The sequence below is a fragment of the Lepidochelys kempii genome, chromosome 21, assembly GCF_965140265.1.
Source record: "Lepidochelys kempii isolate rLepKem1 chromosome 21, rLepKem1.hap2, whole genome shotgun sequence".
Classification (NCBI taxonomy): domain Eukaryota; kingdom Metazoa; phylum Chordata; order Testudines; family Cheloniidae; genus Lepidochelys; species Lepidochelys kempii.
In genome coordinates this window covers 8,517,565-8,587,495 of record NC_133276.1, presented here as the reverse complement: position 1 = coordinate 8,587,495, position 69,931 = coordinate 8,517,565, and the positions used below count along the sequence as shown (strand labels likewise).

At 51.4% G+C, this 69,931-nt stretch overlaps 2 protein-coding genes and 1 long non-coding RNA gene across 7 annotated transcripts in view; 2 read left to right on the top strand and 1 right to left on the bottom strand.

Annotated features, from left to right (window-relative positions):
• The first annotated feature begins 12,057 nt into the window (after window positions 1–12,057).
• Window positions 12,058–32,690, top strand: PRELP (proline and arginine rich end leucine rich repeat protein). The gene is made up of 3 exons (XM_073319664.1): window positions 12,058–12,190; window positions 22,957–23,911; window positions 27,502–32,690. The coding sequence occupies exons 2-3, from the start codon at window positions 22,972–22,974 to the stop codon at window positions 27,675–27,677; spliced, it is 1,116 nt and encodes a 371-aa protein (XP_073175765.1). The 5' UTR covers window positions 12,058–12,190; window positions 22,957–22,971; the 3' UTR covers window positions 27,678–32,690.
• Window positions 32,691–39,395: 6,705 nt separating this feature from the next.
• Window positions 39,396–55,180, top strand: OPTC (opticin). Of its 5 annotated transcripts, none has more exons than XM_073319666.1 (8): window positions 39,396–39,459; window positions 41,764–41,884; window positions 42,930–43,158; window positions 45,112–45,265; window positions 47,179–47,337; window positions 49,428–49,630; window positions 50,515–50,610; window positions 51,215–55,180. In XM_073319666.1, exons 3-8 carry the CDS (start codon window positions 42,937–42,939, stop codon window positions 51,383–51,385), a joined length of 1,005 nt encoding a protein of 334 aa, XP_073175767.1. In that variant the 5' UTR covers window positions 39,396–39,459; window positions 41,764–41,884; window positions 42,930–42,936; the 3' UTR covers window positions 51,386–55,180. The 5 variants fall into 5 exon arrangements, with proteins under 5 accessions (XP_073175767.1, XP_073175768.1, XP_073175769.1 ...); XM_073319665.1 differs by having other exon boundaries at window positions 39,412–39,459; window positions 41,698–41,884; XM_073319670.1 differs by lacking the exon at window positions 41,764–41,884 and adding an exon at window positions 39,987–40,086 and having other exon boundaries at window positions 39,417–39,459.
• Window positions 55,181–65,469: 10,289 nt separating this feature from the next.
• The window catches only part of LOC140901226 (uncharacterized), a 19,838-nt gene continuing 15,376 nt past the window's right edge, over window positions 65,470–69,931 (bottom strand). The window contains exon 3 of the long non-coding RNA XR_012155800.1: window positions 65,470–65,722. This is a non-coding gene — a long non-coding RNA (uncharacterized lncRNA). The remainder of the gene's footprint in view (window positions 65,723–69,931) is intronic.

The following is a 69,931-nucleotide window of genomic DNA, read 5'->3' as shown; positions in this document are numbered from 1 at the left end:
GGGGGAAACGAGCTGACGGGCGTGGGTGACTCGGAACCCCGCCAAGCTCATTCGCTCCGAGAGCCGCCAGCAGCGTGAGGAGAGCTTGGTACCGGCCTGGTGTGCGAGCAGCACGTGGGGCCTGTCTTGCCACACGCTGCAGAGGGGATTCACCAGCACTCGCCTACTGCTGTTAGTGTTTGGAGCCCGTAGCCATATTCGTGAGCTCCTGGATTTGCAGCACCCTTGAATGGAAAGGGTAGGAGTTTGGCTCATGGTTAGAGTGAGGAGCTGGGGGCGGGACTCTTGGTTCTTAGCCAGGTTCTGTCCCATCGCATCCCCATTCCACCCAAGGAAAGGGAGCAGGCTTTAATATGTGTTGTATGAAAGGGTATCCCTGCTCTACGGGCAGAGAGGGGCCAAAACTGGAACCATTTATCTACCCCTCCCTCGACTTTGGGGCAGGTGGATAGAATGAAATGGGGCGTGTTTCCCGGCTTCGGCTTTTGCGAAAACGGAAGTGTGAGCGATGTGGGTTCTGCAGAACCAAACCCACCTTGGCTTTGCCCATCCCTATGCATAAAGCATGTTCTGCAGGAAGCTGGACTCTCTGGCTCTCTCCTAGACCCTTCCCCTTTAGCAGGGGCCCATGTTATGTCACCGACTGAAGCTGTCACCACTGTCCCTTTCAGCTGGTTTCCATCCATGTAGTGGTGGGATGGGGCTGGCATCTGTCCAGCAGCATCATTGCTCCCATCTGTGCGTTAGAGAGGAAAACCTTTGGCTTTTTCTGCAGGAACCTAACTGATGGCAGGACATGAAAATTCCTCCCATAATAACTTCCGATAAGCTTTACCCTCAGCTTGACTTACAGAATGTGCTGCTAAACCCTGGAAAGATACCAAATGGTTAAGGGGCAGGTCAAAGAACTAGAGTCAGGGAGAGGGTGCCTTTGATTTCGGAAGCCTGGGGATGTGGAGCAGAGCAAAGTTATCACTCGCACTTGAGTGCCCGAGATGTTTCAGTCTTGCAGTTGTTCTCACAGGCAGAATTTGAGCCTGGGGCCAAGTACAGAAGGATTCAGGAGACCTGGGCTCTAATTCTGCCACTGAATTGCCCTGGGAGTCATGAGTCTTATCCATGTGCCTCGGTTTCCCTATCAGTCAAATGGGGATAATGATGCTAACCCTCCTTCTGCACAGAGCTTGGTGATCTATGGATTAAAAGTGAGGTATAAGAACAAAGAATTATTATTATACCAGGGCATAAATATTTGCTCCCTATAAAGTAATACCAAACATGAGCCATGTGAAAGTCCCTGTGGGAGCCAGAACTTGGAATCACTTTGCATTAGCTTGTTTAAAAAACTCAACCCTAATATTGCACTAAGATGGAGATTTTAGTTTTGCATTGAGGATAACACACCCCAGTGGAGCGGTGCAGTACTTGGCATAATAGGGATTGTTTTGAGGGGATGGGTGGAAGCCACATGGCGCTCCCCACGGAGACTGTTTGCAGGCAGGAGAGCCTGGGAGAAACCAAGTGCTAGCGAGAGCCTTAACGGACTGGAAGCTTTTCAAGGGGTAAATAAAGGGCCTTGTGTCATGCACGTTTGTTCAGTCAGACCACCACTGGCGCATGCATATTAACCAGGCCATTATGGCGCTCCTGAGGTCACCCCGCCAGGGAGTGGCGAGGTGGGGCCCTGTATCCACAGTGAGGAGCAATGCCAGGCAGCAGCAGCAGGCAGTGTCACTCTGAGATTGCGGGGCTGGAAGGGGCCTCGAGAAGTGATCGAGTCCAGTCCCTTCACTCCTCCTGCGCACCTGGCTAGCCAGCATGTTTCTCACCACCTGTTGGGTTTGTGCTGTAATATTGGCATTGAACTGAGAGAGGACAATAGCGCCCACTTCCCAGAGATGGGGTGAGGGTTAATTCATTAGTGTTTGCAAAGTCTCTAGGGAAGGGATATCTATTTATCTATCTACCTATCTCTCCATCCCCATACACAGTTCATCTCTTTCCCTCTCTGATCGCCATGGTATCCGTGCACCTTCCATAGCATTCGCCCTACTACCCCCATGTCTTAGCTGCAAAGTCAGCTCCCTGGAGTGGGTGTGCTGAGGATAGGACTGGCTGGCGTACCCAAATGGGATGGGAGGTCAGGCAGGGTACCTAAGAACAGCCAGAGTGGGTCAGACCAAAGGTCCATCCAGCCCAGTATCCTGTCTTCCGACAGTGGCCAGTGCCAAGTGCCCCAGAGGGAATGAACAGAACAGGGGATCATCAAGTAATCCATCCCCTGTCGTCCATTCCCAGCTTCTGGCAAACAGAGGCTAGGGACACCATCCCTGCCCATCCTGGCTAATACCACTGATGGACCTATCCTCCATGAACTTATCTAGTTCTTTTTTTAACCCTGTTATAGTCTTGGCCTTCACTACATCCTCCGGCAAAGAGTTCCACAGGTTGACTATGTGTTGTGTGAAGAAATACTTCCTTTTCATTTGGTGACCCCTAGTTCTCGTGTTCTGAGGAGTGAATAACACTTCCTTATTTACTTTCTCCCCAGCAGTCATGATTTTATAGACCTCAATCATATCCCCCCTTAGTCATCTCTTTTCCAAACTGAAAAGTCCCAGTTTTATTAATCTCTCCTCATACGGCAGCTGTTCCATACCCCGAATCATTTTTGTTGAAAGCAGAGTGTCTCTTCTGTAGGTGATGGTGGGGGGCAGGCTAGGTAGAAGGGGGATGGGCAGGAAGGAGGGGAGGTGTTGGGGGGAGACAAGACAGGGATGGGTGGGAATGAACCACAGGAAGCAGTAGGAGAGAGGGAGGAGCAGGAACAGATGGAAAGGAGTCAGAGCGTCTGGATCTTTGAGTGGAGCACTCATTCCTCCTTTCCCCCAGTCATGGGCCCTGAAGGAGATTCCCATACTAACCCAGCTGTAACGGACATGCCTAAAATATCTGACAGCACAGGAGCCTGAACCCCTTCCTCTCTCCAGGGCTGAGTGCAACGAGGAGCCCCTGATTCAACCCCTGCTCGCTCTGGGACAGGCTAGTCCCTCAGAGCAAAGGAGTGACATGGCAATGCCAAAGAGGCTGGGGCTGGAGCTGATCACCTCCAGAGAGGGGTGGTCCTGGCAGCAGGAAGGCTGTGTTGACAGAGTCCCTCTCTGCTTGGATAATCTCCTAAATATTCAGGCCACTGGTGTATCACTAATGCTTGGCATTTCACTGGGCTCTGTGATATTACTCAGCGTGCCGAACAAATAACCACGAGCTGATATATTCAGCAGAGTCCTTGGCCCCGGGAGGGTGCCCAGCTTGCCAAGATCTAATGAGCGGCTGCGCAGACCCACAGAAAAGAGGTTTGGACTTTTATAAAGATTTCTGCTCCAGAGAAACAATTTGGATGATTTAATCCCAGAGAAATGTGAAGTCTAATGAATTTCATGTCCCCTCCCTGTACTTAAAGCGATCAGAAGAATAGTCAGAAGAAAGGAGCAGGGAGAGGAAGGAGGAATGGGGAGGAGGGGGTTGCACAGAGAGGGGATGGGGAGGGAATGCCAAGCGGGGTCAGCAGCAACCACAGCACAGAGCTATGAGATTCTCCCTCATCACTCAAACCTCCCAGAAAGTCTCTGCAGTGCCATGAACTTCAGCTCACAAATAGCCTCTTTCTTTCTTTCTTTCTTTCTTTCTTTCTTTCTTTCTTTCTTTCTTTCTTTTCTTTCACAGTGTTTAATAAAATAAAATACATGTAAGAGAGAGAGGGAAGTTTGGTCACCACATGCTGGGAATTCAGATGCCTTGGGGACTGGATGGGTGTCTGATCCCTGAGATTTTCAACCCCTGTATCATCACTTTCCATCTGGCTCCTTTTGGCAGTGATCAAAGCTCCTTGTGGCCGTTTGGTGTCTCAATGGAATGAGTTTGATGGGTCTCAGACCAGTTTCTAGGGGGTGGTTTTCATGTTGGGAAACTGCCCTAATAATTGGTGCGGATTTGGCTATGGAGTTTGAACTATTCCCTCCACCTGAGAAGGGATCCCTCCCACTCAAAGATGAGGCTGCCATGTGGGGAAGCACTATTGTATTCTAGGGATACATACAAGACTTCAGGGCTGGAATACAAGTGCTGTCAGTCCAGCACTCAGACTGATGTGTGATAGTCCCCCTGGACTGCACAGCTGTCAATCCAGCACTAACAATTCACTCCAACTTTTTCCTTTTTTAACAAAAAAAAGTAAGGTTAGTCTTGAGATTAAGGCACTAGGCTGGGACTCGGGAGATCTGAGTTCAAATCTAGACTCCTTGTGTGAAGATGGGCAACTTACTTGAACTCTCTGTGCCTCAGTTCCCCATCTGTAAAATGGGCTTCCAATCCTTCCTTTGCCTGTCTAGACTGCGAGATCTTCTGGGCAGGGAGTGTCTCTCATTGTGTTTATGGCAAACACTTAGCACAATAGGGTTAGGATCTCAAGATGCTGCCACAGTACTCATCGTAGTGAGCCTGCATCTTCCCACGTGGATTTTTCTTGGCTCACCTCCTGTAAAACCTCTCATTACGAAGTGATTGCGGCCTGTTAGCAGGGCCAGATCCCCAGCTGGTGTAAACTGGTGTAGCTCCATAGAGGCCCAAGCAGCTTGTGCTGATTTACACTGGCTGTGGATCTGGCCCCAGGTACTGCTGGCTCTCCATCTTTTTATTACGTATCCGACAATATCGGGTCCTGAGTGGAAGGCAATTTACAGCTCCTCCGGGAAACAGGCAGCATTACTTGTTTGTTAAATTCCTCCACCCCATCTGGTTTTCCTCTCCTGTTCTAGGACTGCCAAATATGAAAGCTCCAGTAGGTAATAACCCAATGGGAGGGGGAGAGTGAGCAAGAGCGGTATATTGAGGGTGAACTTTATAAGCCTTGAGTAACTTGCACAGAGTTTTCCATTGCTTAATTTCCTTGATGCTAGAGAAGGTGCATTTATTCCCCTTATTCTCATAGCCTGTTCTGTGAGGAATGTTTGTCCATGGATTTAATGACCAAACCATCCGAGGGAACATTTCAAATGTGTTTTTCTTTTTTTTCTTTGATTGCTTTAAGCACCTGGCTGGGGCAAGGAGTTTGAGTGGAATTCTCTTTCCAGTCCTTCCCCCTGTCCCTGTCCTTTAAATCGCTGGTGAAATGGAGCATCCTGGATCAAGCATGCACAAAGAGCTCGCCACGGCCTGATTGTCCAGAGTGAGGTGCGTGATGATGGATGGAGTGGACTAGCCAAGTCTGGGAAGGTGGGATGAGCATTTTGGGATGGGAATGGCTGTAGCAAACTGAGCTCTCTCCTCCTCCTCCTCTGTCATTCTCTCCCTTGGCTGGGCCTTTTAAGATGATGGAATCCATTGCCAGGATAAACAAAGCAAAAGCAACACAAAAGCGTCCCTTATCCGGGCCAATTCACTAAGTATAAAAAATGTTGTGTCTCCTGAGTGCTCGGAACTAAGCTGGCAATTCATAGATTCATAGATATTAAGGTCAGAAGGGACCATTATGATCATCTAATCTGACCTCCTGCACAATGCAGGCCACAGAATCTCATCCACCCACTCCTGCAACAAACCTCTCACCTATGTCTGAGCTACTGAAGTCTTCAAATCATGGTTTAAAGATGTCAAGGTGCAGAGAATCCTCCAGCAAGTGACCTGTGCCCCATGCTACAGAGGAAGGCGAAAAACCCCCAGGGCCTCTTCCAATCTGCCCTGGAGGAAAATTCCTTCCTGACCCCAAATATGGCAATCAGCTGAACCCTGAGCATGTGAGCAAGATTCACCAGCCAGATACCCAGGAAAGAATTCTCTGTAGTAACTCAGATCCCACCCCATCTAACATCCCATCACAGGCCATTGGGCCTATTTACCATGAATAGTTAAAGATCAATTTATTGCCAAAATCGTGTTATCCCATCATCTTCCATAAACTTACCGAGTTTAATCTTGAAGCCAGATAGGTCTTTTGCCCCCACTGCTTCCCTTGGAAGGCTATTCCAGAACTTCACTCCTCTGATGGTTAGAAACCTTCTTCTATGCAGGAGGCCTCCGAACTCCAAGGTGATTCTGCAAGGATTTTCCGGTGCATTTGGACATTTTGGAGCCCGTACCCCACCCAGAACTGAAGCGCAACCATTACAAAGCATCCCGTGTTTTTAATAATGTCAGGAAAGAGTCTGGATGGGAGAAGAGATAAGATTCTGCTAATAGGGAGGTAGAGTAATAGGGTGTAGAGGGTAAGTCATCTAAGCTCTCTAGGAAGTCTCCAATAAAGGTGTCATAGGTTTTACTTAGAGGAGATTGGCTGGGTATTATAATGTCATAGAACCATTGATTTTACAGCCAGAAGGGACTATTACAATCATCTAGTGTGACCTCCTGTATATGCCTAGCCATAGAGCTGTACCCAGGAATTCCTTCACCCAACCTGCCAGACCACTTTAAAGATTTTTCCAGTCCTAGGGACAAAGAGTTAAGCAGCAAGAGCCTGGACTGACAGTAGCAAAAGCTCCCTAAGGGATCTGAGCATGTGATTCCTATTAAAATTGAGGTGTCCAAACCCTCTCTGCATTTTTTAAAAACCTCAGTCTCGAGGTTTCTTTGCTTTCTGACGCCCTCCAGTTCGAAAAACGTGGACAGCGGAAGAGCTTGTGGCGTGTTGTGGTGGCTCCGAGGATATTTTGGGATGCTCCTACATTCCGTGATATTTGGACATGGGACATTCCTGGCCAACATCAGGGAGCCCCCATCGGTGGGTAACTCCATGTGAGCTGGGTAAAGCAAGCTGGGAAGCAGCATGCAAATAAGCATGTCTAGCAAGCCCCTCCCTTCCCCACTCTGCTTCTCGAATGCTGTGTGAAGTATCCAGGGGGTTAACGGATGGAAGGAAATAAATCACGCTGCATGTCCGTGCTATGAATTATTACAGTGGAATCCTTCTATTATGAAGCAATAATTTTTTCCACTGATCATCTTCACTCCCAAACAGAGAGCTGCGCGTTGCCAACCGTCGCGCTCGATTTTTGTGCACAGGATCCTCACAGAACGTGCTATAAAAGGGTAATCACTTCACCCACCACAGAAATGCAGCCACCTCTGTGGCCAAATGAGGCAGCTGCTTAGCAGGCACAACATGCAACAGGTTGGAGCTAGGAGGAGAAAAAGAATTGTGCTCCCAGCTGGGACGTGTAGGGGGAATTTCGGGAGCCAGAATGGAATTCTCCAGTTTGGCATTCAGCTAACTCCCCTACTGAGGCAGGAAAAGGGGGCACTTGAAAAGCCATGAGCGGTCAGGGCCTCACTTTTTATGTCTCAATTAAAAGGCAGCTCTGCGCCCCCTAATGCTGGCTTCGCGGACCCAGAGGGGAACTGGTAACTCCTGACCTACCAGCAACGCTTCCTGCACATCCCAGGAGTCTCTCAGGCCATAGCTACACTGCAGGGTCGCGCCGACCCTCCCAGCCCAGACAGTCTTGCACGAGGGGGGCTCAAGCTAGCGCCCACAAAATAGCAGTTTGGACGTTGTAGCTCAGGTTCTCAAGCCCACAGACGCCTGGGTCTGAGCTCGCGCGCCTCGCCCGGGGCTCTGCTGGAGTCACACCATTCACACCACAGCTGTTTTTAGCCTGCAAGCCTGTGCCCAGCTAGTGCAGATCTCTCTATCTGGACCGGGAGGCCTCGCTCCCAGCTGCAGTGTAGACACGCTCATGGATCGCCCTGTTGCGTCGCTGAATGAGGCAGGATCATCATAACAATGTTGAGCTTTCAGCCTGCATCGCTCTGCACAGCACTTGGCTCTTTTCGCGTTCACTATAAGCAGCATCCCCTGTGCATTGTAGATTAGAGATTCGACTTGAACGACAGGTCTATGTGACTCTGGAGCTGCTTGATTTATACTGAAATAGCCGTGCGTGTGTGAGCGTATTCTGCTTGGCTACCGGAGGCAGGACTCCTCTCTAGGCCAAAGCATGATTGCCAAGGCATGACCAGTGGACTGGCACAGGATGGTTCAGATTTGAGAACATCTGGTTCACGGTGCTTAGAGGTGACATAATTCACCAAGTGGAACTTCAAGGAAAGGGGAAGGTGGAATGATGGCACCAAAACTGAGCCTTCGTTGGGAGCTAGAGTAAAGTGGACTGGGCTAGACTAGGCTATAAGCTGGGCTAGGCTAACGGGGGTTGGATCAGCTGGGCTAGAATGAATTGAAGGGGGCTGGCTGGGCTAAGCTAAAGGATCCAATAACTATGGACCAGAATGGGGGGAGTGGCATGGGCGGCACTAAGGATAAGTCTGGGAGTGACTGGTGGACTGGCTAGGACTAACTAATGCAAGTGTCTCCCCTGTGGCTCCTAATGAGGAAGTGGTCTGTCCTGGAACCCATTAGAAAGGGGCTCAAAGAGGGGATGGGTTGCTGCTCCGAATTAGCGCTGGGATGAAGAGCAGAGTCGGCAGCCCCCAAATTACATCCAGATGCAGTGCACTGACAGACCCCCAGGGATGCCTGCCATCTGCACGGAGGATGTGGTACATACATAGCTCATTCGGGTTGCAGGAGGGAGGTGGCGGAGCTGGAGTTGTGCACAGCGTGTGAGTGCAATAGAAAGAGAGAGAGAAAGACACCGCTCTGACAGAGACAGAGCTGCTGTTATAACAGGGAGCTGGACTCTCTCCCCAGCACCGCCAGCCAGCCCATGTTCTCCAACTCAGGTTATTGAGGAGCTGTTTAAACTGTAAAGAAGGCAATTTGCTCTGCAAGCTTTATTGAACGAAGGACAGATGCTGATTCCCCCCCTCCCCCACGCCCTGCTGACTTTTCATCTTTTCATTCCACGCCCCCTCCCATCCCTGCCCCTTTATCTTTTTTCCCATCCAACTCTGGAGGAGGAGCCGAGTCGCATGAAAAACACAATGATGGAAAAGCAACGGCAACCCCTGGGAAACTTTGCAGCAAGCCTCTGAGTTGAGGATCCCCAAAGTCCCTTCCACCGACTCATATGTGCCGATTCACAACAGCTGATTTCCTTCATGCCTTTCACCTTGGCAAGATGATCGCCTCGTTCCTCCACAACGAGACACACACGTAATACCCAGACTGACAAACAGAGTCTCTGGTCAAGAGCAAAATTTGTGCCTGTAAGATTGTCAATGCACTCAGGTCAGCTGTTTTCAAGTGATGAGTTTAGTAGTATTTTAAATGAGAGAATGTTAGGACACTGAACTCATGAGACCTGGGTTCTGTTCCCCGCTCTGGCAACGGCCTTGTCGCTGGCCTTGGGCAAGTCACTTTCCCTCTCTATGCTTCAGTTTTCCCACCCACACTTTACCTCTTGTCTGTTTAGACTCAGTGCTTCAGGGCAGAGACTGTCTCTTAGTATATGTTAGCTCAGTCCCAGCACAACGTGGCCCTGATCTTGGATGGGGTCCATAGGGGCTCCTGTAGTACTTCCGAGCAATAGTATTGCATTAGATTGTCCTGTTTTGCTTCCAAACAGAAATGACCTTCAATGAGGGATTTAGGAAGGGATTCATCCTGGCTGTTTTTTGGAGCTTTTACATTTTTGAAGTGCTCAATATAAAGCTCCATGGCATAAAATAATATTTTCTTTCCCTATTGTTTTTGTCTTTTTTCCATCTGGCAATGTCCACCCTGACCCTCTTTCAAAATAGTGAGAAAAAAACAACAACATGAGGAGAGGCTGAGGGAACTGGGCTTATTTAGTCTGCAGAAGAGAAGGGTGAGGGGGGATTTGATAGCAGCTTTCAGCTACCTGAAGGGTACAGACTAACGTGGCTGCTACTCTGAAACAAACATGTAAACTATTGTTTAAGTCCTATGGAGGCTAAACCAACACTGTGAATTCCACCACGCTGGAACTTTGGAGATAGGAGGGGGTTGAGCTCTCGGTTTTGCTAATGGCTGGTGCTGCTGCAGCTGAGAGAAGTGCAGGGCAGGAGAAAGACACAGGCTTGACCTCCTGGGGGGCGGAATGCCCTTAATTATGCACAGAACAGTAGCAACAGTGCCAGCTTCCCCTGCATGGTCCTGCCATTGGGATGAACCCCGCACCGAGAGAAGGAATCTTCCTGAGAAGTGGGGGTCGGTTTCCACGCCCCATTAGTCCTTTGGCCTCTCTGCTGAGACCGCTGCTTGGCGAGCAAATTAGTGCCAGTTGTAAAGGAGGTTTAGGGGATACAAATCATCCATAGATTGCAGGCTCCTTGGGGCAGGGACCATCCTGCCTGAGTGCTTGAGAAGCTCTTAGCATGTAGTCGGCACTACTGCGTAGAGAGAGTAATAATAATTAACAATGTGGCCACATGTCCACCAGCAGCTGGACCAAGACATTGGTCAAGTCATTGCCTGTAGGGACCAGTAAACTGCTGTAACCTTCCACTGATGCCCCTCAGGGGGAGTGGGAATTGTGACAGCCAAGGAGGGAATGAGTAAAGAAGCGGATCTTGCTAGGAGTGGAGTGAGGGATTTTAAGATTTAGAACCACAGGGGTGTTTCCTGTTGGAGAAATATTGCAAGACGGGCCAGGCTCGGGGACCAAAGGACTTGACCGTGTCCTTTTCGCTTTGAATTGAGACTCCCATGGCCTGATTTCGTATGTAGGTCCACCTTGAAGAGGGTAACGAACGGGCACTTTACAGACTGCCTATGTATGTATTTCCATGCAGGGGCACTAGAGCTCAGGAGGAGCCCTATGGCCCATCAGGCCATTCATCTGCATCATTTAGAGGCCCACATAATAACGTTTATTCTTGCCTGTATTTATTATTTTGAGTCACAGCTTCCCAGGGTTATACCAGCAGGGTTAGGTTCCACTCCCTGGCTGTCAGCCAGCTCCCTCTTGGGGCTGCCATGCTCTGTTGATTAGGACCTCTTGCTGGGGAGACCTTAGCTGTTTCCATCTCTAGTACTCCAAGCACCCCAGGAAGGAGTGGCAGTATTGTGATCCCCATTGTGCAGATGGAGAAGGCGAGGTGCAGAGAGGCAAAGGGGCTGGCGGTAAGTCACTGGGGAGAGACGGGAATAGAGACAAGGTCTCCTGACTCCCAGTCCAGTGCCCTCCCACTACAGCCTACTGGCCTCCTTCTTTCAGCACTGCTTCCTCCTGTAGGATTGAACTGGGCTATGGGCTGGATCCCCTAGGGGGGCTGTATCGGTCTGTGGGCTGGGTCCCTATGGTGGGCTATCTGGTCTATATTAGTGTTTGGTTGCCCGATGGGACTGTTACAGTCTATCAATTACATGCCCTTCAGAACTTCCTCCTGCACTTGGGACCGGGTCCACGTCGGGGGCTGCTGGTCTATGGGCTGGGACCCCCGGGGTGGCTGTCACCATCTATGGACAGGGTCTCCTCCAGGGTAACGGTGGCGGAAGGCTAAGTTGCATTGTGCAAACTCTGTCTGCTGCTGTTTCCTTTTCATATAAAAAGCACGACAAGTCCCTTCTTTCTCCTTGGTTCTTTTTATTAAATACCAAGAGGATTTAAGGTAAATAATAACAATCAGGGAGGCAGTAAAGCCTGGAGGACTTTTCCCTGCTGTGTGTGAGCCGGCCCCAAGAGCCAAGCAATTGCTTGGCTGCCTTTGGCAGGATGCAGAGAAAACTGAAGGTCCCCAATTCAGGAGAGCATCCTCATAACCTTGAGCATGTGCTTGGCTCCCACTGAATGCAATTCATGTGCGGTAAGTTAAACATGTGCTTAGTTTAAGTGCTTTCCTAACTGCAGGCCATGGTGAGAGATGAGGTCTTTCTAAAAAAAAAAAATCATTTATTAGTTAATTAGCTTTGTTTAAAAACACAGTTCTCAACTGCCTCCGCAGCAGAGGGAAATGTTATTAAACGCGAGTCCGTCGGTAGGCAGGACGTGTGTGCGGATTAAATCCTGAGGCGCTTGGCTGCCAGATAAAGACGTTATTGTTGTCATTTTTCCCTCCTTCCCACCCTCCCTCCTTCCCTCGCTCCCACCCACCCTCTGCGAGAGAACCTTGGAGGAACAGAACCAGGGAAAACACACACACACACAGAGCTTAGAGGGAGGCTCACTCGTGTCAGAGCTGAACTGCAGTGAGGAAGAGGAGGAGGAGGGGCAGAGAGAAACGTTCCTGGGGATTAATAACAGAGAGGCAGGAGGAGGGGCAGTGCACACAGGTAAGCTCTGGACATGTGTTCTACTGGAGAATGTTGTCATCTGGGCTGATTTTTACAACCGAGTCAGCCACCTCCTTTATCAGTGGGCTAATATTACTGTTCACTTTCCAACTTCTGTGAAACTTCACACAAGTTTTCTTTTCTTTTCTAGTTCAGTTGTTGGATCTTTCTTTCTTTCTTTCTTTCTTTCTTTCTTTCTTTCTTTCTTTCTTTCTTTCTTTCTTTCTTTCTTTCTTTCTTTCTTCAAAAGTAAAACTTGTTGGCGGGGAGGGAGAAGAGGCAAGAGGGTATCTTTAGGTCTGCAAAGCAAAAAGACAAACCCATGTGTAAGATCGTTGCAGATGCTGTAGACTGTTTCTACGGAAGCATAACTCGGGAACCCTTTCCCCCCTCCATCCCCCCAACCACTACCTTTCACACACCCACTCTTTCTCACTCACTCTCTCTCTCTCTCTCACACACACACACACACACACACTCTCTCTCTCTCTCTCTCTCTCACACGCATGTCTAATTTCTCAGCTGGAAATGTAAAAACCAAGGTGCCTATTTAAATGAAAGCTGCCCATCTTAATGCAAGCGCAGAACAGGAGTTGCCCTGCATCAGAAAAGAAGTGTAGAAGGGATATAGGGAGAAGTGGAGACTGAGAGCAGGCAAGATTCCCTCTGCTACAAAGTCTTGACTTTTACTGGGTGGCAGTTAACCAAAACTTTAGTAGTTTTATTCTCAGCAGACATCGGCATTTGTTAATTCCTCTTCCTATGTGTTAAACATAAATTTGCTGTTTCAGATCAGATCTCAGAAAAGCTCGGTAGGAGTTTCCCGGCCGGGGGTGCGGGGGGAGAGAACTCCAGAAATCGCTGCAAACTCAAGTTGGGGGTGGAGGTGGCTTGGGTGTTAACCCCCCTTTCCAAACGGAGAGATGGAAAAAGAACACACACTGTTTTGTTTTTCTGGGAAGGAGCGAATCAAGTTCTTTTCTGAGAAGGGTGTGGGGGGCTGCACTGCATTCCAGTTTCCTTCAGTCAGCTGGGGTTTTCGACTTGAATTGCAGAAGCTAGATCCCCGATGCCAACACGCAGAGGGCAGAACCCAAGCTGCATTCATATTTGGATCATTCCAAGGGAAAGGAACCCAGACTCCCCTGCCCAGATTGTCCCAATGGTATAGAACTGAGAGAGTTCCACTCCAGGGCATTCGGAGAAGTTTAACCCATTCCTTGATGCGTAGATTTGACACTGCACCGGGACAATATGGAGACACGAGGACCAAGGTGCTTAGTCCCTGTTCTGGCCGAGGTGGGAGAGAGAATGAAGTGTGAAGAGAGTAACCCTAACTGAATCCCTAGGAAAGAGATTCTGTGTATAGCAATGAGCAGAGACTTGTGTTGTACAGAATCCTCCCTGTGTGGACTGAGAACTGTGGCCTGGGGAAAGGGGGTATGTGTGTGTCTTTGTGTGGTGTGGAGGGGGGAAGATTCTGCCTTGCTGTGACTCAGTGTAGGGGTGGTAGCCTGAGACAGAGAAGCAGTTTTCTTCAGCCTGGTCTACATCTAAAAATGAGATTAGCCACGTCGCTCGGGGCTGTGAACCATTTTGCACCCTGTAGTTAGCTCGACCTAACTCCTCTGTAGCGGCAAATTTGCTACATGGATGGAGAAAACGTTTCCGTTGCTGTAGGAAACGGCTATACTGCAGCAGCGTTGTCGCTGTAGCCATTGTAGGGTAAATGTGTCCCAAGGAACCTGAGGTCCCAGTCCACCCTTATCAGATGTTTGGCTTCTGCTCCCTGCTCTGCAGTGCGAGGCAAACCACCCAAGATGGCATTGTTTTAATCGCCTCTGTCAGTCACAGACACTCCATATCCCAACTGTCCTGTCCTAGCCACGCAACTGCACTGAAGCTGCTTCCCCGGCCCTTACGCGGGAGTACGGTCCTTGCGGCGTGTTGTTCATACTGTCCTTCCTACTGGAGCAATTGTGTCAGGAGAGAGATCTAAGCGCAATGGGGAGGCTTTTCTCCTCCCTGGGGAGAGAGGGGAATCTGGAGGAGCAGATAAGGCAGGCGTTGGATGGCAAATTCCCAATCCTTAGCGAGAGAAAGCAGAGGAGCTGAATTACCGACAGTGCGTAACAAAGAGGGCGTCTCAGGCATTGCGCTGTATTCGCTTTGGAAACACCGATCCCATGATCTCCTTGTGTCTGCTCTGCCAGTTCCACTCTGTCTGCAGCACAGAGGATCCAGCCATTTAGCCTGCTGGACAGAGGGGTTCTGGTGTGAGGCCAGGGGCGACCGAGGGACAGAGTGAAAGGAAAGGGTGAGGGGTGAGCCTGACGCGCTGGGAGCACAGATGCCAAAGGGGGCTTCCTTAGCACTCAACATATGCTCCTTAGCAGTGGTGGCAGAAGGATAGGAAGATACTGGGGTTGCTGACAACAGCAGGGTGGGGGATATGGCACCCACTGTAAACTCTGCACCTAAATGGGGAAAGATGAGGGGGAAATTTCTGTGGCATCTAAGTGGGGATCTGAACACCCATTTGCATGCACAGAAATACACAGTCTATGCTTGCTGCTTACACGGCCGCTTCTCAAATCAGGGGGCTACGGTTTGTTTGCAGAAGGAGACACGGGCAGAGAGGGACGGATCGAAGAGCGACACTGGTGCTGCTGAAGAGCACAAGCAAGGATTTTCTGTTACAATAACCCAGGAATTATCCAGCCAGCTGATCCTAGCTACTTTCCACACAGGGCACACCCCATCCATATGCATGAACATAAAACCTTCCCTGCAGAAAAAGGCTACTGCAGCTGAGTCCCCGGGGTTGGATTAGCCAGTGGTATGATGGCTCCAGCCCAGCACGAGTACTCTGCCATTTAAACTCTCACTCCAAAACCTCTGAGGAGAATTGGTCCTTAGCATCGGGTCTCTGTTTTTAAAGGTACTTTGGGGACCTCTGAGTCAGAGCGCTTGCCACGCTCTCCTTCATCCCATCACTGCTTTAAAGGCATGCCGGATGCATGTTTAATATATACTCGATTCTGCCACTTCAGCTCTCCAGCCCAGCTGAATAAAGGAAACCCCTGTTTTGTTTAGGGTTATCAAACCAGCTGACTGGGAGGCCTGTTTGGTCAACCCAACCGGTGACTGATTAGCGGCCGTAACTGATAGACAAAAGGGATGGCTAATGAGAGAGCTTGCTGTTCTTATTTTAGGTCACCCTCTCTGTTTTAAAGGGACAAGCACATGCTCTGTCCTAGTCTGTTCATCACAAATGCTAAATAGCTGTAGGATGGGAAGGAGGAGGTCATCAGGCCTCAGGCGCACACGGAGGGGGAGGAAGTTGGGATCTCAACAGAGCAGCAGTGAATGGAGGGAGCTGCAGTAAAAGGAAACTTTCTTGCTGAAACAAACAGAAAATGATCCCTGGCGCCACGTTTTGTAACAAGCTGGCTGTGCACATCACTGCCCCCTACTGGACCGAATCAGAACTGCTCATTTGTGTATCATAGACCCTATTCTGCATGGAGCAAATGCTTCATCTCAGGTGTTTGTGGGCTGTCTTTCCCCACTCTTTGCATGGAAAGTCTAAAAGGCCATGAAATGCAGCTCAGTGGCAACTTGAACTACTTTATTCAATGAATTTAACTCCTTTCCCACAGGCAGTTAGCAAGTGTCATGAATATACTTGTTATTCAACCAATGCACTGTTGACTTTTTTTGACAGGGATTGATGAAAATTTTCAGAAAGCGAGGTGTTTCGCCTACTTGTGATTGGTCAGAAAGGTCACCTGCTATTGTTACTACTCCCTGACTGGAGGAACTTGCGTGCCAACAGTTGGGAGTGCAAATCTAGTATTTGGTTTTCATGAAAACTTGTGCGTGTGACTTGAAATTCCTTCCTTGCAATCACATGAATGTGGATGGAAAGCCAAGACACAAGCGTGGCCAAAGACAATTGAGTTAAACATCCAAACATATTAGAGGGAACTATAAAGTTCGAAGTGGCCTCAGATTTGTTGAAATATCTCAAATTTCTGTCACATGCCTTCCTTTTGGAAGGTATTTTTAAGACCTGGCTGGATTATTCATTCCACATAACATTTATTGTGTGTGTAGCTCCTTCCTGTGCCTGTGAATTGTTTGCAAATTGACCCAGTTTTCTATGAATGCATTTAATATTTGGAATAGTTTATGGGGACAAATTTCATCTTGTGGGTTGTTTAACTCTTCATGGTGTGGGATTGGTCACCTGAGGCACCAGGTAGCAGCTCAGATAGCATGGTGATGGTCATCTGAAATACATACAGTGGATAGATGCACAGTAGTTACCCGCAATAAACAGTGGAGTGTTGGTTCCAGTAGGTTGATAGCATTGTTTCTGCTTGCTGACATTTTTATTCAGCTGTGACATAGAGCAAATAATGAAGATGCTACTTTCAGTGCTGATTTTCTGGGCCAATAACTGTCTGTATTGAAATGTGGATTCCTAAAAAATTTCAGAAATAAACCAACACTCCCTCATACCCGGCAACTGGCATGACCCTGTGATAGGAGCAGAGCGAACACACTGGGTTTGTTCACAGAAATATTTGGAAACTTCTTTCCGTGTTATTCAACAACCTCTGGTATGTTCACTTGAGTGACAACCCTGTCCCACACCTCATGCCTGCCTCTCTCTCTGCTGGGTTCTGCCCTGGGATCATTAACTCTTGCATAACATCACAATCGTTTGCCATGGAATGATGTCAATAGTTAAGCATTACAATTGGAGAGGGGCCTGAACCAAAATCCCAGCTGTGAAGAGACACAAGGAGAAAATACACATCCCAGCTTTGCAACTGGCGCCTCCCTCCATAACGGGCTAAACCAAAATCCCAAATCCAACCCTCCTCCCCATCCCACTCCACCCACCTACAGCCTTTGTGGTTTTTAAAATCCAGATCGGAATTTTGGATTGGAGTCCCAGGAAACAGCTTCCGACAAGAGAGATGGGGTTGAAAAAACGAGCATGTGTACTGGGGGGTCAGGGGAAACCAGAAGTAGTCAGATGTAGACAATATCCCTGTGATGAATTTGTCAGTTCCCTGCGGCATTCAATGTTTTCCTCTCGCCCGACCCCAGACAATGGTGCACCTAATACCCAGCAGCTTCTTGAAACCCTGGAGCTGCCAGAACTTTGATTGAAAGCAGCAGGCCCGCAAGGGTTCTCTGGTTAAAGAGGGACAAAGAGAAACAATGAGGAAAAAGAGGGGGTGGAGAAAGCCCAGAATCTCTTCATGGAGAGAGTCAATTGTTTAGAAGCCCAGGAATGCATCCTGTCAGCTGGGCAGAGGTATTTCAAAGGGAGCCAAGTTGTCCATGGGTCCAATGTGCCAGGAGCCCTTGGTGGAGGCTGCCTGCACGGGGGAGGTTCCCCACAGCTCTTGCTGCAACGTCTCTAAGTCAGACGGCTCAGCCTGGGCCAGGATGCAATGCCAATCTTGCCAGTCGCAGGAGCTGTCTCTGGTGGCGTCAGGCGGAGGTGAAGAAGCTAACGGCTGCTTGGGAAGCAATTTCCTTGCTAGAGAAAAGGGGCAGAAGGACTTGTTTCCCAGTGGGATTTTCCATTTCTCGACAAGCGCTGACAAACCTTTCCGCTTCGCAGCCACGTGAGCCCTCACTGCCGGCTTGTTCGCCTGATGCTGTTGACATTTCCCTGCTGCAGACGGAATGGGAGTGGGACGGGCCTGTCTCAGCCCCTCTCTGTGCGGTTGGTATGGAGCAAGCACCAGACCACGCGGGGCTCGTTGTGAGAGGCAAATGAAGTCTGTGTGCTGTGACAGACCCAGACCAGGGGGCTGCAGGAGTCTGGTCAAAGGCAAATATATTGGCCACTGGATGAACAGGTTTCTGTTCCCTGAGTGACCAAAGCAGGGGCTGCCCTAGAGCAGTCAGGAACCTGCCAGCACCAAGTAAGACAGGCAAGCTAATCAAGACACCTGGAGCCAATTAAGAACTTTCTAGATTCAATTATGGCAGGCAGGCTAATCAGGACACCTGGTTTTAAAAAGGACCTCCCATCAGTTAGTAGGGGGATGTGCCAGGAGCAGGAAGTGAGAAGGCGGGCTGCTGGAGGAGTGAAGAGTTCAAGCGTGATCAGGCTTCAGGAGGAAGATCCTGCAGTGAGGATAAAGAAGGTGCTGGGGGGAAGGCAATGGGGAAGTAGCCCAGGGAGTTGTAGCCGTCACACAGCTGATACGGGGAACACTGTGGACAGCTGCTATCCACAGGGCCCTGGGCTGGAACCCGGTGTAGAGGGTGGGCCCGGGTTCCCCTCCATCCCCCCAGCTCTTGATCAGACACAGGAGGAGTTGACCTGGTCTGTGAGAAACACCAGAAAGGAAGGTCTAAATTGGAAAAGGATCTGCCCTGTCCCGACCCACTAGGTGGGACACAGAGACTGCGGGGATTGTTCTCCGTTCCCCCTATGCTGGCCAGTGATGAGGTTAGCTGAGGGGATGGCAGGTTTGAGCCACTAGCAAGAGTGGCCAAACTGAGGGCTGCCGTGAATTTCTGAGGCGAGCAAATCCGCCAGTAAGCGCAGGACCCACTGAGGCAGAGGCGGAACTTTGTCACAGTGCACACGTCCCCCGGCACCCAGGCTCTGAGCGTTGTCTTTGCAGGGCTCCCCTGAAGTCCTGCCCAGGGCTGCCAGGCAGCCCCACTGCAGCTGGGGTTAACAAGTGAGGTGGGACCCTGGCGCGGGCGGGGAGCGCCGCACATCTGAATGCACAAGATAAAGTGCTGAGCAGGATGGGGAGCACACATCTTGCTTTATTCGTTCTTTACACAAGGGGTTCTGCCTTCAGCCCTCTCTGAAGCCCTCCTCTTCTCCCTCTGGTCGCACGCCAGACAATTGACAGTAGCTTGGCCAAGTTGCTGCCTCGTCTGGCTTACAGACAGCTGGGCTGTGAGGGGGCAGGTAAGCAGGAGTGGCACAATGGATCTCCTTTCCATTCTCCCTCTGGTCTCCACTCCACGCAGCTGCACATCCTCCAGCCCTGCCCACTGACAGGGGCTCAGGAAGGCTGTTCTGCTTGGTTTCATGCACATGATCTTCCCTATGTCCTGCTACCTCCTTCCTTTGCCATTGGCAGCCTGGGAGAGAATTTGATCAGTTTGTCCCTGCTCCTCTTTCTTTCCCGTCCTGGGATTCTCCCTCTGAAGTGGCTGATACTGGCTGCTCATTGCTACTGAGCTAGATGGACCCCTGGTCTGATCCAGTATGGCAATTCCTACGTTGTCTTTGTCTTCATTGTCAATTATGTCTCTGTGCAAAACCATTATTCACAGGTTGATACTTGTCAGCCATAATCGCTGGGCCTCTTCAGCCCTTCTGTACATCACCTTAACGATACCACACTGGGCTAACGCTAGTTGTAAAAGATGGGACATGGTGGAGAAAGACTATGTGGTCCGATGGACCTAGTGCAACCGTGGGGATTAGGGACCTCCGGGGTCCTCTTCTTGGCTCTGCCAATGACCCGCTGTGTGACCTTTGGCCAGTCACTTGACCTTGCTATGTTTCAGTTGCTTCATCTGAAGATGCAGTCAGTCTCTTTGGTGACACTTATAATAGTGAGCTGTAGCTCACGAAAACTTATGCTCAAATAAATTGGTTAGTCTCTAAGGTGCCACAAGTCCTCCTTTTCTTTTTGTGAATACAGACTAACACGGCTGCTACTCTGAAACTTATAATGTTCTGTCACGGTTCGTTGACGGAAGCGTAGCCTCATAAGTTAATGATCACATGACCATGCGTCTTTATGATTCATATAATCTATGGTGCAGGATTCAGTACTGTCACTTGGTGGCACTGCAGTTAAAATATCTTTAGAAACTGAAGTGAAATTATTGTTCAAAGCTGGCATGGATTTTTTGTGGTAGGAGGCCCAGGGAAGCCAAGAAAATATCACTCCTCCTTGCTATCTGTCATTCACATCCTAGCCACTGGGTATACTTTTCCCTTCCTCTCTTCTTCTGTGCGCTACATTATCCTTTGCCAAATAGCTTACACTGTACTGCTTGCTGCTTCGAGACCTCTACCTAGCTTCCTCCTCTCTGGATATTTAATACATTCAATGATTGCAAACCCATTTCAACACGCCAGTTCTTAGTGAGCCCTGTGCACTAGAAGTTGGTTTATGATGGGCCTCGTGGCATAGAACATCCTTTGTCAGACGTAGATCTAATGATCAAAGCCACAGATGATCCCGCTAGAAGCGATTAGCCTCGTGCTTCAGGGAACAAGCCAAGCATTAAACCGCCCAGGTTTGGGGATAAACTTTCCCTTTGGGTGGGTTATTCCATAATTGTGCATTAGGAGGGTTACACACTTTCCAAAGATACAACTGACGATGGCCACTATTGGAGACAAGAAGCCTGACTAGAAGGAACATCCAGCATGGCAGTTCCTATCTTTGTATGTCCCTTTGCCTGTTAAGCATGTTAGCAGATCGACCCCCTGCCTTTACTTCTCTCCTTTGGATGCAATTCAGCAAAGCACTTAGGCCCAGATTTTTAAAGGCATTTAGGCATTGCTGTGTCAGTGTTGCAACACATAACTGAGTGAAGAATCTAAATCTTATTTGCAAAAGGGATTTAGGCACTGAGGCCCATTGATGGGGTGTCCTGAGCACAGCTACCTCTGAATACCTTAAAAAATCTGAGCCACGCACCCTTGCCTGTTTTAAATCCCAGTGACTCTGAGGGCAATGCTTTGCCTGAACGGCACCCCAGTGGACTTTCTCTTCTCTGCTGGCTCTTTATAAGAGCCAAGCAGAGTGAAACAATGGTTAACACTGACCCAGCTCAATCAGAATACTCTCTGGAGCAAAGTGATTTGCTGGGGGAGAGTGGGGGGAAGAATAATCTGTAAAGAGACAGAGGTGAAAATCACTCCTGGAATATAAAATGGCTGGTGTGAAATGGTTTATCTGCGCTGCAGCCAGCCCAGGTGCAACTTTGAATTACCAGCTGAGACTCTGGCCCCACATATTTTGTGGGTCACCTTCAGACCTGCTCGGCCAGCCAACGCTACCATAACGCATCTCTGCTACAGTACTACAGTGATTGGGGGGCGGGGAGGGCTCACAGAAGAGTTCAGCACTGAACCCAACAGTGCCTTTTCTTGATCTCTGGGTGCCCTGCCATGTAAAATCATATTGGAGCCAAATGCAAACTTCTCCATCGTTCGGGTCCATCTCTGTGCATCCTGTCTGAGCGATGTGGGACTCCATCTCGTTCTCCTGGAGCTTCTGTTCCAAAACGAAACCGAATCTGTGACCCGGTGGCATGGATGAGAATAGTGCTCTGAAGCCACATTCCCTCCCCTCCCCCCAATGTTCATAAAAGTGAACACAGAGAATGAAGTGAGCTGTGCCTTCCCCCTTCTGTGTCTCCTGTCACATTACTGCTTCAAGGAGTAAACCCCAGGGAAATACATCCAAGCAAAAAGCTATTGTGTGAAATGGGCCCCAGTGAGCGGAACAGATTAACGGGCTACAGAGCCAACGGCACAAAGCGTGATTCTCATTGCTCCACAGGTTCTGTGCACAAGCATGAAGGGCCTGATCCAGGGAGTAACAGCCTGCTTGTCCATAGATCTAGGGGGGCATTTTGCAGGGGGGGTTAGCTGAACTGCTCTGCCGCCCCAGCCTGAAAACCTGCTGCTATGCAAAGCAATGAAAAGCCACTTGGCGGGTTGCCTTTCAGAGGCATCATCCTCGTGAGAGTTCGTGACAGTGTGCAGCGATTTAGGCAACGCGGGGTGATGGATGGTGACGTGTGAGCCGCAGGGGGCTTGCTGCTTGGGACCAGCTCAGGTAACCCCCCCAAATTCACACACTTGTCTTCACCGAACCTTTTGGGTCTGTAATATGGGGCTGGGTAATCCAGGAGCATCTCGCTGGAACAGACTGGAGAGAGAGAGATTAGCTGTACTGCCCCGGGGAAATCTGTTCAAGCCCATCTCATTTTATGTTTTATATATATATAATATATTGTGTGTGTGCATCTCTGCATTAGTTCACCCTTTCTTTTCACCTCCTCCTCACCCCACTCCCTCCACCATACACACACAACCGTTGTGTGTTAATACACCCTCCAATAGATGTGTCTGAGCAGGAGGAAGGAGCCCTTATATAATGAAGTATGAAATCAGAGCTGCTCCACTAATTGGCTAACCAGCATGATAGCAGACCTTGCGTAAGGAGGAAGGGAGGATGGTCTTGTTGCTGAATCATTGGTCTGGGACTCCGGAGATCTAGGTTCAATTGCCAGGTCTCTCACAAACTTTTCATTTCCCTGCCATTGCAGGGTGGTGGGCACTGGTGAGCCTTGGTCCTACTGGTTCTCGGCCTGCAGCACATAATGGTCTAGTCTCCTGGGGGCTCCTTGGCTCTCATTTTGATTGTTAGGTTCGTGTGCAGCTGGTGCTGGTGGCCTGGGATATACAGGAGGTCAGATTAGACTATCTGGTGACCCCTTCTGGCCTTAAAGTCTGTGACCCTATGACTTCCTGTGTGACCTTGGGCAAGCCCCTTGATCAGCCATTCCGCCGTTCCCCATCTGGAAATGGGGGATAATTACTTGTCCCCGCCTGGTGAGGTATGGTGAGGGTAAACTAATTAATTAGTGTTCGTGGGGGCGGATACAGTTGTGATGGGGGATACATAGTATCTAGACAAGCCTCTTTTTAACAAACCCCGTTGTGCCCCCTGCAGGTGAATCGCTGGACCATGAAGGCAGCATTCAGATTGCTTCTCCTCCTCATCCTTGTGTTGATCTCTGAAGTGAACGGGCAGAGGCGGAAGCCCGGGCGGAAGCCTGGGCTGAAGCCCGCTCGACCGACTCCCGAGCCAGTAGAGCCAACAGAGCTGCCTCCGCCCCTGCCACCGGGCCCCCCCTCCGTCTTCCCGGATTGCCCCAGAGAATGCTTTTGTCCTCCAGACTTCCCCTCAGCCCTCTACTGTGACAGCCGCAACCTGAGGAAGGTGCCCCTCATCCCTCCCAGGATCCACTACCTCTATCTCCAGAACAACTTCATTGACAGCCTCCCGGAGGAGTCCTTCAAGAATGCCACGGGGCTGAGGTGGGTCAACCTGGACAACAACCGCATCAAGAAGTTGGACCGGCGGGTGATGGAGCAGATGGAGAGCCTCGTCTTTCTGTACATGGAGAAGAACCAGCTCAAAGAGGTGCCATCCTTCCTGCCAGCTAACCTGGAGCAGCTGCGTCTGAGCAGGAATCAGATCTCCAAGATCCCCTCTGGGGTTTTCAACAAGCTGGAGCACCTGGTCCTCCTGGACCTGCACCACAACAAGCTGAGTGACGGAGTCTTCAACAAAAACACATTCCGGGGGCTCAAGAACCTCATGCAGCTCAACCTAGCCCACAACATCCTGCGGAAGTTGCCTCCCGGGCTGCCCAGTGCTGTCCACCAGCTCTTCCTAGACAGGAACAACATTGAGGACATCCCCGATGATTACTTCAAAGAATTTCCCAATCTGGCCTTCCTCAGGCTCAACTACAATCAGATTTCTGACAAAGGGCTGCCCAAGAACTCCTTCAACCTCAGCAACCTGCTGGTGCTGCAACTGGCACACAATAAGCTCACCAACATGCCCTTCATCAACCCCAAACTGGAGCACCTCTACCTAAACGACAATTCCATTGAAAGTGAGTTGGGGGGTAGCAGGTCAGCCTATGTGGCCTATGTGGCTGGGCTGGGCCTAGAGGGAGCAGACGTCCCACGGGGATGCCATTCTTTGCAGCGGGAGATCGTTTCTTTCCATGTGAAACCCACCCACAGGGTTCGACTCCCTTCAAAACAGGACTTGATGTTTAGAATGGGTTGGTGGCCCTTTCACATGGGTGCATGGGGCCAGGTGGTGGAAGGGCCTGTGCTTCAGAAAAGGATGGTCCAAAGCACTACTGAGGAGACCTGGGTTCAATTTCCTGCTCTGCCACAGATTTGCCCAGGATCATAGGAGAAAACTCACTTATCTTGACATCTGTAAAATGGGGATAATACTTCCCTACCTCACAGGGATAAGCACATTAAAAACTGTGAGGGGCTCAGATACTACAGTGATGTGGCGGGCTCACATATGTACCTAAGATAGATGGAAACAATACAGCTTAACTTTCTGTGTGTTGAGGCTAGCAGGGCCAGGAGATGCAGAGGGGGATGAAGGGAGAACAGGGCTATGCTGGTGAGCAGCTCTGCAAATCCATCAGAGATGGCTTCACAGGGATTTAGGCGAAGCACAGCAATTTCATGGGACAGGTGCCAGGCCATGAAATGCATAAACACAGCAAAAGTGGGAATAACAAAGGCCTGTTCCCAGCAGACCCAGATGTTTGTGCTATCGGAGCTCTCACCACCTGCTGCCCTGGTTGAAAACATCTGCAGGGGAGCAAGAATGCAGAGCTCCCTCCAGAAAGTCTCTGCATGCAAAGGAGAGACACACACACAGAAACCAGTCCAACTCCTAATATTTCTGGCTGCAGAGTGGGCTGATGGAGTTTTGGTAGCAGAGCAGTATAGGGGATTATACACTTGTAAATCAGTAGTCCCAAAACCATAGTTAAAATCTAAATACCCTTATGGCTGGCAGCTATTCCCATAGACTGTCACATCAGTGAAAGGACCAGGGGAACCCATTTACAATAGCAATGAAGGATGTAAGCCTAAAGTCCTTACTTAGACAAAACTCTCATTGAAGTTAAGGGGGAGATTTTCCTGAGTAAGGATTTCTAGATTGGGCCCTTATTTGCCAAAATGGTCCACCACTGTAGAGCAGCCCCCTGTGAGGTGGAACATAGCAACTGTAGTGATCAAGGGAGGTGGCAGTAGATTACAGGCATCCAGTTTAGGAATACACTGGGGTTTGATCCAAATAACGACGAGAGGAGCAAAAAGTTTGAAGGTGGAGAATCCTAGTGGAACTAAGTTGTCATCACCGAAGGTCAGCAGTGCCAGGAGAAAAGGACAAGGAGACAGAAGGGCCCAATCCAGGCCTTGCTTAAGTAACTGGAACTAGCCCACGGGGGACTAAAGAACCAGTAGCAACCGACAGGAGGCCAAATAAGGGCCAATCTGGGCCAAGTTTTAACTAGTGGGGGAACTCGGGGTCAAGTTGCTGACTGATCTGTGATGTAGTTGTTCAGCACAGCTATGGTATACTAGTTAAGGAGGTATATGCTGCAGGTTAGAGCGAGACCCATGTTCCATTCCCCTGTGCTGCCAATGGCCGGCATTTTATGCTGAGCCTTGTGACATTTGGTGGCTTTTTTAAGTCTTCAGCTCCTGGAGTCATGTATTAAGTGAGAATCTCTACTTTTATTTTCTTTAAAAGCAAGTTTCTAGCCCTCATGGTCGCAGAGAAAAGCCTGAAATGTGATTCCCCTAAAGCCTTGCAAACAGAAGGCGAACAGAAAAAAAACAGCAATTTTTTTGATGTCATGGTTTTTAAGCCAGTCTTCTGACTTTGGGGGGCCTGGATCATAATTTTTGAAAGTCTGGGGTTGGCGATACTGATTCTATTTCTTTTCTCCCTTTCATAAAGTGCCACAGTATTTCTCACCTTTCCTTTGTTAAGCACAGATCATTCCAGGCGCTTCCTGACAGAACTCATTCACCTCTGTCTCCAAGGCCACCCTACCATAGCACCCTTCTCTCTGCCCCACATCACTGATAGAGCCACTATAGAAGATGTTAGGAAGTGCAGATGCAATCTGAGAGCACCCCAGACACCTTGCAATCGCAGCAGAGCACGGCACACAGAGCATAAGAAAAACAGACATGAAAATAAGCCCCAGAATAACTATTCACGGCTAATGCTCTCTTGAGCTGCAGGGTTTTCCTGTCTCTTGTGATGGCTTCATAATGGCAGCAATGATTAGTAATACATTGGGCTATTTTTATAGCTACCTACAGGGATGGGAGGAATTATAGCTTGTTGTTTCCTGGAAAATAACCCAATCAGGAATATTCTTAGGCTGATGTGAGTGAGTCCCCAACTGCGATAGCCAATTAGAAGACATGAGGGGTGGTGGTCATACCTTCTCGTTGGCCTGCTGGAGTTCTCATTTGTTGCAAGGACTTCTCATTGTTTGCTGGAGTTAATGACAGAGTGGAGTCTCCAATGCCTGGGTGATGATTTGAAGGGTGGCTTTGGAGCTCCTCTGGGGCTGTGTGTGCTCAGATGATTTGGTGACGCCAACAGCCGATATAAGATTCCTCTGGTGGAATCGTAAAAGCTGTGGGGGCTGATGGGCAGAAGGACTGGAGTTTGCATCTGGAGAGCCAGGGGAGGTGAAATCCCTCATTCTCTTTAGTAAATCCAAGCCCGCTGGACTGATGAACCCTGCTATGCCTGTAGGGGGAGGAGGTGCTACAGGAGGGAAGCCGAGTCATGCAGGAGTTAACAGATTGGGTGAGCCTGTTGGTTGGTTTGACACATGGAAAGGTGATCCACCACCTGAGACACGGAATTCAACAACAGGGATCCCTACGTTTTGGTAGACAAAAGGGGACTTGGGATGCCCACATTGCCAGAGTTAGGGTGACGTGCAGCTCAGTGCTTGCAGATCCCCACTGACAGAAGGACAGGCAACTCTGCTCTCTTGCTCTCCAGCGATAGAGGTATCTTTTCAGACAGGCTGAGGTGCTGCCTCCAAGTCCAGGGGCACAATTCCCACCCACAGAATGAACCCCGGGTGCAGACGTGAGTCATTGCACCTCTGCCACCCGCTTTGCCCCCAGAGTCAGCTAGTTAGAACAACAAGGACTTAGAGTTGCACCCAAATCCGTCAATGGGTGCAAAAATGCACCCACAAAAAAAGGAGAAAGTGTCCCCCCGTTTGCACCTAAACCTATACATATTTCCACTGTAGCATCAGCACCTAGGTACTGCAGTGATGTGCTCTGTCAATAAGGCAGATGCATAGCTAGCTCGTCCCAAGAGAACAGACATACCCAAAGAGATACAGGTGTAAAGTGAGGGGCAGTGGAGTTTTTCTCTTCCTTTGGTGCAGTGAGAACTCCCTCTTCTGTTTCAATCTACTTTAACCACAGAACGGGGTGGTATGCACCAGAGGCAACAAATCAGATCTCTTGCAAGCCCCGTAAGCACGAAGTGATCACTGAACCCCATGACGGGTGGGTGGATGAGTGGGATGCAGAGTAGATAAACTCTCAGCATCACTCACCTGGCATCAGGTGGGCTCTTCCAACCCATGCCATGCTCTCTCTTCCCCTGCAGGAATCAACGGGACCCAGATTTGCCCCACCTCCCTGGTCACCTTCCAAGACCTCTCCTCAGATCTAGAAAACGTGCCCCGGCTTCGTTACCTGCGCCTGGACGGCAACCAACTGAAACCGCCCATCCCCTTGGACCTCATGATGTGCTTCCGGCTCCTACAGTCAGTCGTGTTTTAACTCTCCCAGCTGTGCCACTCTCCCGGGACTTTGGCTTTGCGCAGACAATTGACTCCAGTCTATGTCAGACACTTGGAAAATATTGTGTTCCCCCATTCAACCCACCCCACTCACCCCTCAATGCTCTGTCTCCTCTTCCTCCCCCACTCTCTTTCCTCCTTCCTCAGCTGCAAGGAGCACCGGCCACCGTTCGGTGCAGCCCAGTACCGCCCCTGTGGATGCCACATGTATCTTATAGGAGTGCACTTCCTGTCAGATACCTGTAGTGCCCCCACGATGGCACTATGCCACAATAAGCATCCAAGGCCTTCGTGTAAATGGGGCCCTTTCACTCCTATCCCTTAGGTGAAAGTCAGAGAAGAGGTGCCTGCTCAAATGCCACCCACTTATACCCAGCATGCAACTGCCTTTCCCTCCCAGGTACCTGTACATCTTCCAGCCATAGGAACCATCCCCAGGTGGACCTGGTCTTTGTAGGGCTATCAGCATCTCCTCCCAACTTCAGCAGTCAGTGGTATGTGAGCTTTGTTTTGGGAGCACCCAGTGATGGAGGGGCTGTCTGGCAGATGGGAGGGGCAGGGGGCCTGGGACTGGACAATGATCCGGGGCAATTATAGCTGCTTTATGAGACAAGGCGATTTCATCCCCAAAGCGGCAATATCCGGCAAAATAACGCAAGTTGTCTTGGGCACCGAGATCCAGTTCAGGCCCTTCTCTTCCAAGGGCACAAAATTCATTTGAGGTGGGTGTTGGGAATCCAGGTCAGGTTCTACCTCTTTCCAAGTCCTCTCCTTGGCCAAAACTGGAGCAGCTCACTCTTCACTTTGGACAATCCTAGGGAAACCCAATGGCTTTGCTCAGCCATTGTGTCTTTGGGCCACATTGGCACTGGACTCACCCACCAACTTCATGCCAATGAAAGCTGATGAAACCTCAGAGGTCCCCCACTGAGCAGAAGATTCTGGGAGCAGACACCGTATAAGCATGTGGCAGGCATGCAGAGCCCTTGGGTGGGGTGAACATATTCACATGGAAGAAGATTCATGCAAACAAGTAACTTCCTCAACCACATGGCAGCTTCTTGCTGCATCGTGTTGGACCCTATTGCTGTTCATGGCAGCCAGGGTCACCAGCAGTTCCCCACCGCCAAATCAGATAGCCACCATAAGGAGTCCCCTTAAGGTCCCACATTAAAACCCTGTGGATTATAGGAATCCTGGTGGAGTGCCCCTTTCATGCACGCCCACACCAGTCTGCCCTTGTGTCAGAGCAGTATGGGCATCACCCATCACTGAGAACTTTTAAATCAAGATTGGATGGTTTTCTAAAAGTTCTGCTCTAGGAATTACTTTGGGGAAGTTCTCTGGCCCGTGTTACCCAGGAGATCAGACTAGATGATCACAATGGTCCCTTCTGGCCTTGGAATCGACGAATCTATGAAAAACCATGAAGAGGGTGGTCTTTGCTCTGGTTGGGGACCTGCAGCCGGGTCCTTCCTAATACACGCGGCTATTTTGATTCCAAGAGATGGTTTCGAGATGCAGAGTAACGCCTCGAGCCCAGAGCTTAGGGTACTTTGTGGGGCTAGGGTCTGCAATGGGGCTAGATAGAGAGACTTCTCAAGGCGAGGGGAGACGGATTAACTGTGGCTCTACACATTAGGGACAGCTTGAGCTGTCATGGCACTGCAACACTCCTGCACGATGGGGTCAAGTCCAGGAGCTGGTGCTGAAGGCTGGACATTGCTGGGGCCCTGGATTTTGCATGGGTAGAGCGGAGAGATCCTCATTCTGGGGAACGGGGACAATAGGGGAGATCTGTCTTGAAAGCATCACCTTCTTGCAAGCAGACAAATGCAGCCTCTGTTCCATTTATGGGGCACCACAGTGACACCCGGTGGCCAGAGAGGGTGACGTTGGCAGGCGGTCCTAGATTTCCCAAAGATCGACATTGTTCCTGTTTAAAGGTAGCTGGTTACGTTAATCCCATTCATTCCCTTTGGGTGGATCTGACCTGAGCCATTTGTCGTATTTAAAGGTGGCAGGTTAGAGCAATGCCCGTTGCATGGTGGGGATCCCTGCTTCACATTCAGGGGCGTCAATCCAGATTTAGTCCGGCGGAAGTGAGAATTGTCGTAAGCCGCAGTCCTCCCCCAGCTATGCATTTTGGAGCGGATTTAAGTACAAGTGATGTCATTACACCCTGAGATGGGCCTGGATCTCTTGCGGGATCAGAACGATGGTGAGAAAGCTGCAACTTCCCCGGGCACGCCCCATCAGAATGAAACACCCTCTGCCTGTCCCCCTTGCCCCCCCCCCCCAGAAAACCACCTGTGGGAGGAGCAAGAGGAGAGAAGAGAGATGTGAAGAACAGAAGAAGCTTCCCAGCCCACTGGCGCGGGTTGCTTTAGCTTCCTCTTGTCACCATCTCCTGCTTCCCTTCGTGCCCCTCCTCCGGAGTCCTCCAGCATCCCATTGAAGGTCTCTATCGCCTTTCTTCAGACCCTTCACTCGCCTTCCCCAGTCACTTATTCCCTCCTGCTCTGTCTGGGTGAGAGCTCTGCTCAAAGTCCCTGCTTGCCCCCCAGATTCCTCCGAGGTTTGGAAGCAGCGTGAAAAAGTCTCTCTCAGCTTTGCCGATCCCGTTCGCCAACTTCAAGCCTTAAGTCCCAGGGCCAGGTCCTTCAGCTGGTGTAAATTGGCTCAGACTTCAATGGAGCTGCACCTCTGGACACCAGCTGAGAATAGTGCCCTCTTTATCCCTGGAGACTCCAACTAGCTCTTCCCCTCTGTGTAACAGATGCTGTGAGCCTTGAGTATGGCTTTGGCAGCTCACACTGCATCCTCTCCAGCGGTGTGTGGAGCAGCGCCCCCTGCTGCGTGCTGAAGCTCAGAAGGTGTCACACGTGCATCGGGCACAGTAGCACTATTGCCACAACCTAGTGCCAACTATTGCCATGCATGCGGCCCAATGGGCAGAATGAGGCATTACTGTGTCCTGCGTGGTTTTGTTGTTCTGCTCTGCACAGGGCTTAGATTTTCAATGATTCCTCCCCCCGGGACCCCATCAGCGTGCTGCTGGGTGCCACACACTCAGCTCGGATCTCGTGGCCTGGTTCCTCTCGTCTGCAGACTAATCACTTTACACATCTCAGCAATGGATCCCCGTGATTTGCTCTGCCTCTGGTATTAGCACGTTCTGAGGTCACCTTTCCAAGCAGGCACAGCAAAAGAGGCCCAGTTCTGCTCTCCCTTACCCCTGTGCAGCTCGCTTTGAACTCAGCAGGATTCTGTGCGGGGTAATTGAGAGCAAAATTGGGCTTGGTGTCGGGAAGAGACGTCCCTAAGGCTTGACGCCCCCCCACCCCACCCGGCGTGTGAATCCATTTTGGCTCCTTGTCTTAGCAGATCTTTGGTGGGTGTGAATTGGCGAAGCTCCATGAACTGCAGTGTGGCGAGGCTAGCGGAGGTTCCAGCTCATTGGTCTTTCCCCCTTCACATTGGGACTGCTTTTGACTTACAGCTGCATTGCCTCCATCTTAGCAGCTGGAAGGAGCTGGGGTGTCATGAGCCACCAGTGTGCGTGTGTGTCTCTGTATTGCATATAGAAACAAAACACCTTAATATAATTTCCAAGAAGCCTGCCCCCACCCCCGGCCACATACACCCCTTTCCTGTACCTCCAACCAGGTCTCAAACCCTCCCACCATCTCTTCTCTTCCTATCCTGCCCTGATCTCTCTGTCTGGTTTCTCTTTGGCTCGCTCTGTGAGCCAATACGGCACCGTGGAGCTGCACAGATTGAACTCAGTAGCCGACGGTATATGTGCAACCCCCTCTTCCAGCCAAACCCTGCCACTTCGGCCCTCAAAGCCAATGGACTCCCATTTACATCAATGGGCTTTGACCACATCCTTAGTGACCAGACAGCCCCATTGTCCCCTGGACACGTCCTCCCAGGAGTTCCTGTTGGAGGTACACGCTCGGAGTCAATTATTTTAACAGCAATGCAGGCGTGAAACTCGCTCTCCTACTTATGTCCGTGGGGCCAGCTTCAGATCTCAGTGACGCAGGGGTAACTCCAGAGTCACTCCATTGATCTTGGTTGAGTTGCTTTGGATTGTGACATGTAGAATGTGATCTCCTGGTCTCTCTCCTAGCCGACCTTGCGTTATGTTTCATTCTCGGTCGCTTTACAGAACCAAACACCGCTGCCTGTTTGTACCTTTTTCATTTTCATTTTGAAAAAAATACTCAAAGCTTATTTTTTATTCCACCCCCAATTCTTATATGTACGGCTCTCCCTCCTTCGCCACTGCATACATAGGGGTCTGGGTTTCGGTTCTTTCTGATTTTCCATGTTTATGTTCTGGACCAATTGAGGCTCGTTTTTTAAAGGGAAAAAAAATCCGTTTTAAATCGGTGTTTATAAACAAATAAACCCAGCAGCAATTGTCTCCCTTGAATTCAACAAAACATGAACCCTCTGTGAGAGGAGGAGGTTTTTAAAGGCACAAATGGGAGTTAGATGTCCAGCTTCCATTGCAAAGCGATATGAGTGATCCATGAAAATCAATGGGAGTTAGGTGCCTTAACTCCCCTTTGTGCTTTTCAAAATCTACCTGCCAAGCCACAGCGATGAGCTACCAGTAAGCAGTAGAGAGACTATTAAGATCTACCCATTCCCTCCGCAAAGACTGTGAAAATTGCAAATTCCAGGCAGGTATTTTTGATAAAACCTTCTTCTCCAAATGTTCCTCAGTGGGATTTATTGGGTTTGACTGGTTTCAACCTTAAACCTGGAAACCCTATGTATATATTTATATATCTATATGTGTAATATATACCGGTACACTGTACATGTATAGCTATATACATACAGTAGCTCTCAACTGATTTTAGCTCAATGGTATTTTCACTTCTCCTAGCCCGTGGCAGTGAAAATAAAACGATTCAAAAAGAAACCTGGAAGTGCGGTCAGAAAATGCGGCCTAGGGACCTATTAGCAACTGATGTACTGATTATTTATTCACTCCAAGGGTTCTCTGGGATGGTGCCCATCGCATTGGTGTCTGGGCACCACTATGAAGTTCAGGGTCAGATCCTGTGCCCTTGCCTTCCTCTGCTCCCTTTGGGCCGTGCTGCCAGAGGGAAGAAAGAGAAATCTAACCTTAGCCCCCCTAGCTGGGGATATCCCCAGGGTAAGGAAGGTTCCAGCAGGCATAGGAGCTGGCACAGCCTAAGCAACCATCTCTGCAGGGCAGAGGTGTGGCCAGACCATGATTTGCTCAAGCGATCCCTAGCTGGTGGATGGGTCCTCAGGGCACCGCCAGCTGATGCAAATTACAGCAGCCCCCCAGGCTGTTCTCAGCTGGGCCACGGTTGGACAGAGAATCAGTGACTTGTAACCAGCTCCTGGCTGGCCCCTCCTTTCTGCTGTGCCCCGTGGGGAATCTGGGCCTCCATCTTTAGAAATACACTGATCGTCTGGCCCATTTGCACATGCAATTACCACAGACAATCCCAGGGAAGTGCAGGGACCTTTAGCACGGAAGCAAAGACTTCTACCGCTTGAACTGTAGGACTAACTCTGCTAGCTGGTAGGAGTTTGTGGCCCTCTCTGTGGGCCACGTGCTGACGGTGGAGGAGACATGCACTTTCCAAGCGTGCAACACTTGCCAGTTCGGAGCTGCCCTCAGTTCATGATCACACCCCTCTGGGGAGGGAGCGTTTGTGCAGGGAATACGCAGCCTGGGGTGAGTCTCTGTGTCTAGCTGTACGTGGAATGGGTGTGGGGAGGAGAGATTTTGTCTGTCTGGGTGTCTAGGTGTATGTGTCAGCTCACAAATGATATGGATATGTGTGGGGTAAGTGGTTGTGACTGGCTGTGTGTGCATATGTGGGGGGGGGGGCATGGGCACGGGAACAGAATGGGTGTGGGCTGCAGCGTACCTTTCTGCCCATTGCTATAGACTCAGCTCATCAGAGATTGTCAGGGAGGCATGAATCATAAAGGGGTGGGCGGGGGTCTGTGGGTGAGTGTGTGTGTGTATGAATGCATGTGCCTAGACGTGGCGCTCCATTCACGTGTGTGTTGGCAGGGAGACGTGTCCATGTGTGCAGAGTGGGTGCAGGGAGCAAGCTAGCCTCATGCTGATCGCCGCAGGATAAAATCGGAGTGTTTTATATTGTGACCAATGCGTGAATCGTAAACTCTCTGGTATGCGTATGTGAGCGAGAGAGGGAGAATTACCTTGCCACCCCTCTAGACAGGACAGCCCTGTCTCCTGCAGGATATCAACACAGCAACAACAACAACAACAAAAAGGAAGGGGATCATTTCTTTCCCTCCCCCACCCCCGCAAACAGCTCAAAAGTCAGAAAGTGGGGCTCAAAAGTCAGAAAGTGGGGTGGTAGCTTGTGAGCTCTCCAGCCATGTGAGCAGGCATCAAGGGGAATGTGGGAAATCTCCTAATTAGCCCTAGTGGATTGCTGATGATCCAGGGGACCTGGGCATGCCGCATGGGAATGGGAACATCAAAGGCATTCCCCCGGCTGACAGGGCATTTGATATATGGGAAGGAGAGGGGAGGGGAGGGTGTCATCACAGTGGGGAGTCATCGATCCTGCAGAGAGGAGAAGAGAGAGAGGCTAAAATACGAAGCCCGGTGCAAAGTGCATAACAAGACTAATTACAAACTGCGGCCCCCATCCTATCAGTGGATGCACAAGCATGGAGCCCCAGTGCCCTGCAAAGCCCCATTCATTCTGCAGCACTGGCTGGGGTCTTATCTCCATTATATCCCACCAGTGTAATGCAGCCATCTCTTGGGTGGTGGGTGGCAGTCAAGCAGCAGCAGCCAAGGAGAGGGGGGAAGAGAAGAAATGGCCTGGGCAAACCTCGACTCCTTTGGAAAAGCAACGGGGCATAGCAGAGCTGTCGTGGGTTTGAATTCAACTAGAATTCCTCCGGAGAGCTCTTGCTGCATCCTGCGCCTTCTCCAGTTCCCTGCTCCCGTGGCCTGGGCTGTGGCTTTCAGCCCACATCTAGCCCTTTCTCTGGCACTGGTTTAAAATCTTCCAACCTACAGGGAATGAATTGTGCCTGGTATTTTCTGGGCTGGAGGGGGACAGGGAAAGCAGGGGGAGTCTAGCTGTCTGCCTTTAATGCCTCCCCTTAGTATCTCCCTCCACTTAGCCTCACTGGCTACAGCAGTGATCTCCGAACTACAAGCCTCTCTCTCTGGCAGCCCCCGCGATCAGCGCTTCACTCCTGACTTCCCCGTGAACCGAGTCTGTTTCATCCAGCGAGAGGGCGGCACAGCACCCAGGTGACCCCTGAGAAGCAGCCAAATGCCGCTGGGCCCTTCAAAGGAGCAGACACGCTGAGTCAGCTGGAACGCGCCTCTCCGGGCTGCCACGCCACCTCCAGCACTAGCGAGCCTTCTAATGAGGGCTTAAAACGGATTACTGCAGGCCCTCGGCGCTTTTCTGTGCCTAGCGGGGAGGGGGCTGCAGGGCATGGCTGCCCTTCAAGCTAGAACACGGCTTGGGTTTTTCCAGGGTTCTTAGCACCTCCCCAGCACTCCACCTCCACCCTCCCCTGCTTTCCATGATCATCTCGTCAGCAGGGGCCGACGTACCCCTCCCAACTGCCCCGCATGGGCCTGTGCGGGTGGTCAACGAAACGCAGGACCCAGGGTACCTCGCTGCAGTCCCCACTATGGTTCTGAGCCTGCAACGCTGCGTGTACGGCTGTGTGAGACGGCACCTGTCTTGCCATGTAGGGCACTAGAATCTCTGGAGGTGGGAGCATGTGTGGGAGGAGGCTGTGTGCGTGAAAGAGAGCAGAAGCGGTGTGCGTGTGTGTCTGTATGATGGGATTGTGTGTTTGTAAGTGAGGCTCTCTGCAGAGGGGTGGGTATGTGCGATGAGTGCGGGGGGGCACATGAGGTTTTTAGAGGCATGAGCACCGGGCACTGTGCCTTGCAGATGTGAAGTGCGCATGGGTGTTCCGGGGGTTGCACGCTTAATGGCCTCTCTCTGGCTCAGGTTCTGGTTCCAGGCTCCAGGCTAGGTGGCCCAGTCAGTGCCAGGACGTGTGTAATCCGGATACATGTCCTCCAAGAGGCAGTGATGTTCAGTCCCTCCGACAGACACTGATCCTCGGAGGCTGACGTGAAGCGAAAGCATCAAGCTAGGAAGTAACCCCTAGAGAGCATCTGTTCAAGTCACAAGGCACGAAACTGGCTCTCCGGCCATCCGCCATGGAGAGGGCTGGACCAGGGAGCAGTGTCGCTGTAGGTCAGGGCTGAGGGGCATTGGCAGAGCTGTGTGTAGGGATCCAGGAATGGGAGAGCAGGGAGGCCTGCAGGTCGGGCTTAAGGTGCATTGGTGGAGCTGTGGGCAGAAGCCATTCTAGGCATATCAAAGCTAGGCAGCTGCTAGGGTGTTTGCGGATTTCTGGGGATGGCAGATTTGGGGATTTCCCCCCGCCCCAGTCCTGCGATGGATGGCAGGGGATAAGGCTGGCAGAGTGGCCCAGGGGAAGGAGTGGCTGCAAGCTGAGCCTCCGAGGAGCCAGATTCTGGGAAGCATTCCCACCGACAGGCTGGGGGTGCGGCTTGCGGGCTGGGGGTGCGGAGTGTGAGAGGCCAGATAGGGGAGGGCGCCTAGGTTCCACTGTGGTTGAGCTAAGTGGCTCCTGGGGAAGGATTGCAGGGGGCCTAGGGGTCCCCAGCCTTGGAGGGGGGGAGAGGAAGCCAGGGCAGGGATGGATGGGGAGCAGGGGATGGGGTGGAGGAGGCCGAAGAGGGGGTGGGGTGGGGGCAGATGGAGAAAGGGTCCCACCCTGAGAGCAGGAGCAGAGGCAGCCGCGGACTGGTGTTTGACCTAGGGCGGTCGATCGGCTTGGGCAGCCGGTGGCTGTGGAATGCACAGGACTGGACTAGCAGGGAGGGCTGCAGGGCAGGATTAAGGTGCATTGGCAGAGCTGTGGTACCCGCAGGGCTGGAGACGCCGGGAAGGCTGTAGCCGAGGCCCATTTGCTGGGGCGGGGGGAAGCTTCGCTGTGTGATGCCTGGTTGTAGACAGTGCTTCTCCGCCCCTTGTTGTCATTAAACTAATGCAAGGATGAGAGAGGAGAATAAACTGCCGCTACCCACCTCCAGCCGTGGGCGCAGCCTGGGACAGACACACACATGGCAAATATTACCTTTAAAAATCAGCTGCTCTTTGAAATTCTCAGCTCCCTCTCCCCTCAGGGCCCTGTTAAGGGAGGTTAGGATGCAGGTCTCCCATGCTCCCCAGCACAGTAGCAGTACAGAACCCCCCGCCCCCTGGAATAATAACGCTTAGTTTTATCTAGCGTTTGTCACCCCTAGATCTCAAAGCGCTTTACGAAGGTCAGTATCGCGCTAGAAGGGCAGAGATTTATCCGAACGCTGCAAGTAACAACTCCAGAACCATGGGCAGGACATAAGTTCCTACTAAAGCCCCCCGATAACAACATACAACACAACAGCTTCACGTACAACACAACATAACAACGTACAAGAGAACAGCTTAACACTAAGGTAAAGATCTGTTGGTGGAGGTGCTGCCTACACCGATCAGTACATTATGCCCATTTTACAGATGGGGAAACTGAGGCACAGAGGAGTGAAGTGACTTGCCTAGGGTCATCCAGCAAAGCAGTGGCTGAGCTGGGAATTGACTTCCAAGTCCCAGTCTGACGCTCTCTCCACGAGGCCACACTGCCACTCAGTAATCATGTTTGTTTCCCATGCTGTCCCTTTCAGCCAGTCTGCTCCTCCTCCTCCTCCTCTGAGTGCAGAGTGGATGATCCAGCCAGGCTTCTGCCTTACTTTCCAGACTTGCATGCTGGAGGGGGATGAAAGTATCCCCTGGCTGCCGTATGACACATGGGGAGTGAGGAACTCACCCACCGGCGCTGCCAGATGGGTTGCAATACAAACACTGCCAGGGGTCAGAGAGGGGGCTTTTCCTCTTTGCACCCCACCCCCAAGCAGAGCTTTCCCTCCTCCCCTGCACTGCGACAGACTCTGCTCATCAGATGCAGCTAAGGTGCGTCTTCCAGCTGGGAGGGAAGGATCAGACAGGACTCCTTTCACAACCAGTCAGCGTCACTCCCTGCTAAGCTGGCAGGGTTGCCCGCTGCCTGCGGGCTCTGCTCGCTGCCTCTCCAGTGCTTCCAAGCTGGGGAGCGAGAGGCCATCCGCTCAGGCCCCCTCCTGTGTGGAGACCACGCAGCGCTGGCTCTAGGCCACGGGGAGTTAGCTCGGGGGCTCGCAGGCTGACAGGGACTGTGTGCCTGGCAGACATGCTGCCATCCCTCTGCCCTGGGGAAGGGGATGTGAGGGGGTTGTCGCACACAGACGTGGAGGAGCCGCTGTCCCATCCAGAGGGGAGCGGCTGTGATGTCAGCACTGTAAGCCTGGCATCAACAAACAACGTGCCCCCCTGTCCAGGTTTCCAAACCAACAGCACTGCCGAGGGAGGTGCGAGCCAGGACTAATCTCTTGCATGGGGAGGGAGTGGGGGGAGTGGGGGTGGCTGCTTCCAGCCGGAGTTTTGGCTACAAAGACAGAGGTTTTTTATGAGGTGTTGAATTTAAACAGCCACCCGGCTGCTGGGACGTGGGCCCATCCTGGCCGTAACCGCAATCAGCCCACTGCCAGTGAGCTCCCAGCTATGGATGGGGGGTGGCACCCAACCAACAAGGACCCGGCTAAGAACAGGGGCTGGCACCCACCAAAGAAGGATCTGTCTAGATACGCTGGCTGGCCCCAAACCAGTGAGATCCTATCTCCTGAAGGCACATTCCCCACCCACCCCTTTCCTGCCCCAGCGCTAAATTCACATGAAATACTGGACTGTCACTGTTCCAAAATGCATCCAAGCCTAGGGGAAATCTCAGTCTTTCCCAGCGTGTGACCCCTATCTCCCCTCCCCTGCTGCATAACACAGGGCAGACCTAGCCCTTTGGAAAGAGAGCTCCTACCTGGCTATTCTCAGTGAATTCTGCCCCGCAGCCAGGGTTTTTACAGGCTGAGCACGCCCCGTATGTGTCTCTCCCCACGCGGTTCTGCTTGTGTCCGTGTTATCCTCCGTGAACATCGCGCGCTGCATTAAGGCCCCCCTAAGCCAAGGGGAGACCTAACGGGGACTCAACCCTTAGGCATGTTTCCCAGCTTGGGGTGAAACTCAGCCCAGCAAAGGGGGGGGTGCCCTGGACTCTGTGCAATACAGACACTGGGGAGTTTATGGCGAAACTCCGGCTGGCTTTGGTGGGACCAGCATTAGGCCTGACGGGTGTAAGTGGGGCATTGTGCAATGTGTCCCCCTGCACAAGCTGCATGTCACCCTAGGGCACCTCTGCCTCCCCCCCAAGGTCACAGGCTGTAAAGTCTGTGCAGGGGGGAAGAAAAGTGCTCTCCGAGCCACCTCCCCCATCCCAACATGCAGGCCCTAAAAGCAAGCCCAACCTCTGGGAAGAAAGCTGTAAGTGAGCCTGCCTGCTAGCCCCTGGGGGCACTGGACAAGGGGCACCATGGGAGGGGGGCAGGTGACAGCTAGAATAATCACCACCCTGATTGGCTGCACTTCCTGCTTATCCCCTGCACACTCCCACCCCCCCCCCAACCAGGGCAGCCCTCCCCCTCGCCCTCCTTAAAACCTCTACAGCCCTTTTGGTCCCAGCACATCCGCTTTGCAGGAGCTGGGAGGTTCGGGCTCTTCCAGGGCAGACCGAGGGACCAGGGGGTAGGTCTGTGACTTGTGCCTCTCTCTCCCCTTCTCTCTCTTTCTCTGGAAGGAGCTGAGCTCAGGGGCTTTCATGCTCAGTTCAGAGGCGTTGTGGGGGTGGGGCTTTATGCAGAATGCATGGGGGCTGCCTGCAGTGTGCTTTTCAAAGGCTTTTTTATTACTCTCTTAATGCTGGGTTTGATCTGTGGGAAACTAGCTGAGATTAAGGGCCAGACTCCTCACTTCAGGACGTTTGCAATTCAGTGCTGTCTTTTATAGACTGGAGAGAGCTGTGGCAAGCAAGCGTGAGCGTGCATGGGTGTACATGTTGTCCCAGGTTTGTTGCATGTGTGTTTGAGTGTGTGTGTGTGTGACTTGGCTGTGTTTGCGACTGCATGGAAGTATGGATGGTGTGTGTGGGGGGGGGGGAGTGTTGGTGTGGATACTGCGTTTGCAAGTGCATGGGCATGTGGACGTGTTTGTTTGTGCATGCGTGTGTGTTTGTGTGTACACCCAGGTGCTTATGTGTTTGTGTGTACGCACAGATGGGCCAGGCGCTTTGAGTCATGCTCAGAATAGGGGCTGCCAGCCAAGCGGGAGCCACTTCTGAATGGAATGAATCCCCTTTCCGAGGGAGCTAATCAGGTTTGGATTTCATCATGCGTCCTGCCCTTAGTTTGTCGAATGAGCCCCGTGCGGGAAATCCCTGTGTTAGACAGTGTAGCACCTTGTCATGGAGTGTCGGGGAGTCAGGGCCCTGCACCTCCCTCTTCCTGCGTTTCACCGTGACTCTCAGCCAGCCAGTAAAACAGAAGGTTTATTGGATGACAGGAACACAGTCCCAGAGCTTGTTGGTACAACCAGCACCCCTCAGACAGGTCCTTCTGGGGGGGCAGGGAGCTTAGACCCCAGCCTTGGGGTCCCCTCCGTTTTCCTAGTCTGCTCCCAACTCAAAACCCCCTCCAGCTGACTCACCCAGCCTCACCCAGCCTTTGTCCAGCTTCGGGAGCAAAATGTGTCACCTCGCCCCCAAACCCGCTCCTGGCTCAGGTTACATTGTCCCTCCAGTGAAGCCACCCCCTGCTATCCCAACCCCAGTGCAGACAGTCCCAGTAAAACTCCCCTGCGACATTCCCAGGTCACTCCGCCCTGCTCCGTCACACCTCTAGAGTGTCATCGAAGGTGCATAGTGCAATTCCGGTCCTCTGGTCTCTGAAGGCCTTCTGTAGGCAATTGATATGTGTTGCTTCCCGGAGCAGTCTCTTAAAACGGGTTTCAGGGCAGGTGCCCAACCCTCACCTCGTTACTGCAACTGCGTGTGCAAACTGAGCAGGCAGAGGGGCGTTGCAGCCGTGGCTACTGTCCACCTAACTGGAAGTGTGGCCCCCAGTGTGTCTATTGAGGGGAGAAGGGCAGACTATAATTCACAAGCCGTTTGTGCTCCTGTGCACACAGGGCCAGGTAAATCTCATGCAGTTCACCCAGCTCTAGCCCAAGGGGTGGATCCACACAGATGTGCAGGCTGTGTGGCATACCCCAGGGCGTGCACTCCCAGAAACATAAGCTACCATGTACGCTCCAGTAATGAGCCAGCATCTCTGCTAACGGACACCGCTCTGCAGAAGAAAGCGCTCTGACACTCGGGCCTCAGGATCCAGTAATATGAACCACGCAAGCTGGTGGCAATGACTGTACCCTGTAAGCTATGCAGAGAGCAAAGTCCAGCCGAGACAAGCTCTGGTCCTGCCCACTGGGCTCAGGGCAGGTTCTCATTAGTCCATCTGAGAAGAGCCTCACTAGGGAGCGATCATCAAAGTCCTAGTTTGTATCCTAGCTCTGGAAGGGACTGGGATCTAGTGGTTAGAGCAGAGGAGTTTGAGACTCAAGACTCCTGGGTTCTCTCCCCAGCTCTGCCACTGATCTATTGTGTGACTTTGGGTGGGTCACTTTCCCCCCTCTGTGCTTATGTTTCCCCCTCTGTGCGATGGGAAGAATATCGCTCCCCCAACTCTGTCACGAGCTTTGGGATCTCAGGCTCAAGTAGCACATAAGAGCAGAGAGTTACTCCTGAACTCATGATACACCCTCTCTCCGTCCTGCAGCCAAGGAGTTCAGGCCAGCGAAAAGTCTTAACCCCCCACTTGGGGAGCTTCTCTCCAAGCTGCCTGTTCTTTGAAGGCTGTTTGTACGGTTGGATCTGGCGTGTGAGTGGGAGGTGACGCTCTGTACAGCAGCTCTGGGCCTCTTTCCTCACAGCAGGGCACTCAAGCATGAAACAGCCTGAAAAGAAAAGGAGAGTAATGATTTCCTCCGGGGCTCTAGGCAGAGTCCATTGATTCTCTCCAGCAGGAAAGCCATGTCCACTTGCTTCTGCAGCTGCAGAGGAAGCCTGTTTAAAGTTCTCCGGGACAAGGCCGGGGAGACTCGAGGAGAGCAACAGAAGGTGCAGTAGAAGGAGCTAAAGTGAAGGGTTGGGTGGGGGGGTAAAGCCAGCTGCCAGCACTTGGAGGAAACATTTGGGGCAGAGACATCAACTAGTTCTTCCTGGGCCAGGTTTCCCAAAGTGCTCAGCACCCACTTGCAGGCCCAGGAGAGCTCGTCTGGTTGGGAGGGAGCTCAGCCCTTCTGAAAGCTGGCCCATCCGTGTCACCCTGAGCGCTGCTGGGTGTTTTTGCAAACCCAGCCCTCCTTGAGGTGTTTCAACCAGTGCTGAGCCCTCATGGAAAAGAGTCATTGGGAGCGGAGCACTTGGAAATCTGAGCACAAGTGAGCAGGGCTTGCTGTCCGGCCCCTGTCTTTGCTGCACAGCAGGGGATGTCGGACAATGGGGTTTGCAAAATATTGAGATGAATGGGGTAAATGTTGTCGTTTACAAAGGGGAACCTCCGCTCGCATCCCTGACAGAGCTCCGCTATCATGGCCAGCAGCATACCTGGCTGTGGTATTCCTGGATTCCCCATTCACCCCATCTCCTGCCACTGCATTGCTGAATCCCCTTCGCCCAGCACAGTGCCCCTCGAATCTGATCTCTTCCAACGCCCCTCACTCCTGGCCTGCCACACTCCTCGCCGTCCCAACCCTGGGCTCCCGCTACTCGGCTCTGCCAACGCCCCTCACTCCTGGCCTGCCACACTCCTCGCCGTCCCAACCCTGGGCTCCCGCTACTCGGCTCTGCCAACGCTCCTCACTCCTGGCCTGCCACACTCCTCGCCGTCCCAACCCTGGGCTCCCGCTACTCGGCTCTGCCAACGCCCCTCACTCCCAGACCGCGGCACCCCCTTGCTGTTCTAGCACTGGGTTCCCCGCACCGTCCTGCCAGTGCGTGTTAAGCCGGTAGGTGCTCAGGCAGGTGCTCCTGGGAGGAATCAGAGCCCTGTGCTGTGCAGGTAGGATACATCCCTCAGACCCGAGCTCAGCCCTGTAAACAGCAGAACTGAGCTGACCAACGGTGACAAAAATGCTTCGTTGCTTCCCTTTTCTCGGCACAGGTGCGGGATGCAGTGCGTAGCCTTGCTGGGGGTCACCACCCTGGCCCTGGTGCTGGCCTTGGCCGCCCCATCTAAAGAAGAAGGCAAGAAGAAGGAAGAGAAGCCCAGAGCTGACGCTGCAACCGATGACAACCTGGACCTGCCCAACTACGACTTAGACAACTATGGAGAGATCATTGACCCGAGCCTCTACGAAGAGCTTTATGACTACAGTGACCTGGCACCAAAGGTAAGATGGAGACAGCAGGGCAGCAGAAACATGGGCCAACTCTTCTTCATGCACCTGTGGGGAGTCCTAAGGCAGCTCCTTTCTCTAGGATCCCCAGGGTAGCTTCTGTGCTACCACCCTCGCTGAGCCGAGTGTCCCTCCTGTTCCCTGCCCTGTCTCTCCAGGGCTGGGGCATTCTGGCCACTCTTCCACCCACAGCACTTGGTGGATGGAAACGCTTTCATCTGGGAGTCAGGAGTCTAGCTGTGACTAGAACCCCACTTTCCCCAGTTTAGGTACTTCACTCTCTTCTCCTAGGTGCTTCTCTGGTACAGTTTGCAAGCCATGAAGAAGAGCGTTCATCGAGTCACAGATTATAATGTCAGAAGGGACCATCATGATTATCTAGTCTGATCTCCTAGTCAGCTGGTTTATAGGGAGGCTTGCAGCAGTGTAGGATCCAGAAGGAAATGGGTATGACACTGTCTGAGACTTGTTCTAAAGTCCTGAGTCAGGAGGGAGAACCAGCTTTCCCCTAACAGTTAGCACTGAGGTCTTGACCACACTAGGAGATAGCATTGTCTGGTAGTGAGATCCTGATCCTGGTTAGCAGCAATCCTATTGCCAATTCCTAGTTCTGCCAATGACTTATTGCATGGCCTTGGGCAAATCACATCAACCTCTCCATGCCTCAGCTTGCCCCTGTGTAAGCTGGAAATAATCATGTTTACAGAGGGGTTGTGAAGACTTATTATCAAATGTACTTGGCTTAAAGAGGCTACGGCAGAGTGAAGCAGTGGTATTGCGAAAGATCCATAAGATCGGCCATGCTGGGTCAGACCAAAGGTCCATCTAGCCCAGTATCCTGTCTTCTGACAGTGGCCAATGCCAGGTGCCCCAGAGGGAATGAACAGAACAGACCATCAAGAGATCCATTCCCTGTTGCCTGTTCCCAGCTTCTGGCAAACAGAGGCTAGGGACACCATCCCTGCCCAACCTGGCTAATAGCCATTGATGGACCTATCCTCCATGAACTTATCTAGTTCTTTTTTTAACCCTGTTATCCCTGTTATCCGTGGCAGGCTGCTCCAGGGTAGGGGCGCTAACCTAGCTGGTGGGTAGTTCTACCCTGCTTCCCTAAGTCCCCGAGCCAGAGTCTCCGCTGGCATCAGTCAGCAGGATCCCAGTGCCATCAACAGAGTTAGGTGGATTGACCCTAGCTGAGGAGCTGACCTGGTCTCTGCACATTCCCTTGCACATGGCATTCTCTTTCAATTCACTCCCTGCCCCGTGCTTCATTGCTGGATGCTGTGTGTCAGACGACCAGGGCATGCTGCTCCCTCACAGGAGGGTGGCTGCATTTCAGAAGCGGTGCGGTTGTTCCAGTGTACAGGGGCTGACCCTGCTCTCGCTGGAGTCCTCTGCAAAACTCCCATTGGCCTCACTGAGCTGATCAGCGGGGCCAAAATAAGGGCTGAGGCTAAACTGAGGACGTGTGCTCCAGGGCCCTGCAGCATGCACGTTACATCAGCTTGGACTCAGCAAAGAGCCGCCGCGAGATGGTGTTAGCCTCCCTTATACACAGCCACTTGCCCTTACCCATCCCCGCCGAATTCGGCTCGCAGAGTTGCAGGCATGGAGAGGAAAGGCGCCGTGTGAATGCGAGACGTGACTGGTATTGAGGCTGCATGGAGCGCTCCGTTACCTCTTGCACTTGGGGGTCTTCAGCAGAGCCAAAGGGAGTTGGGTGCGTTTCAATGGGATTGGGTGCCTGCCTACCCTAGACGTTGGCTATTTCAGGTATATCACTGCTGTAGCCCTCCAACCTGCCCTGTGCCACCTTCTGCCCCTCCCCAGTGGAGGTGTGAGCTGGGCGGGGCGAGGGAAGAGTCAGTGACTGATCAATGCTTTAACGGGAGCGCAGCCCCGCATCCTGTGCTCGGTGCCATGATGCCCCTTGCCCTGTCTTTGCAGATTGAGGTTGGTACGTTGGCTCCTCCAACCCAGCGTCTAGAGGGCGTCATGAGCACGAGAGCTGTGCCAACCGAAGCACCCAGGAGGCCACCCCCAACATCCCCCACGACCAAGCCTGTCGGGCCAGGTCTGTTCGGGTCCATAACCGAACAGGGTGAGTGAGAGACCAGCCCTCGTCACTTGGTCTTCTGGGGTAATGCTGCAGCATGGGGGATTTGCTCACAGGAGAATAGGTCTCCAAATACCACGAGCAATGACGGCAGTCTGGAAAGAGCCTTCTCTCAGCATGGGGGTGAGGGGTACAGAGAAAGCCCCTCTCAATGTAGGCCAGAGAGGGCTTTGGAAATGAGTGGGATGGAGGCATTCCCTTCCCAGCATGTCGTGGGGAATCTCTGAGGCCTCTAGCCCAGAGGCAGACCCATCCCTGCGTGGGGCGGCAGGACTGATGGGAGGAGAGAGAGAGAAGCAGCGAGTGACCCTGGGAGCTGAGAGGCGCTGGCGGAAGGATGCGAGGGTGAGCAGACCATCCCCTGTCCAGGAGCCAAGTATTTGCCCTGCGTGAGGAACATGGTTGGGGCGTCTCCCATATCAAACGGCGGGCGAGAGGGTGTCAGAAAGGAATCGCTTCACAGCAACGAGAACACCAGCAAAGCCGCAGCGCTTCAACGAGCAGAGATGTTGCGACAGTCGGATAGAGTAGCAATTAGATTAGTGACAATTAAAATCCTGCAGCGAGGGATAAATATCTTTATTCATTTTCTGTCACTCCGAACTGGGACAAATTACGTAGTAGACTCAGGGAAATTGTTGCCTTTATGCTTTGAACTCCCCCACTAATAGATTCGGAGTCTCGTGCACACTCTGGGGGGAGAAGAGGAAAAAGAGAGGAAAAACAAAACAAAAAACACCCAACACAGTTTTAATTGGTGCCAGAAATCTTGTCACCCTGCCACTTTGCCTGGCTGAGCAGGGTCTAGTTCCAGACGTAGGGGAATCAGATGTTTGCTTGATGCAAACGGTTTCCTTTTGTTTCATCTCTGGCAGTGCAGAAGGGCCAAACAGATCCCTGGTGTACTGCTGCTGTGTTTGGTGGAGCTGCACCCCCCAGGGCGAGATTTGGCCAGAGCTGATTTGTTTTTAAGCAGCTCTTTTGGCTGGTTGTTCCTGGCCTTTCTCGTGGTTTGATTTTTTGCTTGTTTTGTTTTCCTCTGAACTTAGCGCTTGGTGGAAGGAGCTGGCCTGACAGCCCTGGAGACCAAAGCCCTCTGTGTATCTACATAGCTGGTACAGCGCAGGTAGGGGCTGGGCAGTCCCTGTCCAGGCTGCCCTCCCCCAAGGCGCTCTGACCGTCCCTGCAATGCACGGCCATTCCAGGTTCACTTGAAAATAGAACGTATGAGAACAGACTGAGCTTTAGGGACCCTTCCAGCGCTACCTGGGGAACAGCACAGCACCTGCTGAACTCCCGAAGTCCAGGCCTGGATTCCCAGGGGCTGGGCTCTTCTTTGACTCTTCCAAAGTTCTGGTCTGGGATCGGGAAGGGGGGTTCCCCAGGCTCCAGCTCTGCACGGCTGGTTGATTTTGGGTCACCTGAAATTCTGGAGGAGTTGGCTCCAGGGCTTGGCTTTGGGTCCATCTCCGTCAGAAAGGTTCCTGGGCCCAAGCTAGTCTTATGCTGCACATAATGTGACCAGATAGCAAGTGTGAAAAATCAGGACACGTTTTTTTTCGAAGGGTGGGGGGAGGGTATAGTTGCATATATAAGACAGACCCCTCATATCAGGACATCTGGTCCCACTAGTTGCACGTGGTCTGGCCTCGGAGTCTGCAACGAACCCCAGAATCAGGGGTGTTTCAAAAGGCTCCAGGTTCTGCTGCTAACCCACAGCATGGGGTGTCGGGCCAGATCCTCCACTGCAGTAAGCCAGCTGAGTTCTGTTGTCTTTAGTGGAGCTAGGCCAGCTGAGAATCTGGCCCCCCATCCTGGCACCAATCGGAGGTTACATTTAATACCCCCAAGCCCTGCTCGTTGCTGCTGGCTGACTGCTCCGGCTCTCCCTGCCCCAGGTCTGCCCACCTGCCTGGTCTGCGTGTGCCTTAGCACCTCCGTGTACTGCGACGATGCCGAGCTGGAACAGATCCCGCCGCTGCCCCTGGAGACCACGTACCTCTACGCCCGCTTCAACCGCATCAGCCGCATCCAAGCCAGTGACTTCGCCAGGCTGAGTATGTGGAGCCGGGGCCCTGCCCGCTGCCCTCCCCCACGCCGAGTGGGGTGGGGAAACTTTGCACTGGCTCCCAGGGAGTTGGGGGCAGGGGTTAAGTGGATCCATTGCAGAGCTGCCTGAGGGAAGAGGATGCCCCTTGTATCCCAGAGTCCTGTTCAGCTGTCACACTGGGTCCTGTTCCAGATTCGTACAATGTTTAGGCTGAGTCCAGATCCAATCTGACACTGAATCCTCCCTAGGCAGGTTTAGAGTCCTCCCAACCAACTGCGTGGCCACAACAGGGGGCTCAGACCTGCTCCTTGGGCATCAGGTACAATTGGAGGTGTACACAGATGCCACTCCCCATGGCACCAATGGGAGCCAGGCCTATAGACACCAGAGCTGGCTTTAGCCCCAAGTCCTGGGCATACAAGCCCCAGTCATGTCAGTGGTTCATCCACACCCCTCTATACAGTTTAATTTAGGGCTTCTGCCTTCCTGCTGAGTGGCATGTAAGGGCATCAATGGGGGGAAAGGCCAGGCCGGGACATGGCTGCCTCTCTCACACGCGGCCCCAACCATCTGCAGGCGCAGAATCAGGGAGCCAAATGCAGACTGTTCCCAGGAGGGGGAATGGGAGCCCTTAACACTGCACTGCACCAATGCTGCTGTTTATTAAAGTCCCGGTACAGCAAGTCCTGGTCGGGTCTAGGAACTGGAAGGGCCAAGAACTCTCTGGTTGTAACATCAGAACATTGCAGGGCTCATAGATGTTGGAGATGGAAAAGCCCAGTTAGAGTGAGTGCTGGAAGATCATTTCTTCCCCGCTTTCCAAGGAGCTGGTCGGGTCTAGGAACTGGAGGGGCCAAGAACTCTCTGATTGTAACATCAGAACGTTGCAGGGCTCATAGATGTTGGAAATGGAAAAGCCATGAGTGCAATGGTGCCGATCCAGGTGCCCCCATTTACAGCGGGAACTAGGGGTGCTGCTGCACCCCCTGGCTTGAAGCGGTTTCCATCATATGCAGGGTTTACAGTTTGGTTCAGTGGCTCTCAGCACCCCCACTGTACAAATGGTTCCAGCCCCCCGGACGGCTTGCACAGCATGTGAATCTGTTCCACGCTAGTTTGAACTCAAAATGTGGGGGGGCGGCAGTTTTGTACATGGTTAAAACCCAGAGAAAACAGTTATCCCTTCATGCCCTGTGAAGCAAACTGGCGGGGTTTTGCCCAGCCCTGGAGATCTCCTAAACGGGTCCCTCTAGAGGCAGGACAGTGGTGTTGCACAATCCTCCCCCCTTGGCTGGCTGGAATAGGAGCCCTGTAGCTTTAAAATCCCTCCTTTCCTGCAGGAAGGAATTGCACCCAGTGCTAGTCAATGGAATGGACCCTGCCAAAGCTGTTGGAGCCTTAAGATTGCAGGACTAGCTAGCAAACTGTGAGCTGGGGCTTGCAGAGGCTCTCAGCACAGTATGTGCATGTTTGGGGGGCTAAAAGAAAAGGAGGACTTGTGGCACCTTACAGACTAACAAATTTATTTGAGCATAAGCTCAGTCTCTATGGTGCCACAAGTCCTCCTTTTCTTTTTGCGGATACAGACTAACACGGCTGCTACTCTGAAACCTGTCATTATGTCTGGGGGGCTGGGCACTGTTAAAATGGGACCTGCTGGGTGCTGTACATATTTGAAAACCTTGCTCTGATTTAGGCCCTTAAATGGATGCTGAGCTCCTCTGAAAACCTGTCCCTGAGAGGGGATGCTGAGGCCTTGAAAATCTGGCCCTGGGAGGAATAATAATAACAAAGACATAAATGTATTTCACATTTCTATTGGAGCTGCATCCAGCCACCATAGTCAGGATATTGGCCTGTTGTGTTAGGTGCTAGATTGAGTTTAGCTGGCATAGATTGGCATTGGCTCATTGAGTTCAATGGAGCTATGTTCATTTACACCAGCTGAGGACCTGGTTCATTCTAGTTCTGTTTGCTGGAGTGCTGGCTTTTTCTCCTACGGCTCTGGCCAGGCCTAGCCCCTAATTATTGCTCAGCACTGTTGTGAGCGATGGCAAGGGTTTGTGAAGGCAGAATCTCTATCCTCCCCTCCATCAGAGAAGCTGAAGCGAATAGATCTGACTAGCAACTTCATCTCCTGGGTGGGCGAGGACTCCTTCCGGCTGCTGAGCACCCTGCAAGAGCTCATCCTCGCCGAGAACAGGCTGACTGCGCTGCCCGCATTGCCCAGCAGCATTGTGCGGCTCGATGCCCGGCTCAATAGGATCCAGAGCTCCGGTGTCAGACCTGAAGCCTTCAGGGTGAGTCTGTGCTCAGTGGCTGGTGGCCGCCCCAAGATTCCAAAAGGGGTCCCTAAATTTCACAGCTTCTTTTCCACCCTCCAAGAGGACTGAGCGTCTCTTGGGGTATATCTACACTGCAAGATAAGCTCAGGGTTTGAACTCAGACTCAAGCCAAACCCCCCTCCTATCTCCACACAAATCGCACTAACCCATCGCTCAGACTCCGGGTTTCAGGACTGTACAGGGGTGGAAGGTCCGAGCCTGAGTCAAACCGGGACCCAGGGTTCATGCGCTATTGCTTTGCAGTGTAGATGCAACCCCACTGGGCTCGTGTTCTGGGAGTCCACCAGCAGTAGCCCACAATCCCACAAGCTGGCTTTCTTTATCCTCTGGACAGTCAAGTTTTCCCATGTTGGATTTGGACCCGTATAATGCAGTGTAGGCACGTCAGCCCAGGTTGGGACCCAGGGTTCAACAATTCCTAACCTGGGGTTGGATTTGGGCCCACATAATAAGTGTAGACACTCAAGCCCCTAGATTAACAAACCCAGGGGCTGCTAACTTGAGTTCTGTAACCATGGGCTTACTCCGCAGTGTAGACATACCCTGGGTCAATTCAACCCTCTGCTAGGCCTACCTGGCTCTGATTCCTACCCCTTTATACCACAGAAATAACCCAGATGTTCTGTATAGAGAAGCTGACTGGGGCTTGGGAACAGCCAAAGCCCAAAGTGCCACCCCCAGCTTTTCCAGTGTTTGCTGGGATGGGACAATCCCATGCAAGCATGAGAGCAGCATGTTCTGTTCAGTAAAGCTGTGAGTTCCGCCCCACCCTGCTGAGCCTTGGTGTGTGAGGGGGCTGGGCAGGGCGAGGGCTGATGCATTCACCTGTGTTTCTGCAGGACCTGAAGAAGCTGCAGTTTCTCCACCTGTCTGATAACAAGCTGGACTATATCCCAGTGCCCCTGCCCGAGGGCCTGCGGTCCCTGCACCTGCAGGTGAGGCAGTGACCGAGTCAAGCAAGGGCACCCAGCCAGACTGGGTGATGGTCCCTTAAAGTTACAGCCACTCTTTGATTTTGCATTTGCTTTTGAATTTTGCTGCCCTTGCAGTCAAGGGACGGAGAGCTCTGGCTAGAGACAGGTATCGTGCAGGTGGGTGTGGGGCGAGATCCTCTCTCTCACAATGTCCCAGTTCTAATGTCCCCTGGCACAGACCTCACTGTGCACCTCCTTCTCCCCACAGCTCGTCCAATGCTGGGCCCCCTGAGTACACCCAGCTCTGCCAGTGCCCCTCAGTCCTGACTGGTGCCCCCTCCGCTATTCCAGCCCCTTCCTGCCTTTGCTGGTAGATCTCAATCCTGCAGGTCCCACTGTCATTCTGGCATTGGAGTCACCTGTCAATGGTATCAAACTAGCCAGTGGTTAAAGGATGTATCCATGAGTGTCTGGGTTGAGGCTCATTACACCTGCGGGCCAAATCTAGTTTGAGCCCCAGTCTAACAGAAGCAAAGTCTCATACTAGCCAGGGACAATTAATGCACAAACCCACTACCCCACCTTGCCCCTTCCCCCCACCGTTTAATGTTGTCTTCCCGGCTAGAACAACAACATCCAAACCATGCACAAAGACACGTTCTGTGACAGCCAGGACCACAGTCACATCCGCTGGGCCCTGGAGGACATCCGCCTGGACCGCAACCCCATCAACCTGAGCCTCTTCCCTGACGCCTACTTCTGTCTGCCTCGGCTACCCACGGGCCACTTCTACTGAGCCTGCCAGACAGCCCCCACGGGAGCACCTATGATGGAAACTGCTCTTGGGAGAAGGCTGCCCTGGACCCACAAGTTAAGAGCTCCATGCCTGGCTGTCCTGTTGGGCCATATGGTATTTGCCCTTCTCCCTTGCTCATCTCAGCCCCAGCGGCCTTGTCTAGACTAGGGTTTAAGCTGCAATGTGAGCATAGACGAGCTAACATGGGTTTAGAAGTCTAGTTAGGCTAAGGATACCGCGTTCTGTGTTAAAATGGCCAGGGGGTGCTGGATGCGAGGATTTTATTGAGTTCTCAGTCCATGTGTGCCAGCGTGAAGGATGCCCCAGGCCGAGAGTAGCCCTAATAAAATGAAAAAGGTTTAAAAACTCATTCTGTAGATTGTTTAAAACAAAATGACCTGCTGGCCACCCCCATCAGGCACAGCAGCTCGTCCATGAGCATTGTGGTGTGGGCAGTGATGGGCAAAGCTTTCAAGGGAACGAACCCTGGATTCCCTCCTGGCTGGACCTCGGTCACTTGGATCCTGACCTGCATTTCCAGTCATAGGCTCCCCGATGCACAGCTCCACCCAAAGCTTAGGTCTCAAAGCTGATCCAAACAGGCAGTGGGAGGGAGGGAGTTTTGAGGCCTTTAAAAGAGGCCTGAATCAAATCAATGTATTTAAAATATAGCGTGTGTTGTGTTCCCTAACTTCTGAAATCAGAAGAGAGCTGTCCACTTGGGGAATACTTTAAATAGAGCTTATTCAGCATCTCTATCTTTATACATGTGCAATAAACGCACATCCTGTGAGAGCGATGCCATGCACATGGAGAAGCCAAAACACTGAACTGAAACCTCTGAACTCAGCCTCCATCCTCCAGGCCAGGCGAGGGAATTTGGGAAGTAAACGTCTTACGGCACGCTCCCAGTTTTCAAAAATTCTATTGTTCACGTTGTCCCTCCGCACCCTCCTCCTTTGTGTGCGCAAAACACGGGCACAAGATGTGACATTGCTTTAGGCATGCGCAAAAATGCCCATTTGATGCCCAGTTCAGCTGTGGCTTTTTTAAAGCTTGCCCCTTAGATGCACGGTTATCTGATGCATATACAAAAAATGTCATTTTGCACTTACAAATGGCAGGCAGGCAGGAGCCCGGGGAACGGCTTTGATTGTACAAAATTAGCCTCCTCAGCTGCATTCTTATTATGCAAAACACAAAGCAGGGCCACTCAGATGTGAGTCCTATTTTGACACCCCAAGTTTCTAGGTGGGCAGATAAAAGAGGAACTTGGAGGAATGGCTGCTGTTCTCTTCTCTAAAGTGCCAGGGTTGGCAGATTATGCTGTCATGCCGTGCTCTGAAAACATCTATCTATGGGTTTTTTCAGCATCCACCACCATAATATCTAAGCACTGTCCTCAAGCATCTTGTATGTTACTTGCTTTTATAGCCAAAGGGCTGAATAGAGGGGGCCAGTTAGGCTCAGATCCAGCAAAGATGGAATCATCCAACTTTAGCTGTATTCTCGCCAGCTTTCACTTTCACCCCACTAGAGGGTGCAACAGAATATGTGTCAAGACCCACGCATCCCTGTGCCTTGCTGACCTATCTGCTCCTTGTCTCCCTTCTGCTTTGCCTTATCATTTAAACCCATGGGCTACATTAAATGAGACTGGTGAGCTACTGCCCACATACCTGTCCTTCAGTTAATAGCGCTGAGCACAAATTCCTGGTTGCTGGGAAACCCTGCAGCTCTCATGGATCATGAGTTCTGGGAGGCTGAGGATGGGAAGGTGGGGAAAGAGCTGAAGCCAAAGAGGAGCATGGAGAAAAGTAGTTCCCAGTTTCCCAATTGCAGCCACTAAATTTATACAAACCACTGCTTGGCTGCCTTTCCCAGAACGGCCTAGTACAGAGGTTCTCAAACTTTTGTACTGGTGACCCCTTTAACATAGCCAGCCTCTGAGTGCAACCCCCCCCCCTTATCAATTAAAAACACTTTAAAATATATTTAACACCATTATAAATGCTGGAGGCAAAGCAGGGTTTGGTGTGGAGGCTGTCAGCTCGCGACCCCCCTGGTGTAATAACCTTGTGACCCCCTGAGGGGTCCCAATCCCCAGTTTGAGAACCTCTGGCCTAGAGGGATTGGAGGGGGATTTGAAGGTCTGGCACCAACCCACCTGCTGCAGATAACTGATACAAACACTAAATAACACTCACCTGCATTAGGGGAGCCAGGCCCAGAAACCTGCGCCTTCTAAAATCAGACAGCAGTGGGCAGTTACACTCTTGGCCCGACCTCTAGGCCGCGACACGCCACTCAAAGGCCATGCATTACACCGAGGGTGTTGGACAACGGACTGCAGGGCATTACTAAGGACGAGGCTGGTTTCTTGGCAATGGGCTGGTTATCCTGGCCCGTTGGGATTGTGCTCACATCCCCTGTCAAAGGGCACCCGTTAGCAGACAAGGGCAGTGGTCCATGTGGGGGTGAAGCTCCCTGCCTCTGGACGCATGCTGGCCTGAGCATCACATTCGGTGCCGTGCCAGTATGAGCTGCTGGCATTTTGGGCTGGGTGCTGGCTCCTCTAGTTCTCCACAGCTCAAGGGGGGGCCCCCCCCAGGCACAGCACCAGGCACAGCACCGTCCCGTAGTGACAGCCACAGTGCGAAGGGTGCACTAGTCTCAGCCAACCTCTGGTGCATGTAGGCAGCAGCTGCCATCCAGGCAAAGACCTCTCCGCCATACAGCCTTTGAGGTCACAGACCTAGGCACTGTAGCAGGGCTCCCCAGCAGATGAGAGGAGCGTCATAAGACCAGCCATACTGGGTCAGACCAATGGTCCATCTAGCCCATTATTGTGTTTGCCAACAGTGGCCAGCACCAGATACTTCAGTGTGAATGAGCAGAACAAGGCAATTATCTAGTGATCCCTTTTCATCCACTCCCAGTTTCTAGCAGTCAGAAGTTCCAGGATGTCCAGAGCATGGAGTTATGGCCCTGATCCTTTTGGCTATTAGCCACTGTGGGACCTATCCGCCATGAACTCCTGATTCAATTCCTCCCACTAGGGGCTGACGAGACGGGATTTCAGCAGGGAGCATCCTCAGTTTTTCTTGTTGAAGTTATTCCACTTTAATTAAATATTAATTAGGCCAAAACAAGAGGTGAGTGTAAGAAGCCCTGTAGAGGACAGGGAGTAGGGCACTCTTGTGGGCTGTTGAAGATCTTGGTTCAATTTCTCCTGCCTAATAAGGTGAGTGGATTTGAGCAGGAAGCTCAGGCCAGCTTTCCACTTTAATTAACTATTGATTTGGCCAAAAGCAGCAGAGAAGTCCTCTCTAGTCCAGTGGTTAGAGTGGTCACCTGGGATCCTAATGAGCTTGGTTCAGCTCCTCTGTCTACCCCCTGAAAAGAGGGATTTCCATAAGGTGCTCATGGAAACTTTTCTTCTTGAAGCTGGTCCACTTTAACTCAATAGTAATTGGAACAAACGAAGACATGAAAGCAAGAAGCCCTCTATAGCCTAGTGGCGAGGGCTCTCTCCTGGGATGTTGGAGACCTTGGTTCAATTCACTCCTCCAGCTGCTGAGAGGGATGCTGGTCAGTTGGGAGGGTACTCACTTTTCCTCTTGAAGCTGGTCCACTTTAACTCAATAGTAATTGGGCCAAACCAAGACACAAAAGCAAGAAGCCCTCTATAGCCTAGTGGTGAGGGCTCTCTCCTGGGATACTGGAGTCCTTGGTTCAAGTCACTCCTCTGGCTGGTGAGAGGGGTGCTGGTCAGTTGGGAGGGTGCTTACTTTTCCTCTTGAAGCTGGTCCACTTTAACTCAATAGTAATTGGAACAAACGAAGACATAAAAGCAAGAAGCCCTCTATAGCCTAGTGGCGAGGGCTCTCTCCTGGGATACTGGAGTCCTTGGTTCAAGTCACTCCTCTGGCTGGTGAGAGGGGTGCTGGTCAGTTGGGAGGGTGCTTACTTTTCCTCTTGAAGCTGGTCCACTTTAACTCAATAGTAATTGGAACAAACGAAGACATGAAAGCAAGAAGCCCTCTATAGCCTAGTGGCGAGGGCTCTCTGCTGGGATGCTGGAGTCCTTGGTTCAAGTCCCCAGGGCCTGAGATGGAAGAAATCTTTGAAGAGGGCGTTGCTGTCTGAGCAGCAGCTTTTACTTTAATATTTAGTGGCCCCCAGCCCCAGCCCCAGCAAAAGCTGAATCACTCTTTCGCCCCCGCTGGTTGGACTCCCGCCTAGGCTGTAGGAGATCCCAGTTCCAATCCCTTCTCCGCGAAGGGACTGGAACGAGGAGCTCCTACATCCCAGGGACCACCCCTCCTCCCTCCACCCCCCGCCCTGCCCAACCCCCCTACCCCCCGCCCATCCACCCCACCTCCCCTCCACCCCACCAACCCCACCTCCCCCCTAAGAGGTGAGAGACCCCTGTTCAAGCCCCCTCCTTTTGCCTGGAAGACAAGGGCCTCCTGCAAAGGAGAGGGGACTTAAACAGGAATTTCCCATCTCACTGGTCACCTGGGAGATAGGATGTCCTCATTCCAACCCCTTCTTAAGGGGCAGAGGCAGGATTTGAACCAGAAATTTCAGGGATCTCCCACTTCCTAAGCAAGCACCCAACCATTGGGCTACAGAGTGATCCTAGCCCTAAACATGCCCCAATGAATAATTAAGTGGAACCGCTTCAACAGGAAAGTTTGCAGAAGTTCCAAATTCAGCTGGCATCACCACATCTAGTAGATAAAGGACATTTTGTTTCCCAGTCACCCAGTTTTGTGAGATTCCTTTGTAACTCTTCACAGTCAGCTTTGAACTTAACTATCCTAAGTAATTTTGTATCATCTTCAAACTTTACCACCTCACTGTTTACTCCTGAGGTGACATGTACCCAGTTAATCTGGGGATGGTTGTAATCCCCCATTGTTACTGAGTTTTCAGTTTCTGTAGCCGCTCTAATCAACCTGCGCATTTCACAGTTTCAGTCAAACACTGACATTTTTATCCATACAGATTCTATGGTACTGTTGATTCATTTACAATATTTACTCTGTTTTACACTGCTTTCTTTCATGTATTTCACTTTAGCAAAGCTTTTGATACTGTCTCACATGACCTTCTCATCAGCAAACTAGAGCAATAGACAAATCTACTATAAAGGTGGGGGCGCAACTGGTTGGACAAATGGACTTACAGAGTAGTTATCAGTGGTTCACAGTCAAGCTGGAAAAGCATATCAAGTGGAGTCCCGTGGGGGGATCTGTCCTGGGTCCAGGTCTGTTCAATATCTTCACAAATGATAAGGCATCAAGAGTACGCTTATAAAGTTTGCAGAGGATACCAAGCTGGGAGAGGTCTCAAGGACTTTGGAGGACAGGATTCGATTTCAAACTGATTTGACAAGCCGGAGAAATGGTCTGAAATAAAGAGAATGAAATTCAATAAGGACAAATGCAAAGTACTACTCTTAGCAAGGAATAATCCAAGTACACAAATACAAAATGAGAAATGACTGCCTAGGAAGGAGTACTGTAGAAAAAGATCTGGAGGTAATAGTGGATCAAAAACTAAATATCAGTTGTCAGTGTAATACTGCTGCAAAAAAACCAAAAAAAAAAGAAGAAGAAAAGCAGACATCCTTGGCCGGAGTGTTGTAAGCACGACATGAGAAATAATCCTGCAGCTCTACTCAGCATGGACAGGGCTGTAACTGGAGTGCTGGGTCTGTTCTGGGCACCACACTTTGGGAAAGATGTGGACAAATTGGAGGAAGTCCAGAGGAGATCAGCAAAAATGATTAAAGGTCTAGAAAACATGACTCACGAGAAAAGATTGAAAAAATGTGGTTTGTTTAGTCTCAAGAAAAGAAGACGGGGGGGGGGAGACATAACAGTCTTCAAGTATGCAAGAGTTTGATATAAAGAGGAGGGTGATAAATTGTTCTCCTTAACCACTGAGGACAGGACAAGAAGCAATGGGCTTAAATTGCAGCAAGAGTGGCTTAGGTTAGACATCAGAAAAAACTTCCTAACAGTCAGGGTAGTTAAGCACTGGAACAGATAGATTGCCTAGGGAGGCTGTGGAATCTCTGTCCTTGGAGGTTTTTAAGAGCAGGTTAGACAAACACCTGTCAGGGATGGGCTAGATAATACTTAGTTCTGCCTCAGTGCAAGGGACGGGACTTGATGTCCTTCAAGGTCCCTTCCGGTCCTATATTTCTATGACTGTACAGTGTCACTCGTGCAACAGTGCAACCTACTCTGCCATTGCTATGCATTTTGTACTCCAGGATTACCATATCCCATAGATTCATAGATATTTAGGTCAGAAGGGACCATTATGATCATCTAGTCTGACCTCCTGCACAATGCAGGCCACAGAATCTCATTGTTCCACCAAGTTTCTCTGCTGCCTGTTATATCAGTATCCTCATGTAATACCAGGCACTCAAGTGCACCCATCTTAGTATTTAGACTTCTTGCATTTGTATACAAGCGCTCAGAAAATTTGTCAATGTTTAATTGTCTGCCTTCCTGTGATGTAATTGAATGGATTATATTTGACTGTTTCTCTTCAGTTCCCACCTCTACTTTATCAACTTCTATCCTCTCCTCTTTACTAAGATATAGAGCAGTGGTTCTCAGCCAGGGGTACATGTACCCCGGGGGTACTCAGAGGTCTTCCAGGGGATACGTCAGCTTGCCTAGATATTTGCCTAGTTTTATAGCAGGCTACATAAAAAGCATGAGCGAAGTTGGTACAAACTAAAATTTCATACAGACAATGACTTGTTTATACTGCTCTAAGTACTATACACTGCAATGGAAGTACAATGTTTGTATTCCAGTTGATTTGTTTTATAATGATATGGTAAAAGTGAGAACGTCAGCAATTTTTCTGTAATAGTGTGCTGGTACACACTTCTATTTTTATGTCTGTTTTTTTTAAGTCAGGTTAAACTTGGGATACACAAGACAAAGCAGACTCCTGAAGGGGGCATAGTAGTCTGGAAAGGTTGAAAGCCATTGATATAGAGCATCTCCTTTAATAAATCCTCCCCTAAGGGATGTCTCTGTCTGAACCACGGGCTCCTGTCGGCTTTCCCCAGCACTTAGTTTACAAACTCCTCTACTGCCTTTTACATTTTACATGCCAGCAATCTGGGGCTGTTTTGGTTTAGATGAAGCCCATCCTTCCTGTATAGGCTCCTGCTTTCCCAGAAGGGTACCCAGTTCCTAATAAACCCAAATTTCTTCTCCAAACACCATCATCTCATCCACATATTGAGATCCTGCGGCTGTGCCTGTCTAACTAGCTCTGTGCATTGAACTCGATACATTTCAGAGAATACTATCACGGAGTTCCTGGACTTTAATCTTTTACTTAGCAGCCTAAATTTGACCTCCAGGACCTCTCTCCTATCTTTCCCTATGTCACTGGCACCTACATGTACCATGACCACCAGCTGCTCCCCAGCCCTGCAGAATAGTCTGTCCAGATGTCTTGAGAGGTCTGCCATCTTCACACTAGACAAACAATTCACCATGCAGTTCTCCCAGTCACCGCAAACCCAACTCTCTCTGTTTCCTCAGAGCCAGGGGATATCCTGGATCATTTCCCTCTGCTGCAGCTTGATACTCTCCTTCTCTGAGACCTTCATCCTTGCCAGTAGCATAGAGACTGTCAGACAGGAGTGGGACCGCTCTACTGTGTCCCGGAAAGTCTTGTTTATACACCTCTCTGTCCAGAAGTGGCAGAAGGTCCCTAAAAGTGGGGGGGCCACCGGCACCCAGACCATGGCCCACTGGCAGGCAAACCTTGGCCCCACTTCCCCATGCTGCCCCTTCCCCCTGAAGCCCTGTCCTTGTGCCATCCTTTCTCCCCAAGCCCCTGCCCTCACACCATCCCTTCTCCCCAAGTCCCTGCCCCCAGGCTGCCCCATCCCATCCCTACTCCCCAAGGCCCTGCCCCCGCCCCCATGCCACCCATTCTCCCCAAGGCCCCACCCCCAGGCCACCCCTTCCCCTGAGGCCTCATCCCCCTCTTCCTCACCCCATCTCCCCCATTGCTTGCGCTTACAACCAGGAAAAAGGGGAAGGGCTATAAAAGTGAAGGGGCCATGACCCCCTGGCCTCCTCTGTCTCTGTCTTCCTTAGCTCCTCCAGTTTGGCCACTCTGGTCTCAGGAGCCTGTCCCTTGTCTCTGAGAGGTCCACCTACGCCACCTCCCACAGGGCAGGTGATCATACATGCTGCATTCAGTGCAATGAACAGGATAGCGCCCCCCGCTGGATGTCTGCCCACGTTATTTTACTCTTGCTGGGATTGTGTGTGTGGGGCGGGGGCATTATTTGCCTAATGCAGAGGATGGGAGGATGCTTGAGAGATGAATGGACTCTGAGGCTGTGGACGCTGCCAAGCTGTCTGGGAGCTGGGTGGGGAGGGGGTTGAGCTCTCTGTCCATGCTGGCTATTCCTGTGCATTCAGGTTGGAGCCATTCCAACCCCGTGAGATGGAAGCACCAGCACCAGGCCTGCTCTCTCATTTCCCGTCCATGGGTCAGATTCCTCCAGGCTTTCCCCAGATGCCCGAATACAGGTGGCTTAATCCTGCCAACGGACAAGACAGGCAGGATCATAGAGGCATGAACCCAGAAAGCCATGGAGATGGGGTGGGGTAGGGAGTCCTCTCTCGGAAAACAGGAGCTCAATCCAGGTGTGGTGCCCCGAGTCTGATCCGGGGAGGCACAATCAAAGGGGTGGAACCCATGGTACAGACCCTGCAGAACATGGAGAGGTTCCCCCCCGAGGCTGAATCAGGGACGCGTTGACCGGCGACCCCCAAGGAATTTTTTTGATGCCAGTTTCAGGGGGATACAACACAGCCTGAGTCAAGGAGTCTCCATGTTGGGAATGGGGACGGTGTGTGAATTCTCAGCCCAGTCTCAGGCTCCTTGGTGCCAGGACAACATACGCTGGGATCTGCCAGGGTGCTAGCTACAGCAGGTCACCCACCCCACTGCCTCCACACCTGAGAGAGAAAACTCTGGTTCATGTTCAGCACCAAGGTGCCTCCTCCCCATCTAGACTGGATCCGTGCTCAGCGCCGGCTCTACTTCTGCATCCGGACCTGGGGACCCAACCCTGGACCTAGACTGCAGAGCTGCTCGCTCCCGGGCCCGTTCAGCACCTGGACTCAGACACCTCCTCTGATGAACAGCTTCACAAGGGTTGCTGCTCCCCTAGGCTGGACGGTGCTTGAATCACAACTCATCAATTTCCCACTCAGTACACGGCTTGAAGGGCCCCACTCCTACCACTAGACCCCAGGGCGCACGCTGCTCTCAAAATGACCTCACATCTTGGGCCTCGGTGCTGGCTTGGATTTGAGTCACGCCGGTGACACAGCCTGTACGGGGACACAGACACACACTTGCATTCACACCATGCAAGGACACATACATACAAGACACGCACATCTAGAAATGCTCAGACACATGTGCCTACAGAGTCAGGAACACACACACTAATCATTGCAAGTTACCAGCAGAAAACAGTTAAGTATCCAGAGGGCTTGACTGGTGAAGGAAGATTGAAAGAACTGTAAGCATCTAGTTAGGCCAAACAACCGCTCAGTGTGGGACCTTGCCAGCCCTGGATGGATGCCATCATCAACGAGGGAGAAGGTTTAAGGGGCACATAATTGAAAATAATGGGGATGGACCTGAGTAAGGGAAGCGGTAGCTCGGATCTCAGGAAACGTTTGCTAACAGTTATGGCTATCAGGCTGTAGAATAGTCTCCCCCATGGGAAACAGGTCCCATCGCTTCAGACCTTTGAAATTAAAGTGGACAGAGCTCTAGAAAGTAGACTCCAGGGAGCAACTGTGCACTGGCAGGGGATAGGCTAGACACGACCTGCAGGTATTAGTCCATCCCTCACTTCAGCAATGCACAGAGAGTCATGCAAGCCTGTGGATGTATATGAAGGCACAGGGAAACATGCATGGGGCACATACATCTGCACCAATGTACACCTGCAGAAACATATGGGGCCAGATTTCTCACATATGCACCACCACCCCCCAGCCTTCCACCTCTGCCCAGCCCCACTTTGCTCTCGCCTCAGCACTCCCAGTCCCCCACCCCCTTGCACTCACGTGTATGCAGCAGGCAGAGAGGCAGATATGCGGAGAACAGGGGCTGTCTGTCCCTGTCTCTCACTCCCCTCCTCCCCCATAAGCCATCTCCTTTTGCATTTCACACAACTCTCCTCTCCCTCTCTCGCTGACTCTCAAGGTCACCTTCCTCGCCTGGACTGCATTTTCACATATTGATTGCTTGGCTAGAACAGCCGATGTCTCAGTGAGCTTCCAGTCTCATGCCAGCTCAGCGTCCTGCCACTCTGTAGAAGAAGAATTTCCATATGGGCCCCTCAGCATCCACCCCACTCTCCACCTAACTATCCCCTGCCCCCAACGCATCATTAAACCCCAGAGCCTCCAAAGCAGCAAGAAGCATGTCCACAAGCCAGGGAGGAAAGTGGAGTTTGTCCTTGGCTCATGCTGCCTACCAGCCAGGGGCCTTGCAACACTTTATGTAGTGGAGGAAAGGGGGATTAGCACCCCATTGCAGGGAAACTGAGGCACAGAGAGGGGCAGTGACTTACCCAAGGTCACACAGGGAGTCAGTGGCAGCATCAAGAATCCCTGCCCCAGGCACCCATCACTACATGCCTTCATCAGGCACAAATGACCTCCTCCTCTTGGAGTCACTGCTGGGGAAAGGTATATTAGGGCTGGTCCCAGTGAAGTGGCTCTCCACCAGTTCCACACCCAGCCCCTCCCTCCTGCCCAGTAGAGACCCAGCCATACAGCAGGTGCGGGGCGGGGGGGGTGTCACAACCCCCTGCCACCCACTCATTACTCCCTGTCACCAGGCCAGGCTTCTCCCCCACTCCAAAGCGCGCACAGCCACACCCAGTTTCACTCAAGCAGCTTTATTTCTTCAACAGAGGTTTTCAGACCAACTGAAAACAGCCTTAACTCAGTGCTTGGCTTCCAGGCCGCCCTTCCCAGGGGTCTCTAGCATTCCAGCTCCAGTCAGCTCTGCTCCCCAGCTGCAGCCACAGACCCCCTGCTCCAGGGACCCCCCACCAGCACTCCAGCCTAGCTGCCCCTAACCAGGGTGCAGCCTTTCCACACACAGCTGCCCACGAGCAACCCTTTATAGGCTCAGGTGTAGCCCTGCCCTCTTTTAGTGGCTGGATTGGGTTCACCTGCTCTGGTCCAGGGGGCTTGGCTTAGGCTCTGTCCAGGGCCCAGCTACCCTGCGACACGCCCCCAGGCTGCGGCTGTAATGTGATGCAGGGCCTGCTGGTCCTTGCCCTTATGAGACCAGGGTGAGTGCAATGCTCTCCGGACCAGGACACCTGCTCAGAGTCTGATGCAATAAAACAGCAGAGGTCAGGGAAGCTGAGTAGTGTGTTCACTCTGGCCTGTGATCCTCAGCCCTGTCCTGGTCTCTTGGCCCCCCTCCCCTCTTGGGTCAGCATTGTCCAGTGTGACTCATCTCCAGTCTGGAGACCAGGCTCAGGGCTGTTCTTGCTCCCACTGTCAAAGGTCTGGAATAACTCCCTTGAGATTGGGGGGATTCGATCTGGTTCTGTGGTGGGCAGGGGGCTCAGAAACAGGCCCACTTCTCTCTCCTGAGTGGCGGAGGGGATTCAGCTTGTGCAGACTGGAGGGCCTGATTCTGCCATCGTAGGACAAGTGTCACTCCCAATATTCAATGCCAAGGAAGGGAGGACTGGCCGTTTGGGATTCAACTGATGTGCAAACTGAGGACCCGATTCTGCTCTCAGTTACACGGATGGAAATCTGGTGTGACTTCAGTGTTCTCTTGGATACACCCCTGCAAATCTGGCCCTCCTTCTATAATTAGCTCCGACTAGCATATCTCTGAGGGCCAGCTCTTCCCCAGCTGTCACTCATGCTGCTCCATGAAGTCAGGGGAGTTGCACCTATTGACACCAGCCCTCTCTCTATCTCTCCCTCTCACACACCCCCCACCCCGCCCCGCCCAGCATGAGGGAAGCCGAGAACATCCTTCCCTGTCTCTTCTCTGCCAGGGCTTCCCCTGAAGTGCTCTGCCAGCACTTCCTAGTCCTCAGCCACTCCTTTGGCAAGCCTGAATGATCATTTTCCTTGAGGGGGTATTTCTCTCCTGCAAGGGGCCAGAAACTGATGTGATGGCAGGAGCTGGAAAGGGTGGGCAGAGAGGAAGGAGAGGCTGAATGGATTGCCACGCTGCATTCCCTTTGTTCAATCCTGGAGCGTGGCCCACAGAATGCCCTGGCCCAGAGCAGAGTGGAGGCTGTTTGGATTGACAAGTGTCCTGGGATAGGTACTGGAGAAGCTGGGGGGTCCAGGCTCTAAGCCCAACTGCCAGCTTGCAAAGCCAACATCAAGATGCAGGGGGGAAAAAAGGAGTGCGACAGAAATGGTCCTTAATCAGTAGATACCGGTGCCCGCACGTGCATCCCTCGAGACCCAGCGTGTGGCTGCAGCCCCCCCACCCCATCCTGAGCACAGATGTAATCAGCTGGAAATATTGGTCAAATGAAAATCAATGGCTGGATGGAAAAATCAGGGCTGAGTTACATCCTAGCCAAAGCCCTCCGGCTTAGAAATTGCCTCTAAATGCTGCCACAGAAGATGGGCCACGTCCCTGCCCTGCGTGCTGAGAAGGCCTCTGATAACAGTTTTATTTATCGCGCTTAACTGGCTCCTGGCACCAGTTTGCTTTAGTGTGTGATTGTCTATAGTGGTTGGTAGCGCTGCCAACGGCAGGAGTACACTCCCCATACAAAGTCAAATCCCATCCCCTTTGAAGTCACCGGCTAACTTCCACTGGTTTCCGGCAGGGCAGTGTTTTGCCCTGTTTATACATCTTTCCACTCACAATCCATGGCTTTTTCCATAGGCCCCTGGGGAGTGAGAAAGGCATTGCCCAGGGCGGCCAAATACTAGACTGGGAGCCAGGACTTGTGGGTTCTATTCTCTACTCTGACCCTGTTCTAGGGAACAAAACTTTGATAATGGGATCTTCAGTCTAGTGGACAAAGGTCTAACAAGATCCAGTGGCTGGAGTTTGAGCTAGACAAATTCAGACCGGAAAGAAGGTGCAAATTTGTAACACTGAGGGGGGCAATTAATCACTGGAACAATTACCAGGGGTTGTGGTGGATTCTCCATCAAGGGCAATTTTTAAATCAAGACAGGATGATTTTCTAAAAGATCTTCTCTAATTCGAACAGGAATTATTGTGGGGAAGTTCCCAGGCCTGGATTATGCAGGAGGTCAGACTAGACAATCAGAAGGGTCCTTTTCGGCCTTGGAATCTATGGCTGTTGAGCAGGGACTATCTTTGTGTTCTGTGTTTGTACCACTATGAGACCCTGGTCTGTGACTGGGGCTTCTAGGAAATGCAAATAATTAACAATTAATAATAACCTAGTTGCTTCCCTTCTGGGTTCCTTGCTCCCTGATCTGTAAAAGCGCAATCAAAATACTGGTTTCAGAGTAGCAGCCGTATTAGTCTGTATTCGCAAAAAGAAAGGGAGTACTTGTGGCATCCGATGAAGTGAGCTGTAGCTCACGAAAGCTTAAGCTTATGCTCAAATAAATTTGTTAGTCTCTAAGGTGCCACAAGTCCTCCTTTTCTTTTTAATCAAAATACTGAGCTTCATCCTGGGGTTCATAACATAATCTTTGTAAGGATATGGAGGATGAAAAATGCTTATTAAGTATTGTTATGCCTAGTATAGATCTGGACAACATATTTCATTGAAAGTGTCTTTTTTTAAATGAAATGGTTTTTTTATTTCAAAGAACATTTTCATGAAATTTTTTTTCTTTCATGCCAATTTTCTGAGTTTTCAATGAAAAAGCCACAAATGGAAACATTTCTGGTCTTTTCCTCCCTCTCTCTTCCAATAGAGAAACAAAGAGAAAAGGGGGAAAACAAAAGAATTTCATTTTCGATCAAATAAAATTGTGATGTAAAATCTTGATTTTTTTTCCTTTTTGGGAAGAACATTGACCATTTTTGACCGGTGCTCCAGCAGTCTCCTGTCCAAACTCCACTTCAGAGGATTACATGTCACCTACCAAAAATCCGCCAGGTACATTCAGCTGGATACACCATTCTCCTTTGCTTCTTGTCCTGCACGGTGTCATAGTGTTACTCCGCACTGCTAACCAGCAGCTTTACCTTTCAATCCCGGAAGTGAAATGACTCCTTGATTCAACACAGTAAATCGCTTCAGGATGGATGATGCTATAGAAAGGGAAGGTATTATTAGCAGCATCGCATTAGGCCTGTTAGAAACCTAAAGCACAACACTCGTGACATAGAAAATGCCACAGGGCGCTGACAGGGAGCACGGATCCTTCCCAGACGTTAGCAGGGAAGGGGCGAACGTTGTTCCTCTGGGTAGTGGAAGAACCAGAGAGGCTTATGCTGAGGACAAGACTTATAGGGCAGCAGTGCTGGGAAGCCCAGAAGACTATAAAAGGGATCGGATGGGCACAGAGAGGGCTGGGGCTGGCAGTGAGAGCAGAGCAAGAAGGTAGCCAAGGGCTTTTCTTTCCTCTTGGAAAGCTGGCTGAAGTGAGCAGGCTGGCTATAGCGTCCTTGGGTCCTACATGAATGAAAGATGTACCAGAGCCAAGCTTGGTTCATTGAGCTGCCTGGGCCCACACCTCCGCTACAAACACAAGATAGCCAATGAGCCCTGCATGTATGTATACCCCTGCCCTCTACTGATCAGAATCAGAACTGTCCAACTGTGTGTCCTGGGCCCTGCAAGGCTAATAGAGATTCTCTCTTAGTTCAAGGGGCAAGGACCTACAGTTTGTGGTCCGAGTTCTGCCTGCAGCATTGTCATGCAGTTCAAAATGGCCAGCATGCTGACAAGCAAGGATTCCCAGACTGCCAGGGCTTTGGGACAAGGTGGCTATGGTGGAAGCTGGCTCACCTGTGGATAGGTGTTTCACCCCTGTCCCTCCTTTGTGACTCATTGTGGGCTGCCTCTTCCCTGCCACTCCTCTGAGGACTGATGGATTATTAGCAGCTAGTATAAATTCAAGACCAGCCTGCACTGCAGGTGAGCCCTCTGGGGTGCATGTCAGAAAACACTCCTCACAGCTGCCACTGCTGCATTGATTCCTGGGCTCTCCAGGTTTCTCACTGGTGGCATCTTGTGCAGAAACTCAGAAATACACAACATGATATGGTCAGGGTGCACTGGGCGGCTGGCACTTCTCTTCCAGCTCCCCCCACCCTCCCTGTCCCATTCAAGGCTCAGCTGTGCAAGACTGCAAGAGAGAGTCAGGCATTCCCTACCTTTCATCTGACAGCCTGCAGAGGCAGTCCATATCACTAGCCCTCCCCCATTCTGCAGTTGGGGAAACCGAGGCAGTGATTTGCACAAGCCCCACTCATAATTGGTGGGTGAGCTGGGAATGAATGCAAGTCTGTCTCAAGATCGTAAGCTTTTTGGGTTGGGCACCACTCTGTTCACGTAGCACCTAGCACAATGGGGGCCTACTCTGGCCCTGGGGCTTCTCAGCACTCCTGCACTACAAATTATAAATAATAATCCCCAGCATCCCCTACCTCTCCATGTTCCAACCATTAGACCATGCTGCCTCCCCCCTGCAAGGACAATGACTTACCAGCTCTGACTAAACATTTTTTTTTTAAATCTTAACTCGTTAAAAGATTCATTAAGTCTAAAACGAAGCTGCCATCCATAGACTTCAGCATCAGAATCCCCAAGAGGAGCTTGGATCATGACAGCTGGCATGTCTGTGGGGGGCTATATGGGGCAGGAGGGATGGTACCTAGCACCTTCCACCACAAATGCTGTTTGGCAGTCCTGACTTTATTCTTTTAAAATAATCCCCTCCCCATACACACACGCACACTCTGGCTCTCCCGTTTCTGTAGGATGTGAAAAATCCAGGGGGAGGAGGGGAAGGGAGAAAAGCTTTGAGAAAAAGTGTGTCAATTAATTTATGATTAGGGAAATATGTTTGAGTTTGAAGATTACAGGGAGGGCTTGGTGTTCTGCAGCTGATAAATCTGTTTTATAGGGATTTTGTGAAAAGGCTTCTCCTCAGGGAGAGTTGTAGGAAAGCAGAACATAATTATCCAAAATTCCAATTTGAGTAATTACCTTCTGCCTACCTCACATTCCCTGGATGCTGTCAGTTGGCTACAGTGCTCTTCACTTCCTCCTCTTTTAAAGAAAAAAACCCGTTGTACAGGGTTGTTGTGCTCCGTTTAACCAGCTGCTGCAATTCGTCCCCGAGATGGCTGCATTTCAGTAGTGGGCTACGCAGAGCTTCTCAAAAGAGCTTCAGGGTCCATTGTTACAACAACCAGCTGCCAGCACAGTAAAAAGATCATGCTGATTGCATCCCAAGGCATCTAAACACTGGGATCTTGCTGCTCCTCAGCTAAATTTCCATAGCAGTAGATTGTCACAACCGGGGAGAGAGTATCAGGACTCCTAGGCAGGTGTCCATATTCACACAAGTAGAGAGAGAGCCAGATCTAAGCCCTGGATCCAAACATTCCCAGCACTTGGGAACATACAGTGTGGCATCAAGATCTGGATGCAAATTTTGTGGTCCAATCACCTCATGGCTCACAAGAACTGCCAGGCCCAGGCAGAGTGGCAGGGAGGCAGGCATAATGTTCCATAGTGGAGGTCATCAGTCTGGAAGAAGAGTGGTCATTGCAAGGAATCAGAGTAACAGCCGTGTTAGTCTGTATTCGCAAAAAGAAAAGAAGTACTTGTGGCACCTTAGAGACTAACCAATTTATTTGAGCATAAGCTTTCGTGAGCTACAGCTTATGCTCAAATAAATTGGTTAGTCTCTAAGGTGCCACAAGTACTCCTATTCTTATTGCAAGGAATGATGGTGCTATCTAGAGGTAGCGTGGTCCAGTGGGTAGGGCACTCGCCTGGGAGTCAGGAGATTAGTTCCGTTCTCAGCCCTGCTCCAGATCTGCTGGGTGACCTTCTCCAGTGCTTTGTCTGGCTTGTCTAGTTAGATTGTAAGCTCTTTGTCTGGAGAGCACATAACACAATGTGGCCCTGATCTTACAAAAGGAGCAGTTTGGATATTGGGGGCTGTACCTTTAAGGGCTGAGCTGGGTGGGCAGGATTCTTGCCAACCCCTGAAGCACCCAGCCATCACAGATGCCCACAAAATGAACAGAGGGGTTGTAATGGACGAGGCAGGACTCAGAGCCAGAAAGCAGAGTGGAGTGAAGTTCTCCTACCTCATTTCATTCCCTCCCTCCCTCCCTGCATTGTTCCGTGGCCTAGTTTGCAGCGAGGAGGGTCAGGAGTCCATCGCTCTCTAGGTCCCCCTCCCTAGCTGCTGAGATAAGAGAGGGTTTTACTGCAGTAGACCGTGGACAGCTTTTCTAAACATCTCCTAATGCCTCCCCAAAGAGCTAGCGAGGCTACCCTGCACATTAGTAACCAACGCACATAGCAAACAGCTTGCTCTCGCTTCCTCCCCCTCTCGTGCTCTCCCTCCCCGTCTGCCTTTCCAGAGCAAGGACAGGGTTGCCTGGTATATAGAGAAGAGTTATTCGTGCTAATAAAGCAGCCAAGGGTTTTTTCTCTCTGCTTGCAAAACTCTGTGACCCTCGCTGAACGGGAAGCAGTTTTATACATGCTCTGCTTTGCCTGTCTTGGGGCTGTCTATGACCTACCTTCACCCTGAGAGCGCACAAGCCCAGGCAGAGTAAGTGGCCTGCAGTCCACAGTGATGGGATCAGTGTTTTACAGCAGTGCCTTGCTGGGGTCATGGCCATGCCCAGAGGGCTGTATTTATCATTCAATGCAGAGGGTCCATCCCTCACCTGCCAGGCAATTCCCCACTTCACCCTCCCCCTGCCCTTTCAAGAGATGAATTGTTGTGAAAAGCTCATTCCAGAGACATGCTCATTGCACTCGGAGGCACCTGGGGAGCAGAGTACTAGACAGGGGCAGCTGGAGAGGGTGATAACCGTCTACATGGTCCAGCCAGGCAAGGAGAGAAATGACCCCTGCAAGAGAAGGTCAGGCTCTGCATCCTTAACGCATCACTGGGAAGGGCCAGAAGGCTGGGGACACAGCAATCACACTCCACCTGTAGCTGTCTCTGGTGTGGACTGCAGCAGCTGGTTCTGCAGGAATCCCTGTCCCACCAGTCAAATACTGCCCCTTCTGGAGTGGGGTACAGCAGCTGGTTCTGCAGGAATCCCTGACCCATTACTGAAATGTTAGCCCAGGCTGTGATGGAATCCAGCAGTTTGTTCTGCAGGGATCCCTGGCCCACCAGTGAAATGCAGCCACTTCTGGGGTGGAATGCAGCAGCTAATTAACTGCACACAGCAATGTGGGGTTAAGAAGCAAGAAAGAACACAGGACCCCCTTGGAACAGCCAGGAGAAATTCAGTGATGCAAAATAGAACGTGTCT

Coding starts and splice junctions, on each gene's coding strand:
- OPTC (XM_073319666.1), top strand. CDS start 42,937: ATGCAGTGCGTAGCCTTGCTGGGGGTCACCACCCTGGCCCTGGTGCTG. Junction 43,159..45,111: donor ACAGTGACCTGGCACCAAAG/GTAAGATGGAGA, acceptor CTGTCTTTGCAG/ATTGAGGTTGGTACGTTGGC. Junction 49,631..50,514: donor TCAGACCTGAAGCCTTCAGG/GTGAGTCTGTGC, acceptor GTGTTTCTGCAG/GACCTGAAGAAGCTGCAGTT.
- PRELP (XM_073319664.1), top strand. CDS start 22,972: ATGAAGGCAGCATTCAGATTGCTTCTCCTCCTCATCCTTGTGTTGATC. Junction 23,912..27,501: donor AAACGACAATTCCATTGAAA/GTGAGTTGGGGG, acceptor CTTCCCCTGCAG/GAATCAACGGGACCCAGATT.